The sequence below is a fragment of the Eucalyptus grandis genome, chromosome 7 (assembly GCF_016545825.1).
Source record: "Eucalyptus grandis isolate ANBG69807.140 chromosome 7, ASM1654582v1, whole genome shotgun sequence".
Lineage (NCBI taxonomy): Eukaryota > Viridiplantae > Streptophyta > Magnoliopsida > Myrtales > Myrtaceae > Eucalyptus > Eucalyptus grandis.
This window is the reverse complement of record NC_052618.1, coordinates 33,190,906-33,256,619: the sequence shown is the minus strand read 5'-3', so window position 1 is coordinate 33,256,619 and position 65,714 is coordinate 33,190,906. Positions and strand designations below refer to the sequence as shown.

At 38.6% G+C, this 65,714-nt stretch overlaps 1 protein-coding gene and 2 pseudogenes across 1 annotated transcript; all 3 read left to right on the top strand.

The window, feature by feature from the left end:
- Positions 1–4,979: 4,979 nt before the first annotated feature.
- Positions 4,980–7,889, top strand: LOC120295541 (annotated as a pseudogene).
- Positions 7,890–12,822: 4,933 nt separating this feature from the next.
- Positions 12,823–19,220, top strand: LOC120295434 (annotated as a pseudogene).
- A 1,401-nt stretch (positions 19,221–20,621) lies between these two features.
- LOC104438903 (myosin-3) lies at positions 20,622–25,468 on the top strand. Its single transcript, XM_010052057.3, has 6 exons — positions 20,622–20,863; positions 21,406–21,603; positions 21,799–21,921; positions 22,541–22,578; positions 22,683–22,851; positions 23,116–25,468. Exons 1-6 carry the CDS (start codon positions 20,783–20,785, stop codon positions 24,379–24,381), a joined length of 1,875 nt encoding a protein of 624 aa, XP_010050359.2. The 5' UTR covers positions 20,622–20,782; the 3' UTR covers positions 24,382–25,468.
- Positions 25,469–65,714: the final 40,246 nt, after the last annotated feature.

Sequence of the window (65,714 nt, the reverse complement as noted above, 5' to 3'; positions counted from 1 at the left end):
ACAAAGTACTCATAGTTCTCCATCGAATTACAAGTGAGCGAATAGCTGGGTTGTGCAAAAATGGGTGCGAGTATGAGTAGGACATCGACGAGGCAGTGAAAGTGTTGGAATGGTAAGTGGCGTTCGTGCTGGTGGACTTGGTGGGTTTCCGCTGAGCTAGAGGAGGGTCAGCATTCGAGCTTTGTCTTCTTGTCCCTGTTTTCCCTCTGAATCTTCTCCTCGGCCTTCCTCTAGGAGAAATTCCACCACCACTCAAATTCATGAAATCCTCTCCACGCAATGATCACAATCACCACCGTCCTTCCTCAGATTCTCAAACCCCAACGCGATCCCCTTCCCTTTGTAACTCCCTTTTATTAGCGAAATGTTGCGGGGAACGTCTTTCCCGACAAAACCCAACTTGGAATTGTCGCACATGTAGCTGAAGGTCAGCTCTTGCTGCCAGCCCGAATTGCCGGTCCATGAGCTTCTTGATTGGAAACCATCAAGGCCCAACCATGGCTCCCCTCGTAGTGGCTGGCGGGGTGAGCTTTGCACCAATCCGCACCTCTGGCCAATTAGAGGAAGAAAGGAAGGGGGAAAAAGAGAAAGAAAAAAAGGAAAACAAATAATAATTAAAATTTTCAAAAAAATGTCAAAATATTATCAGAAATCTTTTTACATTAGTGTCAACAACACCATGTAGAACAACCATCATTCATGTTAGCGATTCTAGCCAAAATTGACTAAATGGATTAAATCGACACAAAAACAAAAGATTTAAGACCCAATTACTAAAATAATATATATGTTTAGAACTGAATTATCACAATTACAATAGATTTAAGACTTTGAATATCAAATGTGAGTATATGGGACATTTCTAAGATTACATTCCCAAAAAAATGATTTATTTACGTGTTGCTCGATTTCTAGAAGTGTTAATAGGGCAAAAAACCATTAGTATAATCATCGGAGAAATTATCAAAAAAAGTCCTAAACTTGTTATAAACCTTTTAATTTTGTTAATTTTGTCATAAACTTTTAATTATCTATCAATGTAGTCCTTCCAACCAATTTTAGTCAGAAATCACTGATGTGGACACGGCCGTCCTACGCGGCATGACCAACACTAATATAGATAATTTTAAAATTTTAATTCTTTTAATGTTTTAATTTTTTTTCATTTCTTTTCTTCTCCTTTTTCCAACTCTAGCCACATAGGTCATTAGTCGATCCTCGTAGCCGAGGCCCGGTGTCAAGCCCTCACCAAGATTCAAGTGAGGTCATGGCCCTTGCCCTTACTTGGATCTAAGTAAGGGCCCTAACACCCTTGCCCAGACCATGCCAGAGTTGACTAGCGATATTGCCGACTCAAAGTTGGAGAAAAAGAAGAAGGAAAGGAATAAATAGTAAAACAATCATGAAGTTCTAAAAAAAGAAATTTGTAAAAATTGTCCACAGTAGCATCAGTCATGCTAATAGAATGATCAGCATCCACATAAGCAACTTCCACCTAGGACTAAATTTTCTTTGTAAGGTTTTGAATTGAATTAACCTTCATACAATAAGTTTAAAACATTTTAATTTATAGTCCCTAAAATTACCTATTACCCAATTTTCAATTACTTGTTTGTATGTAAGCTATCGACACTTTTATGAAATTATTAGCCCTTTTCACGGTTTATGAATAATCAATTCTTCTTATTTTTTACAAAATTGGATGTCTTTTCTGCCAACCTTTTAAATTTATCAATTGCCACAAGAATTCAATAATATATGAGTGACTACCAACCCTTTTCCAATTAATATTATCAATTGGTTTCAAATTACCAACTCACTTATTGGAGTTACCTACCAACATCATTTTTTTTTTTTACCAAATTTGCTATTGACTTATCAACTTTATTTTACTTACCAACTGTTAAATTTACCAACTCTTTTTGGATATTACCAACGTTAATTGGAGTGATACAACTTTATCTCATTAAGTAACATGCAAATTTGGGAATAAAAACAATACAAATGTATACAATGCTAACTCAAAAGTCACAACTTTTAAAAATTGTTTACTTGAAGGCCATCAACGATTTCCCTTGCTGGCAAATTTGGCATAGAATCAATTTATTATGAATCGGTCAGTATGACTTGCAGGAGAAATCTAATTAGCAAAAGAATGCGAGACGAGTAGTTAGCAATTTGTTCTCTCCCCCAAATTGATGAATTGGTGTTAATAGCTTTAATTGAAATCCTAACCCATTTACAGGAGTCAATCAGAGAACGGAAGTATTGTAGAAGCATTAATCAAAGAGGATTAAGGAGATGAGTGCTCAGGTAACTAATTCTCCTCTTCTTTTATTGAAGCGGCTCGTAAATTATGAACTAATCATGAGCTTAGGCTCAGAGAGTTTATGGTCAGGGCTTCCATTTTGAAGAGGAAGATTGTTTAAGCATGCGTAACTAATTGGATTCTCCACTCGAAGCACCCGCGTTCGATTATGTGGGCTTTGAATTCCTCTCTGCCGCGAACAATTTGTGCACCCGATTCGCCGTCATCAGCGTGGCGGCATGTGTTTCTCTCTATCTACCTCCAAAAATTATTCAGTTTGTGATGAAATTGATAGGCAAGTTCATCGCCTCTTTGAACGCTTCTACCGTCATCGATTCAGTAAATGTGGTGATTGCGGAGCTCGTCCCTTTCATCATGAAGCCGTCCGTTCGTCGGTGGCCAAATCCGTCTGTGGATTGTGGGTGTTGGTAGTTTTAGAAGTATCAATGACAACGAAAACAAGAGGTAAAAGAGCAGAGAAAGAATGGGTTTCTTAAAGCATTGTTATTTTGGACTCTTAATTGCCCTCTATTTCATTGAACTTAAAACTTTTATTCAGAAAAGTCACATGAACTAGTCACTGACATACGTCGTTAGAGGCACTCGAATGAGCAATACTCAAGCGATCGAAAGAAAAATTATGACCATCAAACAAACGTTATAGGTTTTATTTCTAAATTTTGCATGAACAACTATTATTTAAGTTTCTTACCAATATTAATTTGGTTTTTAAAAACTTGGTGACACCTATATACGGCCATTCTCCCTTTCCCCAGCCGAAATGGCCAGCATTCATGCCATATTCGGGACCTACTTCAGCAAAGCAAGAATCAAGACACGTGGAAAGAAAAAAGACAGAAATCGCTTTTTTTTGCATCAAACTGAAAGGAAGAAACAGATACATTCATGTCAATATTTGTCGGTTTTAGGGACCAAAATGAATTGTAAAGGTAATGCTAATTAATATGAAGAATAATTTTCCTTTCACGTTCAGTTTCCAAAGCGGTTCCTGAATAGCAATGAAGTATGTGTCTTAAATGGCAATAAGAAGATTTTTACATAGTAATAATCGCTTATCTACTCTAAATAAACTTTCTCTAAACCAACTCTCACTTCACAAGCTATATTAAACCGGATTCCTTTCCAATTCAAAGCCATGATTCTCTCGCCTTCTCATTACATCTCCCTTACCTACGCAGGTCGGGTCACACACACACACACACACCTCTCTTCATTTCCGGATCTGGTCGGGTGTCAGTTTCGGCCCAAACGTAATCGGCCCGTTGCTCCTTAGCAATCTAAACTCATAGATTTCATTTGGTAACATCAAATGCTTTTACATCTCCCCTCTTTCTATTCATATTTTCATGGTGTTTGATCTTTTAAATATCTTGTAGAATGTTGAGAAGCCCTTGGAGGATTTCAATTTTAGCCGTAAACAAGGAGAACTTTGGGAAGAAATTAGGGAAGTAATCATCACTTTCATCAAATTACATTCAAACGGTGTTATTTGCATTCACAGCATAATACACTATCCATAATATTTGTGTGGATTTGTGAACTCTATATATTGATGCTTTCTCACAGAACGGGAAAAAAGTGTTTGATTCATGTATTATACTCCTAATCATCCGATCCACAACTCACCCATCTTTTTTATTATTATGTCATTTTGTTTATTTTCTTTAAGATCTTTGTATAGCCTTTTCCCCACTTTTCCGCGGATGCTGAATTTTCCAGTTACTGAGAGAGAAGAGAATTTTTTATTCTGTGATAACTCTATGATCATTGATCGTAACACTTCGATAAGGGTGCTCGTAACTATCATACTTGGTGCTTCGAATACATGCCTAGTTATACAACATGAGGGGTACGAAACTTTTTTAGATTGAACTTTGATTTCTAGTAAACTTGTCAAAAGGGTGGATCGCATCAGGATTGGATCAAGTCGAAAATGGTCCAATTCAAATGGACTTATTTAACCCATTTTGACTCATTTCCATGCAATATAAACCTAATAACTCATACCATACTGACCTGACCCATATGATTAAAGCAATTTTAAATATAACCAAATTTAGGAAAACTCATACTTAAACTAACATAAGAATGCTAGATTAAGTGAGGGCAATAGAGAGTCATAAATGTGGACTAAATATAAGTAAATTGTAAACCCATTAACTTTACCATTCTAAATTCATTCATGGCTCATTTGCTGAATATAACTAACCCATTAAATATATTGGTAAAAAAATAAGTCTATGAACTATTTTAACAAGTCTAGTTTCTACTAAATGGATTCCTAATCGTAGTATAATTACAATATCCAAAGGAGAGTCCATAGCACGTAACTATTCATGGAGAATCGCTCGACATTCATATTCCTACTAGGATAGGTGTGTTGTCAATTCTCGGTCTATCTTTATATTCAACATAAAGGGGATATTACATAAAGGGATATAGCTACTACTACGCCCGCTATTGAATGGGTGAGACTAGACGGGTTTGGCCGGGAACAAGTCTCTGATTGGCGGTTGGACTGCGCCGAAGCCAACCGAGGGCTAAAGCCTAATGAGCATCGGTTGGGCCCAAAAGAAAGAGCCAACGCGTCCAACCGTCCTAATTGCAATTTAAACCCCCCGCATCTTCTGGACGAGCCGGTTGGCTTTGACAATAGCCCTGTCCGGGTTTGGAGGGGTACGAGGTGACGAAGGTTTCTCTGAGCAAACAGGATTCTTGATTCTCAGCAGTGGACAGCCACTGTAGATTATATATAAAGTGTAGAGCGAGGGTGCTACACTCCCCCACGAGCGAAGACGTGAATCTTGGTGGCGTTTGCCCAGGAATCTGAAATGGAGAAGCAGAAAAGCAGAGTCTTGATCGTCGGAGCGACCGGGAAATTGGGCCACGAGCTGGCCAAAGCCAGCCTCAACTTCTCCCACCCGACCTTGCGCTCGTGAGAGACTCTGCTTTCGCCGACCCCACCAAGCTGGCCAAGCTCCAGTCTCTCTCTGAAGCCGGTGTTACCCTCCTCAAGGTGTTCGCTTTTTTAATCTCTGTTGTACTTGCTTTGCTTGGTCTATTCTTGATTTTTTTTTTTTCCCTTACTGGGTGTTTCAGGGTTCGTTGCAAGATGAGGAGAGCCTTATTGAAGCAATCAAGAAAGTGGATGTTGTGATTTGTGCTGTGAACTCCACTCAGATCCTGGATCAGAAACTGCTGATTCAGGCCATCAAGAAAGCTGGCTCTATCAATGTAACATCTTTTCTTTATTCCCTTTGATCTTTCTTTTTGTTTTTCTTTAGGTGGGTTTGACTTTTAAGTAACTAGAAAAATCTTATGTGGTGACATCCTCTATTAAACAAATGTCATAAGCTAGCCCGAGGAAACCTGATAACATGAACTGATTCTGACTAATGTGTGAAAAGACGGTGTAGTATATCTCAAAGTCAGCCTTTAGATTGATTTCTTGTTTTGATCCCAAAATTTGGAGATATTATTGAATAGAGACAATTGCAGATTATGATGCAAACATGGAAATGCAATGTAGTTTCTGACTTTTGACCCACATAAATTTTTGTTTCTGACTAACTAGTAGGTACTGGATGAAATATGAATGGCTCTACTGGGAAGTAAAACGTGTCTCTGCATCCTTCTTAAGGCAGTAATGTTTAATACCAAAGAATGCATTGTTGTACATTGTTGGGTGAAGTTGAATGCAAATGCTGAATCTTTTCTTAATGTGAAATGAAGAAAGCTTAATTCTCTTGTTGCAGAGGTTTATTCCTTCGGAATTTGGTTTGGACCCAGACAAGGTTCAGATATCTGGCATGGACTACAACTTCTACTCAAGGAAAGCCGAAATAAGGCGTCTCGTGGAGGCTGAAGGCATTCCTTATACCTATCTATCGTGCAACTTTTTACATGAGCTGTTTACTTCCATCCCTGGTTCAACCAGAGCTCAAGGCACCTCCAAGGGACAAGATCAAAATTTATGGAGACGGAAATATAAAAGGTTCATTCTTTAGTAGCTTTCAATTAGCTTATTTTGGCAACTTGTGCCGTTTATTGGAGCTTGAAATTGAAGAGCACACACTGCTTTGCAGGTGTCTTCGTGAAGGAATGTGATGTCGCAGCATTCACCATAAATACAATGGATGATCCGCTACACTGAATAAGGTTTTGTACTTGAGGCCCCCAGGTAATGTCTACTCTATGAATGAGCTAGCTGATATTTGGGAGACCAAAATCAAAAAGAAGCTCCAGAAGACATACGTATCAGAAGAAGAGCTTCTACGTATAATCAGAGGTACCTCTCATATTATCTACAGTGGAACTTATGTATGAATTTGTTACAAGTTAAGCATGGCTACTAGTAGTGCAGAAAACATTTCATCAGAGTCCGGAATACTAGTGCTGCTGGAGAATGAGAAAGTACAAATGAAGAGGCATACAAGGAAGAAACTATAGTTCTTTTTGGCAGAAACTTATAAACACACTATAAATATGTGCTGCGATTTCAGTGCCATCAATTCTGTATCCTTACTCTGTGATAGTTATATCTTAGGAAACTCAATGGGATTGTTGCTCTTTGAAAAGCGAGTACTATACTATTTCTTAGAAAACAGAATCCAAATCAACTAAGTCAAAGCCAATCACTCTTGAAAAGCAAGTACTAGCCCGGTTGTAAAGAGATTACCGGATAGCAGTAGTCTCTGTGTGAGTCTCTTCCCGACCGGGCTAGGCCAAATCAGGCCACCACTTGGGATGGGAATGGCTCAGCCAACATGCATCATTTGATGAAAGCACTCACATAGTCTGGGCTAAGCACTTGCTTCACGCCAAAAGTTCTGAGACAAGGTTGCTCAATCATAGCAAAGGCTTGGGATTAAATGCTCCCAAGTAAAATAGGCTCCCTGGTCATATGGCATTGGAACAGCTTCGGATGAGTAAGATTTTAGGAATCACATATTATATGGTATAGAAGATGCTTTGGGCACAGGACAGTACGCCCAAAATAAGCTGATTATCTTTAGGATCAAGTCCAATCCAATCCATGAAAACAGGCATATGATGAGGCGGCAAGAATTAGTGGAGTTAAACAGGAGCAGTCTTAAGGTAAATGCCATTCTTGAGAAAATTTCGCCCGACTTAAAGCTGTAAAACAAGAAAAAAAGAATTAAAGACAAAGGACTAACATTAATGAGGTAATGATACATTTGTTACCAAGGAAATCATTTTTGTTTCTGGACTGCTAAATCTAAGAATGGTTGCTTTTCTTTCCAGAGGTTTTTGGGCCATTTAACTATTACTAGAGCTACTTCTTCCTGAATAATTTTAGATGTGATGTGGCTTTGCTGTGATGCAGAGACGCCTTATCCGGACAATATGCTGTTTGTTTTTATATATTCGGTCTTCATAAAGGGTGATCAGACATACTTCGACATAGAGTCGTCTGGGGTTTGGAGGGGACTCAACTGTATCCACACGTGAAGTATACCACCATCAGTGAGTATTTGGACACCCTTGTGTAGTGTCTATGTTCAGGTTTCTCTGAAGTGGCTAACTCTGCATTTTCTTCTCATATGTGCTCCATTGTGAAGCATTGAACATGATATTTTCAACTGTAGTGAAGACAGCAGCTTCAGTAAATTCATGAGAGTGGTGTGAGGTTCTTGTCATTTCGCACCTGAAGAGAATTATTTTATAACTTTTGAAGGCATTTATTTTATCTTGGACAAGCGTGCAATTCAATCCTCTCTTTTGCTTTTGAATCACTCAAAATTGGGATAAAGGCATTGGAAATCCTAAAATTTGTCGTAAAAATGCAATTGAGCCCTATAACTTTCAAAAAGTTCAATATAATCATAAAACTTTAAAAAATGTAATTAAGTCCTAAAACTTGTCATGAAAGTGTAATCGAGTTCTAAAACTTTCAAAAATACAATCAACATAATGGCGTAGATCAATTTAATAAGTTTTAGGACTTGATTGTACTTTTAAAAGTTTTAGGACTCAATTACATTCTTATGATAAGTTTTAGGACTTTCAATGCATTTATCCTTCAAAAATATTATAGATACATTCAAAGCATAATAAGTCAAGTTTATCTACGAAATAATGAATGGAAAACAGAACTCCCATATCAGAAGGCCGTAAAATGTTTTGGGGCCTGGAAGAATTTGCTAGTAATGGATCGCACAACGGAAGCAACAATGTTCCCCAAGATGCATGTCGGGTCATGAACGGATTGTGAGATCTTGAAATTGCCTTGTCGTCTTGTCCTTATTTTCCTGCATATCGCCTCAAGCATGGCTTCAAATGCTTCGGGCATGTTTGACGGTTCACGTCGACGAAGAACATCATAACCATTCGTAAGCGAAGAGGGTTACTTAAATATATGTTTACTTTCATTTGTGTTCATTCAAAAGCCAAATTTATATGTAGAAGCTAGAAGAAGCAACTTTCATTGCTGACTCTACCTTTTGTATGTACTGGGACTAGCTTTTGATGCCATAGCGAGTTAATATCCCGATGGCCAAAAAGATTAAAAAAAAAAAAGAGGAAATTTAAACGAATGCGTGATCCATAAAAGTTGATTGATAGCTTATTGCATCAGTTAATATTACAGAATCATATCTCTAAAAAAAAAATTAATAATTTATCTCGGGAGCTAAATCAAAGTTAGGGAAAGTTATTGCGTATTTCTCACCCGTCAATGTAATTTATGTACTTTTCTAGAGAGAGCCTTTACTTACTTGTTTAGTAATTCATTAAGGAAATATTAAGGAAGCATAATTTGGTAATAGTAATTTAACAGTTGTGGTAATTAGTAAGTTCTAGAAGCTTATGATCAACCTTATTTATGAACTTTGCAATTTAAATGATGAGTGCGTTGTCTTTTAGGATTTGTGCAGTTTTTCAACTCCTTGGCCAAAATAGCGGAGGAGGGGAAAGGAAAATGAATGGAGGAGAGGAGAGATTGATAAGCTCATTTTTAGCCTAAGATCGTGAGATAAAATGAAAGAATCTTGACAGAAAATGAGAGGGGGAGGGAGGTGAGCAAATAAAATGAGGGGGAGAGGGAAGGGAGCAGTGACAACATGGGAGGAAAATGCATGCATCCATCCATGATGGTCGTGGACATTTTGTTGGCCATGATAGCCACGATAGTGTGGTGATAGAGGTTTCACACAGAAAGATTTAGAAACCACAATTTATAGCGCATGTATGGCCATGATGGCTATTAAACATCCAAGCAACAAATATAAATATTTATATCATGGTTTCTAAATCTTCGTGTTCGAAACATTCAAATGGTTCATGCCGCCTGAAATGCCATCTTGGCCAACAAAACAGCCACAAACCACAACGGATGCATGCATCTCCCCTCTCATTGTATTTGCTCCACTCCCTCTCTCATATCCTCTTAACAGTTCTCTATCTGTCATCTTCTCTCACGATCTCTCTCATTTTCTCTCATGATCTTAGGACATGATGGGGTTATCAGTCTCTTTCTCCTGTCCACCGCTCATTTTCCTCTCCTCCACTCATTCTTCTCTGCCTATTTTGGCCTGAGGACTCGAAAAACCACACAAACCCCAAAAGACAACACGACCTTAAAAATAGTGATCAACAAAGTTTTTAGAAACCCCAATTTTACTGAGTTCATGAGTAAAATTTGATTAGTAAGCTTCTAGATACTAATAATTGCCACAACTGTTAAAATTAATATTATTTGCTAAATGCTCTACTTTCTTGGTAGAGCAAACGTGTTTAGAGTTATAATATTTCCCTAATGAGTTACTAAAAAGGCTCTCCTAGAAGAATTCCTTTTTGGGTTTCTTGCTCACAGATGCGAAATTGAATAAGCGTTTCTTTTTAAGTCAATGTTAAATGTAAAAAAAAAAAAAAGCATAAAAATATTTTAATAATATTTTTGAAAATTTCACGTGAACAACACAAATTGCCATGCGAGGCATATAAATAATGGCAATAAAAATAAAATTTATTTTTAAAAAATGCCAAAATTGTCCACATATAAGGTTATACGACATTAAATAAATTACTTTACTAGACGTGTGATAAATGCAATTGGAATCATCAATCGATTTGCAAATATTTTGCCATAGCAATATCAAAAAATGACTTCCATGCTATTTTCAAAGTACAGCCAAACATAGAAAAATAATTTATTCTCTCTAAGGATAAGTTCCTTTTAGCAAAGTAATTTTTGTGAAATAAATGAGGATTGAATATGACCATTTGCCAGTTTGCCACTAGACCTGTCAAACGGGTGGATCGAATTAGGTTTGGGTCATGTCATAAATGGTCTGACCCAAATCGACCCATATTATCCATTTATGACCCATTTATAATAGTGCAAAAATTTTGACCCATCTCGACTTTGATCCGATGCATATTTAATCCATACCTGAGTCATTTAACTAAACTTAAGAAATCTTATTACTTATTATTTTTTTTAAATAGTATTGCTAAAATACTTTCATGGAATACTTATAATTTTTTTAAAAATCAAGTTTTTTATCATTTATTATTATTTTTTAAAATTAAATTTTTAATTATTTTTATTTTTTAAAATATAATTATAAATTCTTTTTTTTTTTCATTTTTCTTCTTCAGGCGGTCATCGGCCACGGGCGAGCTCACGGACGAGCTCAAGCTCGGGCTCCGGAATGCTCGAGCCTCGGCGGACGTCAATGAGGCTCGAGCTTCAAGCTCGGCGACGTTAGCGCCTTCACCTCGTTAGATTCGGCGAGCTCGAGCCCACTGGCCGATGGCTGGTAGGTGGTTGGCCGTCACCGTGCCAGCCACCAACTAAGAAGGAAGAAAGAAAAAGAAAAAAGAAAAATTAAATATAAAAAATAATTATCATTTCATTTTTTTTTAAAATATTTTTATAAAAGTTAAAGAGGAAAAGAGAAAGTGTGGGACTTGAGTTGGAAATGGGTTCTAAGTTCAACCCATTTAAGATTAATTTATTTGAAATCTTTAATTTTCAAATCCATTTAATTAGTTTCTTCAAAAAGTAAGTGACTCATATGTGATTCATTTATGATTTAAATGGGTCATATATGGGTCTAAGACCGATTTTGACATGTCTATTTGCCACGTCATTTAGGCGCGCGTGTTTTTATTTATGTCTTTTCTGTCTTTAACAAATAAAAAAAAAGCGTTTCGTTCAAATAATTTTTGAATAAAAACGCTGTTTAAACTTGTTCCGAAAAAAAAAATGAAAACACGTTTGGTAAATTTTATTAACTTGTTTCTTTTAATTTTTAATATTTTTATTTATTATTTTCATTTTCCTTTCTTTTTTTTTCTTTTTTCGTCAGGAAACCTCGTCGACAGGACTCAGTGAGGTCAGCGACCCTCGACGGCATTGCCTGAGCCCTCACGTTTGGCCAACACGCATCACTGGCCGTGACAGAAAAAGAAGAAAAAAAGAAGAAGAGAAGAAGAAGAAACGTTTCTTCAAAATTGTTTCTGGAACAAGAAGTGTTCTTTTTGTGTTCCGGGAACAAATAACATAAACGCAACAAAAGAATAAACACATGCAGGCCCTTAGACTTTGTTTGTTTCAAAAGAAGAAAATCATTTTCCCTTCTCCTCCTCAATGCATTCCCACATCGTCTCCACTTGCAAATTTGCACTCGACAAGCTCAGGACCATCCCCTTCACCTCTGCCATTGATCTCACCCCTGCCTCGGCCAATCTCCCTCTCCCCTGCTCGGCCTCGCTCTCTCCGATGCTAATTTCGTCTTCTAGCCCTTGATCCTCGCCCTCGAATCTGCCTACGGCAGGGTTGGGGAGCTCGCACTCGAGTACGCCTTCGACCTCTTCCTGCTCAGCCACGCCCATGCACAGATTAGTGACGGCGTTAGCTATGGCAATTAGGCAAAGCACCGGTGGAGGTTCGGGCTTGATTTTGAGGCTATTGCAAGGTATGAGTCGGCGGGATCAGGGAGAGGAGGCCATCAAGCTCGACGTGCTTAAGGTTGTGCTGAAAGCGATAGAGTCGCCTCGCATTTTGATCCGAGGCGATTGCTTGGTGCATATAGTGAAGATTTGTTGCAATGTGTACCTTAGCGACGTGGAATCTCGCCTGAGTTTCTAGTGAGGCAAGGTCGAGCTCCCCCAATTTGGCAAGCCTAACCTGCTGGCTTCAGGAAAGCTCATCCTTCACCTATGGCTGGTTGTTGGCAATCGGCTGAAGAAGAAGGAAAAAAAGTAAATAAAAAAAAACGATTAAAAAATTCGATACTTTAGGTAATTCTTCTCATAATGATCAAATTAGATTTTTAATATCAAATGATGAAAAATATTTTACATTTTTACTTTCATGTTTTAGTCAAACACCATAAAATTTGGTTTTGGAATATTAAAAGACCTAAAAACTTCTGTCTCTCAACAAACCCCTACTGATTCGCCACACTCGCCAAGAAGACAACCACCTCCCTCCCTCTCTCCGTCGCTCGCTACTGACCAGAAGCTAACCTTCCCGTCCGTCCATCCGTCCATCCGTCCATCCAGCCATGGCCGACGAGACCTCCGACGCCCGGAACGCGGCGAGGCTCCGCATCCTCGAGCTCGCCAACATGATCAGCGTCCCCATGTCCCTCAACGCCGTGGTCCGCCTCGGCGTCCCCGACGCCCTCTGGCAGGGCGGCTCCAACGCCCCCTCTCCGCCTCCGAGATCCTCGCCCGCTCCCCGCCGCCCCGCCGGCGACGCCGAGAACCTCCAGAGGCTCCTCCGCATGCTCGCCAGCCACGGCGTCTTCGAGGAGCACGTCGCCCCCGCCGCCTCCTCCGCCTCCTCCGAGCGGAGGTACTCGCTCACCGAGGTCGGGAAGACCCTCGTCACCGACGCCGAGGGCCTGTCGTACGCCCCCTACGTGCTCCAGCACCACCAGGTAATCCATCGAATTCGCCGAAACCCTCTCGTCATTTCCGATCGATCTTTTCACTAGTCCATCTCCCGCGGAATTCGGAATAGTTTTCTGGGTTTAACCGAGTCGAAAGATCGTCGAGAGATTTGTGCCTAAATCGCGGAAGAAGCGTCGACAGTCGAAAGCGTCCGTATGTCCTTTGGACAGGAACGAGGATTGGCTCCTTCCCGGGGGATGTCATTTCCACATTTATGAAGTTCTTATCTTGTAGGCCGAAAAAAAAAAAAAAAAAAAAAAAAAGGAAGAAGAGAATTAAACGATTGCGTGATCCATAAAAGTTTATTTGATGACAGCCTATTGCATCAGTTAAAATGCTTATTTTGTATTAGATCGTTAAAAATTTTAATGAGGATATTATTAGATGTAATATGATATAAAAGTCAAGAATTTTTCTATATTTTCACATCTCATTCGGTTCATTATTTGGTATCATTGATATGTCAATACCAATGAACCTGGAAGTTATACATACGTAGATGCTGAGAATATCTCTCACGATACTTTTGCTCACTTCATTTTTTTTTCTCTTTTTTTATTGCTTTCCTTTTTTTTTTATTTCTTTTTCCCCTTTCATAATTCTCTAATAAAATTGTATTATTTATTTAGCTATACTCATATACTTAAAATATTGAAGTAGAAATGAATTGAAATAGGAATAAGTAAAAAGACAATTATTTTTATTTTTTATTCTGAATTTTTATATTAGAATTCAGATATTATTCAAATATTATTTATTTAAAAAAATTATTTGAAAAATGATTTTTATATAATGGATATTAGAAATACTTATTTATCTTTTTACTATATCCTCTATGGGATAATTTTATCTGATTATATTTTTTTTATATTTGATTTTATCGTAGCTTCAATAGGAACCAAATACGAGATATGATAATTATGAATTTAATTTTGATTACTAAATGTAGCCTAGTTCTTAAATTTGGTAGTCCATCCTTTCGATGGCATTTTGACGAAAGTTCCCTATCTTAGAAAGTCCAACAAAAAAATTAAAATTGATAATTGGATCTCATACGTATACAAAGAGCTAATCAATTTGGAGATATTGAGAAGTTCGTGTGTGACCTGACTTATCCTCGTAGAAATCTTGGTTAATGGGACCAGAAAGCGGTCGTTGTCTAGTTATAGTCGCAAAAGGTGCCTTGTTTTAAAATGATATGATGGTAGCTTAGCTGGAGAGATTTGACTATCCACAATGTGTGGAAAAGTGAGTAATGTTGCCTTTTTTTTCCTCTCCCCCTTTTTCCCCTTGTCAAGGTGGGGGCATTTCAACCACTAGTACCAGGATAAGGTGCATTGAACGAAATACTTCGATTTCACATCTTTCCGGCACTGACAAAGTGCTGAAAAAGGACGATGATGTACTGGAGTTGTCGATAGGTGTCCGAGAGCGAGTCCCAAGCACATAAGATCGTACTCTGAGGGCCCAATTCGAAAGCAGAGAGAGAGATGTGGTGAAAAATTGAAAGTGTGGTGAATTTTCCCAGCGGAAAGCGATGGCTGTGTGATTGGCATGAGATCACTTTCCGTGATCAGAGCTAAGAGGACAGATCACTTTCCGCCCTGCCCGTTCACATGGTCAGGTAGAGTACTATCTAGGGATATTCGTTGCTTTCCATGAAGTCATTAATGAGGGCGTGGTCCGACCCATCCGTGCATCGATCAAGCTATTAATTTACTCACTATCTTCTTATTGATCTGTAATTAATATATAGTTCGGGGAAGATTCTCAGGACATTGATATCATAATTCAGAATATTTTAAAAGCTTGAAATCCCGGCCAATGGCAGCAGAATCTCTCGGTACTTGTCAAGCACAATTTTTAATTTTATTTTATTTCGCGGCATGTGAGCAGGACGCGCTGATGAGGGCGTGGCCGCTGGTGCACGAGGCGGTGCTCGACCCGCCACGGAGCCCTTCGTGAAGGCCAACAGCGACACCGCGTACGCCCACTACGGGAAGAACCCGGAGATGAACGAGCTGATGCAGCGGGCCATGTCGGGGGTGTCCGTGCCGTTCATGAAGGCCATACTGGACGGCTACGACGGGTTCTCCGGGGTGGGGAGGCTGGTCGACGTGGGCGGGAGCGCGGGGGATTGCCTCCGGATGATCATGGGGAAGCACACGCACGTCCGGGAAGGGATCAACTTCGACTTGCCCGAGGTCGTGGCAAAGCGCCTCCCATTCCTGGTGAGCTGCACGCATGAGTCTTTTCTTTTCTTCAAGAAAATATTTCAAGAATCATATCTCTAAGTAATAATTTATCTTGGGAAGCTAAATTCTAAGTTAGGCGTGAAGTTATTGCACCTTTCTGGCCCATCACTATCTTGAAAATGTAGCTTTCTTTTTTTTTTTTTAATTTATTTGACATTGACATAAAAGAAAGGCTTATTCAGTTTCGCACCTGTTAGCAAGGAACCTGAAAAAGGAATTCTTCTAGGGAGAACCTTTAGGTACTTGTTTAGTAACTCATTAAGGAAATATTAAAGCTGTCAACATGTTTATTATACTAGACAGGTGTGTGATCAGAACTTGAGCATAACATTTGTTAAATATATAGTAACAAGGGCCCTGGTATTTTCATACGAGGCAACATAAGAAATACCTTTCACATCGCATCTAATGCTCTCTAGAGAATTTAACAAGGTTAATATGTTTAATGCACCCGGTCAACGAAGGGCGTTAGGTTGGGTATCACATCTTAATGTCCTTACTCAAGTCTACCTATAATAATAAACTAGGGTAATGATATAAATGATTCATTGAACTTTTGCGCATTGTGTAATGTGATTCCTATATTTTTAATTTGTTTATAATGATCCTTGAACTTTAGTTTCAATTTGAATGTGGCTCAATGTGCAATATGGTTTCTAAACTTTTAATTTGTTCAATGTGGTTCTTGGACTTTTAGTACATATTCAATGTAGCTCCTAAACTATATGAAAATGTTCAATGAATAGTTTAGGGGCTATATTGAACATAAATTAAAAGTCCAGATTTCACATTGAAGAAATCAAAAATTCAAAGACCACATGTTGTATATTGGTCCAAAGTTTAAAGGACCATTCATGTCATTTTCGCTATTACTTTTCTTCATAAAATGAATAGGCTTGAGCAGACCCATTTGTGTGGGCTCAAGCTTAGGAAGAAAATTAATTGCCTAGGCTTGCTTAATTTGTGTTTTGGGCCCTTCTTGGCTAAGACAGGCCTAGGCAGGCCTAGCATGCTATGGGGGCCATGATCTGGTCTAGCTATTCTGCTATTTCAATATGTGGACAAAGTCGTCAAAGCCAGGACATGATCCATGATGTTTAATATTATGCAAAAGAGAAACCCTTACGTTTCTTTCAATAAGCAACTGGCATACATTTAGCAGCATCTTTTTTATTGGTGACTTGCTCTTTTCAATTTGCCTTTACCTTCACCTGCATGCCATGACTCTTGCTGCATCAAGCCCTTTGAAGAAGACCTGGCAATTTGCTAACATAGAGCTGGTTTTCCAGCTGTTACTTTTTCTCACCTTAACTTAACCTATCGAAAAAGAGTAACCTCAGCAAGTTTGAAACTTATGATGCTCCAAGCTTCAGAGAAACATGTCCGGTTGCCGCTGGAATGGAATCTATCGGAGTCGACACACATTCATGTTCTTTTCCATAAGTCAACTAGGAGGACATAATATCACTAAAGTTTTTTCACCATAATCCGTCAAGAAATGGAGGAGTCTACATTAAATTCCACAAGAAAACATGAAATTTCACCACTGTATTTTCGTCTACCCTCTCTAGAGGATAAAAAGTCTTCTGGTGGCTGAGGATCAATTAAAGCTGCGGAATTTTACAGGGTGACCCATGTTGGTGGCGACATGTTCAAGTCCATCCCTGCTGGTGATGCCATTTTCATGAGGGTACGTTGTTCGCTGAACTCCGCATGTTTGGTTTTGATTCTATTTCACTAGATAGGTAGTTTCCTGCGATCGATTTTGTGAACGACAAAAGGAATTTGCATCTCGCTGTTTATGCCCTTCCAACGTGGACTTAAATCTAATGGAGTTCGCCTCAAGCAGCTGTATGCCAGCCACAGACTTGATGATCTTATAGTTCTGCATAATCTAATGACTCGAAGGCTACGGCAGCTAAAATGCGTAGGGTTAATTGATGCATTTTCTGCTGTAGTAGGAAATCCACCTTTTGCTTTCCTTGGTATAGTTATAATGAATGTAATGGAATTTATGAATTCTTTTCTGATTGTCGCCTCATCTTAATCAGTACAACTAGGCACTAATTTAAATATTGGACCGTGTTTAACACTAGTCACGGGTCTTCGATCAAATTCCACCTTTATGAGCACTTCTGGTATTAGAAAACTACTAGCAAATGATTCATTCGATTCCATATTGCACATGTTCGCCCCATCTCATGAGTGAGTGTTGTATTCTTTTCCATCAAGCCAAGTTCTTATAACTCTCAATCCATTCTCTTGGGTTTGTTGTCAATATCGATCTGTGCCAGACACAATGATGGCCTCATGGTATGATATTCCCAGTGCATCCAGGGAGTCTCTAAGCCCAGCTACGGCAGAGATGGACGAGTGAGTGCAATATCAAGCTGCACGGTATAGAACAGATGGAACCTGCTTCATGTTCCCACAGTGATAAGCTTAATGGGACCTGTTGATTCTTCCTTCCGAGTCCTCTTTCAAATGTCGGCAGTGTCAAGTCGAGGTTTCATAGAACCTTTACTGCTTTAAATGGTGAAATACAAGGGCATAACGATTGATGAAGTGGGTATGCAGCTTATTTTGGATCATGAGAACCTTCAGCTTGTAGGTACACCCTCAGGCCTGACATCCAAACCAACCACACTAGGCTATGAAATTACAGATCTGGTGCGGTTCACTCACCTAACAGTTCTCATGAGAAATGCTCAGATTTTACTTCGACAGCTAGCACCATCTAGAGAAGAAAACAGAGTACACACTCTGAATTCTTTGGGTGGAAGTTTCACTTTTCATGATTCTGTGGGTTCTGCTCTCCTTTTGCTGGGAAAGATCTTGGCCAGATCTGGCTTATGTGGACCGAGCTAAATTGTGCGTAGCCTATGATAATCAAACTCTCCCTATAATTGCAGTTTTAGCTAAATTTGATTTGTTCTGCCGATGATGTCATTAGTAGGTCCAATCATTTCAAGAATCATAGGCGTACGTTTTGTGCATGTTTTTGCTAAAAACACCATGCACTTTTTAATGCCGAGGATGGAATTGTGGTCACAGTGGATACTGACGACATGGACGGACGACGAGTGCAAGCAGATACTGGAAAACTGCTTCAAGGCACTCCCTGCGGGAGGAAGCTGATTGCCTGCGAGCCGGTGCTACCGCAGCACTCAGATGATAGCCACAGGACTCGAGCACTTCTTGAGGGCGACATCTTCGTGATGACCATCTACAGGGCCAAGGGCAAGCATAGGACTGAGCAGGAATTCCAGCAGCTCGGGCTCTCTACCGGCTTCCCTCGTTTCCAAGCATTTTACATCGATCACTTCTATGCTGTGCTAGAGTTCCAGAAGTGAAATGGTGTCTTGGAAGAGGGACGAATGATAAGATGTGGAGCTACTACCATCAATTTAATTTTCGGATCGAGGCTCTTTTAAGCCCGCAGTTGGTAATTATCATCTTTCTTTCCATAAAATATTCAGCTCCTTGCACCTACGTATAAGTGAGTATACACGTCCCCCAGTTAGGACAGGCATCAAATGAATTGGACGAAAGCTACAATGGCATTGACCATAGAGATTATGCCTCCTGAATAAAGTTGCAGGGGCTCCTTTGCTGTATAAGCTGCTTCCATCTTTCTTTCATTCCGGTAATGCAACATGGGAAACGTTCTAATTCCTTATGCTGTGGGATGAATGATTTCTCTTTCCCTATCCCTTCATTATGTTTGTTGGTGATCTTTGCTAAAACTGTCAATCTTTCAGTCATTTGGTCCTTGTCAGTAGTTGCGGGTCGCTCGACATGAGCAAGGGTGTTATCTAGAGAATTAAGGACCGGGATATGTTCACGACGTACAACTCCTCTAAGACAAATAATCTCGAGTATACATGACGCGACCCGTGCTTGGAGGAAAATATTGCATATGTTCAACAATAAGGTGGATGTAAAACGTCAAACCTTGTTTTCGGAGAACGACTGCTAAAAGAATCATGCTAGCTGGCCACCAATTCGACTTCGTCAACCTCGTTTTCTTGATGAATGCCATTCTCAAGCGAGGATCGTCGCTTTCGCATAAGCTGTTCAATATGACTAATGTATCGAGATACTGTCTCCGAAAATCTGTCTCTCTGGCGATTTTTGTCAGTGGCCGCCAAACAAATTCCCAAGAAGATACAATGAACAGCCTAGTGAGTCGGGAGAGATGCTTCAGCAAGCGGAAGAAGGCGACAAAGATCGGAATATGCAGCAGCCTTGGAAGACGTTGTATAATGAGAAAAACAATGTGTGCCTAGGTATTGTAATCAGCATTCGACGTCGTCGAGGAAGAGAGAGCTGCTTCTGGCCTTGAACTGTACGGGGATCACATTAGGAAACATCGTTGCACGGATGAGTGAGAGAGACTCGGTGCGTTGTATCATATCAAGGTGTAAGTAAATGGACAAATTTTCATGGAATCCAATAAAATTCCTTAGTAAGCTTACTAATTATTGCCCAATCCGAAAATGCAGCCATGTAATTACAAGATGAGCCAAGATGGCCCATCCAATACATAGTTTACCACTGTGCGCAATTCAATAGACCGCACATATCTCATGGGTCTAAAAGGATTAATTATCGAATAGTCCATGAATTATGACCCTTTTTTAAAATAAAGGTGACCGATTGAATCCTATAGTCACGAAAGACACTTGAGAAAGATAGTTACGATCTTGCAATTAGAGAGAAGTCATTGAAATCTCTTTTGGGTTTTGAGCAATATGTATTGATTTTACATTTTTAAGTTAGCCATTTTCATCCTTTGAAATAATCTCATGTAGATCTAACCTGAAATATTCAGTATGGCACAGGTACCGGTAATTTAATATTATTGCACACATTGTTGCACCAGAAACTCATGCCCGGCCCGGCTGATTCCTATCTTACACTACACTACAACACCACCCAATTTCATGTCCTAAATTTGGTGGCTCTCTCTCTCTCTCTCTCTGCTGTGAGATTCTTAAAGTTGGTAATTTAGTTTGGTGTAGAAGACAATAAAACACTAACCCATTTTACAATGACCATCTAGCTAACTCTCTCTCTCTCTCTCTCTCTCTCTCTCTCTCCCCACCCATTTGCTTTGTCTCCGTCACTTATTCCATCATTCCCTCATTGGCGCTCTCTAAGCAATGTATGTCCTTGTTTCCGGGGTAGTTAAGCTGGGTGATCATTCCCTTCATATGAAGCTCTCTAGGAGAACTGAGTGAAGAAGCATTGAACTGTAACAGAAGAGAGGATGTTCAGATTGCACAGGAACAGACCTGCCAAATCAGGGGAGAGACTTGACTTCAAGCTCTCTCAGTTCAAAGCTCTCCAGGTACTCCACAATCTTTCCTGTTCTTCTGTTCCTTTTTTCAGAGTAAGACTAGTTTGATCTCAAGGGTCATGTGGCCCACTGGCACTAAATCACTTCCTCATTATTTTTCCCTTTTTTTTTTTTGGGGTCTCTAGAATGGGAGGTGTGTGTGCACTGTGGGAGCATATTCACTTGATTAAAAGACTTCTTTTTACACAAATTATGATCTTTATCTCCTTTGTTGTGATTGATGCAATCTTCTTCCATTGATATGTCAAGCAGACAAATGTTTTAAGGAAGTTATGCAAAAGTGTGGCAAAAATTGTCATCCATCACATATAGTTGGAATTGGTATTGTTTATCATGATAGGTTTGGATTACAGAAACGCTGATCATGATTATGGTGCAGCTATACTGTGCATTGAAGAAAAATGAAACTTAGCTTCAACCTTTTTCTCTTGAACTAGATCCAGTTTGCACTACTTTTTATCAAAATTATAGGGCTACTGCATTTTTCAGCAATTTGATTGACTAATTTCTTGCTACCATTTTTGCCACAACAGGTACCAAAAGGATGGGACAAGCTCTTTGTTTCCATAATCTCTGTAGAAACGGGGAAAACAATTGCTAAGTCGAGCAAAGCATTAGTGCGAAATGGAACTTGTCAATGGGCCGAGACTCTGGCGGAATCTGTGTTGGTTTCACGTGATGATTCTTCCAAAGAGTTGGAAGACTGCCTTATCAAGCTTGTCATTTCCATGGTAACATCGGCAGTGCTCAGATTTTATACATGATGATCAATAGTTAGAAGTTTTACACCTGAAAACATCAGTTCAAATTAACACTAAGTAGTTAGTTCTTACTAGAGCTTTTGTGATCTATCCATTGATGCTTAGTCCGAACTGCTGCAACATAATAGACGTGATAGTTACAATTCCGGTGGCTGTCTATTACAGGGATCGGCGAGATCTGGCATCCTTGGAGAGGCAACAATCAATGCGACAAACTACATCAGTTCCAGCAATTCAGTCCCCATTTCAATCCCTCTGAAAAAGTGCAACCACGGAACAGTGTTACAAGTAAGTCGTAATAAAATGCACATATCTGTTCTTGTTCTTCTCAGATTTGACAATTCAGTGAGGAAAAAGATATCAGGCAATTGCCCGTAACTCTGTTAGATAAGCTAGAGGTACCCTGCAGCATCGAAAGACAATAGAGTACTACACTAGTTTTCCCTTTTATGTCAGGAGCATGTGAAAGTACAACATGTATGTAATGAACGAAGTGCAATGAAATCTAAATGAGCAAGTAAAGGAAATAAAGAGAAAGAAGGAAATGCAGCAAGTTTCTTCACAGGAAAAATAGTAGTTTGGAGAGAAGAAAATGTTGTTGCCTTTTCTTTTTCTTTTGGCTAGAGTCTTCGCTGTTGACATATAGTTGAGTAAATATCCTACCAATTCTTGTGTCTTTGTGGTTGTAAAATGAACTGAACATTGGTGACAGATGATTTGCATGAATTCCTAATAGGAGGATCATTCAAAGAAATTCTTTGTAAACCGCAATAGAAGTTCGTACTCCTTCTGATTGAAGTAGCTTTGACTTGAGTGTACAATGTTTGGTATGGGGTTGATGTCCTAGTGAAGTTTGTGCCTCTTCAGGTTTCCTTAACACAGATTTGCGTGCCTTTTTCATTTGTAGGTCAAAATAAACTGCCTGACTTCAAGAACAAAGCTCAGGTTGGAAACAATTTAGCAGCTTCTTCCCTTTCATTTTTTTTTTTTTAACCTTTCATTGTCTTTCACTAGCTGTCTGTTTAGGAATTAATCGTTCATAAATTTAGGGACGATGGATCTAAAGAGACAAATTCTCAAGTCAATGAACTGAACTCAAACAGCCTTGATGGGGACTTCAAGTCAGATAGGTCTGGAAGCACATTCACAGAGAACGCTGCCCCTTCCTCTAACAAAGAACTCAGGTCAACCTTGTGCTCCGATCATCTTGCAAGTAGGGTAAGTACAGCAATTTCCTCCAAGTGCATCTGTATATTTTTATACTGAATTGCATTTTTCCTTGTTAATTAATTCAATTATACTTAGGTGCTAAGTTTATTTCCTGGAATATGTTTTAAAGTATAATATCTCAGATTCTCTAGTGTTGTCAAAGTCACTATCATTTGATGCTGATACTGCACAAATATTTGAGTCAGGCTCTCATTTACCTTGCTTAAGTCAATTAACCAAGAAAATTAACCGAACTTCTTTACATCTCTGTAGGAAACAAGTCTTTCGTCCTTTGCTTCTACTCAGAGCTTCGGCTCTGCGGAAAATTCCTCGCACAGAGAAGACCTTTCACCTGAAAATCAATTGAGAGTTGACAGGCATGACCAGAGAATTGGAGAGACTTCAGTCAGGTCCCCCAGAGTAGACGGTGGCAATCTGATCAATAGCTCTTCTCACTTGAAACCTCCGTTCTCTAATTCACAGATTATGGGTTCGGGTGATCCGTCACAGAGTAATAAGGAAATGTTATCTGTGAAGATTTCTGACTCCTCTAAAGATTTCATTGAAGCTGCAGAAGACACAATAGAAGAGCTTCATGCGGAGGCTAAAATGTGGGAGCGAAATGCGCAAAAGCTAATGCTCGATCTGGATATGGTGAGAAAGGAGTTCTTTAATCTGTCCAAGAATCACAAGGATCTGGATATGGAGTTCTTGGCGGCTAAGACGGAACGGGAGAGCTTAAGAAAAGAAGTCGAACAACTAAAGCTGCTGCTCAAGAACTCACAAGTGGACCAAAAGACCGTGGATGATTCAAATTCCCAAAAAGAAGCAGTACGCCACATTCAAAAGGAGTTGGAGGAGGAAATAAGATTCCTGAAAGAAACAAATGCTGATTTGACTCTGCAGTTGAGCAGAAGTCAGGAATCGAACATTGAGCTGGTTTCTGTTCTACACGAGCTCGAAGAGATGATCGGCAAGCAGAAACTTGAGTTGGAAAACGTTGCATTCATTCAGTCAAAGTTCAGTGATATGGAAGATTCGCTACTATCAAATATAGCAGAAAACAAGAGTCTAAAGACCCAGTTGCAGCAAACCAAGGAATCAGAGAAGGATCTGCTAGTTAAGTTGCAACAGATGGAAAAGGCCTTTGAGGATGAAAAGCCTATGATGGATGAAAAAGTTGGTTTGGAAAAGAGGCTCTTTGAATTTGAGAGAGAATACACAAGTAAATTATCAGAAAAGGAGGAAGAAATTGTCAATCTAGAGGCCAAGCTAACCAAGACTCTTGAAGAAAAGCATTCTCAAGAATCTGCTGACAGAGGTGATGAGTATCTAATTAAAGAAATTGAGTCCCTAAAAGAAAAGGTTCAGGAGCTGGAGACTGACTGCAATGAGCTTACAGAAGAAAACTTAGACCTATTATTCAAGCTAAAGAAATTGAACAACTGTCTTCACGTTGCAACCGACTGCAGAGATGGCCAGAAAGATAATGTAGTCAATGGAATGCTTGTTGCAAATGAAAAAGCAATGAGTGCTTGAAGATGGATGCAGAGGACAAAGGTGAAGAATTTGGTAAGGAGTCGGTTGAGGACGGGAACAAGGAGCGAAAAGTCAAGGAGATGTTGCTTTTGAAAGAAGAGGAGATTAATAACCTGAGAGAATGCCATACTAAACTAGAAGCCCTGGTTTCAGATCTTCAGAAGGAAAAGACTGAGCTAGAGGAGAAGTTGCAAATTATGCAAAGAGAGAGTGAGGTAACCACCAAATGCCTCACTGACGTGCAAAATGATTTGGTGGTTCTAAGTGGCAGCGTGGATTCCCATGTTTCCGCCAACAAAATGCTTGAGCGGAAATCTTCCGAGATAGGGCCAGAAAACGTAGCCTTGTCTATGCGCATAGCAGAACAGGAAGTCCAACTAAGCTATCTGATGGACGAGATGGAAGCAACCCAGTTGGAGCTGGAGAGATCGAGAGCACTGTGTGAGAGCCTCGATGATGAGATATCAAGCTGAGCTTTTCAAGCAAGAAGCAGAAGACTCAGCTAGAAAAAGAAATGAAGGAAATGCAGAACCGCTGGTCAGAGGCTCAGGAAGAATGTGATCATCTTAAAAAAGAAAGAGCACAGTTACAAGCCGATGTCGAGAGTCTTGCCGAAGAATGCAACTCTCTTCAGGAATTAAATGGAAAGTTAAAGATGCAGAACGTGGAGCTGCATGAGGAATTAAGGAGCTGTCTAAGTGGTTGCTCCACGAAGGTTGAGACATTAGAAGAAAATCTCTCTGCCCTGCTTGATGATGTCACAGCAAAAGAAAGAACATTTAAATCGGAAATAGACGCACTTCTTGATGAAAACCGTGAACAGAAGGAGCGGCTTGCTGTGGAGAGAGCATTTTAAATCAGATATATGCAGACAAAACCACTGAAGTCGAGAACCTCCGGAAGGAGATTGAACATTTGACTAATCAGATATCGGATATTCATAATGAAAGAGAGAGAATAGTGTCTGATGCTGCTGAAGAGATATCCAAATTATGTGCAGATAAAGCTGAACTGGAACTTGCCCTTTGTGAAACTCGATCTGAACTGCAAAGGAAAGATTGTGAATTGAATCAAGAGATAGAACATTTGACTAATCAGATATCAGATATCCATGATGAAAGAGAGAGAATAGTGTCTGATGCTGCCGAAGAGATATCCAAATTATGTGCAGATAAAGCTGAACTGGAACTTGCTCTTCGCGAAACTCAATCTGAACTGCAAAGGAAAGATCGTGAGTTGAATGAGATGCAAGCACAGTATGAAAGACAAGTGAATGACCTGATAGAGGAACTGTCTGCTTCCCAAGAAGACCGGAAGGCACTGCAGGCTACTGAACAGAGATTGTCAAAGCTGTTGGAGAGTCACAAATCGAGGGAAGAGAAATTAAGAACCAACATTAATGAACTTGAGCTGAGGCTTACTGTATGTGAATATGACCGCCAGAGACTCATGGATGAATCCACCAACATGAAGGCCCATGTGCAACAATTCGAGAATCTACATGATCAACTTTCGGTTTTGAAAATTGAGCTCACTGAAACCAAACGTGATAAAGAGGAAGCCAAAGCTTCGCTGCAATTAGTATCCAAAGAATGTACAGACCTGAAGGCTGAGAAAAATGTACTTGTTGAGAAAATCTCTTCCCTACAGGAGCTGGTAAACGATTTGGAAGATTGCAGGCAGAGCAAAGTTATCTTAGAAGAGAAGCTTCAACGTATGGAGGGTGAATTAATGGCCAAACAGGCTAAATGTGATGAGGCTGTCGAGGTGAAAAATGAGCTGAACCAGATCAGGAGAGAGCACAAGCACTATCAGCGGATGACACAACAGCTTGAAGAGCAGAAAGATGAGTACCTGAGAAGAGCCCGAGCCTCTGAAGAAGAACTAAATTCTATGAGGAAGAGAAAAGAAAACCGAAGCATGTTAACAACACAAGGAGCCCCGGACTATCTAAAGCTCATATGAAAGTAGCAAATTCAGCCACTGAAGATTCAAGCCCGTCAAGGTTGGGATATTCATATTTAGTTGGGTTAGCACTTGTCATCATTATACCTTAACTCACAAACTGTATTTATGGGCAGCGTGACATAAGAAAGAAGCCGATCATGAAGAATGTACGGCAACAAGTAGTGAAAGATCAACCTAAGATGTCCAATGCCCGGCATCACATAGAGGTAATGTAACACAAGAAACTCTTCGCTTTCTGTGTTTTACCTCACTTTTCTGTGAATTTGGACCTTTCATTAAACCTTCAGCATTCTCATTTCAGTGGACATTCAGTAATTTTCACTTATTACATCTTTAGTGGTCATGTCATTCCTTGTCGACGACTCATCTGAAAATTGAAATGTCATCATTGATTCATAATCTCTCTCTTCTGTCCACTTGACAGGACATCCATATCAATAACGGCGATGTTGAAAGCTGCCATGATGTTGGAGTCGATCCTAGGTCAAAAGTATCTTTACTTGAGAGTGATCTTGTTGATTCTGCTGTAGCAGATGACTCTGATAATATTCCACTTAGCAGGTAACTTTATGTGATATCTCGAAGATGTTCATAGTATTAGTGCCTAGATTTCTGCTCATAAAATATCTCAAATTTGTAATTTGCATAGAAGATTGAAAGTGTGCAACTAGAGAAGTGTTGCCTGGATGACATAAGTATGCTGCATATGAAGCTCGTGTTTTCAACCATTTTAGCAGTGGCTAAAGAATGCCTTTTCCTGCAGAGTTCCAGGAGGGAATCCCCGCCAGACTCTCCTAGAAAAGCAACTCCCGAAGGCGAAGTAGTAATGAGAAAAAGTTTGAGCGCACAAAGTCACGGCTAGAGTCCGAGTTGAGAGACATACGCGAGCGCTATCTCCATATGAGCCTCAAGTACGCAGAGGTGGAAGCTCAACGCGAGGTACTTGTGATGAAGCTGAAAGCTTCCCAGAGCGCCAAGAGATGGTTCTCCTGAACGGATAAATTTTTCTGGTGAATATTATAGCGTCTATGCGAGTTCTGAGTGTCTTTCAAACATGTGAACAGTCCTGCAGTTTCAATCACTTAAACGATCGTGAGGTCAAAAAAAGAAGAAACAGTAAGGCAGCAGAGCAACTGCTAATTGCAGAAGGATTAGAAGAAAGGAGATCAACACATGCTTTCCTGTCGATGATCACCATAGCCAATGCAACACGCAGAGAATTTTCCATGCTTCAATCGCAAGTGAATCTGCTTCTGGCGGAATCAAACAAGACAAGCGGTGTGTATTTGTATTGCGGTAGATGCGAAAAATGCTTTGTAGTTACAGGGTGAATATGAACATGGGTTTTCATGGCTGTACTAGTTAATAGGCAATTTGGATCTGTCTTGTTTTTACCACAATGAAAATTTTGGAATTAGTAAACGAGCATTATGGAAGAATAACGCTAAATGGTAACTTTTTTTTTTCCCGAGGATTACATGATCTAAAGAGGTTGATAGTACAAATAATGCTTTTAAAGTACATGCAACCATGAGCCAGCAGTGCCACCCAAATTAGAATTTTTCTAATGGGATTGTTGTCTGAATACATTGTCGACCGCTACTAGCTTTGAGGCCACATGTCCCAAAAAAGAAAAGAGGATTTGTCTATCTATTTAATAGGTGGATAAAAAAAAATGATATTCCCTTATGATTTGCACTATCAATATCAGATGTTTTTCAGCTTTTTTTTTTTTTTTAAAGCTTTTCTGGTCCAAACAATTGTTTAGAATCAAGGCAACCTAGTAAACACATCTCTCTCTTTCTCTCTCTCTCTCTCTCTCTCTCTCTCTCTCTCTCTCTTTCATTTTTTATTCATGGTTTCTCTGGGGTCGAGTGACTAGGCTAATGAGTAATTACTATAGATACACAAAATAATTCATCCCCGTGCTTCAGGTTAGGCTCCATCCACATAGTAGACCTAATCATCAACCCGGTGCTTAGTTTAAAGACATTTTCCGACGGGCTTGCTCAAGGACATTTAGTGAGAAAGTCCAACCCAACGTAGCAGCCAAGTCCAGCGAAGATTTTTATACAAAAGTTTTATAACGAGTGGGCTTGGGCGAAATTAGGCCTAACTTGAAGCCCAGCTCCTGGCTTACCAAGCGATCACCTTGCTACAGAGTAGTGATCATGATCCCTCAAGAATATTCTTGTCCAAAGAAGTCTCGATTCAAACTGCATTTGACTCTGTCCAAATCAAACGCCTGACCACTTAATCAGTACCTTTAGGGGCAGATTCTCAATTGTTAATTTATTTTCACTAAAGATGAAAACGAAATTTGAAAGAAAAGAGCTTTTATGTAAGCAAAGCATCCTAAACTCTCTTTCAAGAGAAATCATAGAAGAATGATGCTGCTGAAGTCACAAAAGAACACGAGATTTTCCCCTATTAAAATAGGAAGGAGACGCTACAAAGTGATGACGCTAGAAGGTCCACCTAATTTTTCCCTTTGTTTAATTTTAAGTGGCTGATCTCCCACAAACTTTCCGAGAAACCCTCTTCTCAGAAAAAAGAAAGACTTATACCATAAATACCGCATATTCCAAGGGTCTAAATAATAATAAAAAAGTTACTTGCTAACGGACACTTTTTTAAGACATTTACCTTTAGCATGTTTCATATAGAATATTTTAATTTTTAAAGCGCCGACGCACTCTATGTAAGAACAATTAATACATTGAAAATCTTTAGTATATAGTTTTTTTTTCTTTTCAAATGGCTATCTAACCGGTTTCTTTGGACTTTCGTCAACAAATTTCACTACGAAGGAATATGCCCTTTTCCCCATAAAGTATAAAAAGGAAGGAGGCTGTGCTCGGATGTGGAGGGCATATCCCTTGGAAGATGCTGCCATTTGCAGCACCTTTTCTGTACTCCTTTTAAACCAAAAGGTGACACCTACTCTCTCCTACTCAAGTCACCTCGGCCTTTTATTGCTCTGATGACCAAAAGAAACAAATATGATAAAATTTTGCCTGCCTCTCTCTCTATATATATATAGCAGTACGCCCTACTTCCACAAATCCTCTTGAGTACTACACACAGACTTGCCATACCCACCACCATGTAGTGCTCCTTTGGCTATCCATAGCCACCCCCTGAATATGAGCCCTCTGGGGGGTGGCTTTGGCCTCTTAGTGTCGCTGTAGACGTTTTTGTTACTGACTATGCTGCGTGGATTGTGCGACTTTGTGTCTGTGCGCTTGATCCTTCCGATGCTTCTATGATTCCAAGGTCGGGGAAAAAAAAAGAATGGGAGTCGCTTGTTTTGATCTGATGAGGAGAAGTTTATGGATCTCCCAAGATAGGGCAACTTTGGATCCTTTGGCATTTCCGGTGTTCTTGTCGGAATCCTCCTTTCGGGCGATTTCCCTCTGCGAGGGAAGGAAGCTACCGTGGAGAGCTGCGTTCAACAGCCCACATTTCCTGTTGTCTTTGCTTCTTTCCCGTTCGCTTCCAAGTAAATAAAGAGAATCGCCTGGAGTTTGTATTGGTCATGTATTTGCAGGGTTTTCTGGGTGGGGTTGGTGATGTTGCTATTATGAATAATGGCTGGATTTTGCTCTTGAATTCAAGCTGTGATATTGACTGTCATGTTTTAGAATAAGTCATAACTGTTGAAGAGATTAGAAACTATGTGCTGCTCACTTGATCTCATCTCAAGCCTTTTGCTGCATATTTGGGTTCCTCTCTGGTAATAGTTTTGAATTTTTTATTAATTTTTTGTGGTTGCTAAGTCCATAGATTTTTAATACATGCTAGCCTGAAATTTATGCATTTTTTTTATCCTTATATCCTAATGGTGTCATATCAAACCCTTATCCATCGTACCGGTGATTAGATAATCTGCTTAGTAAATTGGAGATTTTATCTAAATGAATTATGAAATGGGCAAAAAATTCATGGAAAATTCCAAAATACACCTTAGATTGACACACTTCTTGAAAAAGCCCACATATAAAACTTGTTTCGAACAACTCTGAGATTGGACCATTATATTCTTAATAGCTCTCATCCTTGGCAAGAAAGGCACATGCTGGTGATCACGTGTCGTTCACGTGCCCCTTTCTTGCCTTTGGAGACGGGCATCTTTATTCAATAAGTAGATTTCCCCCACTTAAACCCCCGATGCAAAACCCTAAGTTTTCCGGTTCCTTGGTCAAATAATCCTAAGTCGAATTTGAGAGAGGAGAAAATGAAACCGTGACTCTAATTAAAACAATCGAACAACTTAACATTTCAATCAAACTTAAAAGCGAGATAAAACCCTAGTTCTAAAAAATTGCGTAAATTTCATTTATATCACACCTTCTGTATCTAAGAAATTGTGGCCATGGGTTCATCTTATTCCATGATATCCTCAATTGGGCCCTCCTTCCACATCTGCAATTCTAGTTCTCCATCAACTGACTTAGTCCTATGTTCTCTCTTCTTTTTCAATTTCTGGGGGTCCATTGAGAAAAGTGCTACTTTTTGAGAAAATCCGCTCAATCTAGGAGGTAGTGTTTTAAATTTTTCCCAAAATTTCTGTATCAATGATGTAAAGATTTATTTAGAAAAGTGTGTATATGACCTGATGTTGTGAACTCTACCTGAATATTTAAATAAGCTAGTCAGAAAAGAAATATTGATAGCTTATCATTTTAATTTACAAATCAATTTTTTTGAACTTGTCTATGGAGATTATGTTAATTTATTATGTGTAGAATAATAAATCTGTTCCAATCAACCGCGATGCATTTAACCATCAGAAACCTTTTTAGATTTAGAATAAATTACCCTTTTGATTTCCATAGTATTGGAGAAGTAATTTTTTTCTTTATGCTTTATTTTGTTACAATTTTAATCCTTATAGTATTCTCTAACGACAATTTAAGTCAATTCTATCAGATTTGTGTTTAAAACCCAACAATAATTGCTGAGTTAGCAAGTCATTTCATAAAAATGACAAATTTAGAAGCATACGCTATAATAATCCTCGTTAAATGTTGTCGGAGAATTCTCAGAGATAACAATTCATGATGAAGAACGGATCTCGCTCTTATACCAAAATAATTTAGAACGGGGATTGCTTTGCTACGAAATAATGACTAGTAGCTATTGTTCCGATGCCAGTTGATGAAGTTGGCTCTAACGTTAATATCAAACTGATATAGAACGAAAGCGCTTAGAAAAAGGACGAGCAAGAATCGTAGAAATGGCAGAAAAACTGGATAGCAAGACAGGAGAGAGAATCAGAGAAAGACGAGGAAATGCCAACTCTAAAAAAAAAAAAATCAATAATCTCACTATCAATTCATAAATAAAGGCTAATCAAAATGTTGCAAATAATACTGATGTTTCTAGTGTAATCAACAAATCTAAATCGCTAATCAGATAAACATTAGAAACTTAACACCATCACCTAAAATTAGAATAGGATAATAATTAATCTAAACAATAAGAACATTGAATCAAAATGTAAGGGTGGTGTAAATTTAGGTTTGTATCAGTCTCCCCGCCAAGAAGAACTTAATTCCAATGAGTCGTATGGATGCCCTTTTCTACCAAGTCGGAGTGATAAAATCGCAAAATTGTGTGAATGTCCTTTCCATAGAGTCAAGTTGGGGTGATCTCGTAGTTTTATAGAGTGGAAAACGAGGGGTCGATTCATGGATTTTCTTTTCCTTTGATGCATTTTGCTCCAAATGTTGAAGAGCGAGGGAGATAGTGCATCAAGGTACTTTGCACAAGGAAAAATTGATACCTTGAACCTTATATCTGCACCTACTCTAAAACAATATAAATCACAGCGGCGGAACGCTGAATTGTTTTCATTCCTGAGAAGAAAACTCCAAACAGAACATCCTCCGAAGTAGTTTTCCTTAGTCAAAATTGTTCTCAACCTAATACACTGTAGATAAGCAAGGAACTCAATAGACTCAAACTCACAAGAATAGTTTTGACCAATTTTCTTTATTTGATTCGGTGACAAGTGACTTCAGAATAAAGCAGCAAAGAAATTTTAGCTACTGATTTTTCAATTTCATCAAATTCAAACTTCTCGAAGATCGGACGAATGTTTGAAGAATAAAAAAAGAAAAAAAAATTGGGACTCGACGAAAAAAAAAAATCAGGAATCAGAAATTTCTCGTGAGCAATGAATGGATTGACAAAGGATTTATTGTCAAGTTCTCTAGATAGCAAGATCTGGAAGTTTTCATATTTGGAAACAAGTGGTTCGACGATGAAATCCAAAGACGAGGCTTAGTTATACTTGTCTCTGGGAAAGGTTTAAAAGCTTGACGGTTGAAAATGTGCCATTTCTTGCGTTGAAAGTGAACATATATGTACTTTCTCTCCCATGATGGCATCTAAATCATGTAAACCTGGATTACCAATAGTAATTTGAGTACCTTTCGTCAATGCCATATCACATCAAACAAATTCAAAATAATGAGCAAACTTAATGGGCACTTGACGCGTTTCCGGAATAACTAGTATCACTAAGACACCCTTTATTTTACAGACAATTTTTCTCAAAAAAAAATTGCCTCATTTTTCAGTGTTTGGATCACTTAGGCAAATGAGTCAAGGAAAATCTTTTCATAATTAATAGAAAACCTACATTTAAATTCTAAAGAATGATTTATTCTTTTAAAAATCAGAAATCATTTTCCATGACATAACTAGACAACGATATTTGGACTAGAGACCTCAATACTTGGGGATGAGAACCTCGACACTCATGCACTAAGGCAGGGCTTGAGACCCCGATGCCAGTGCTCAAGTCTCTGACCATGCCTGGGTACCTTGCTCCTAATCTTGAGTTCATCGAAGCTGGGACTAGTTCTTAATGGTCAAGCCCAAGTTCCTCAAGGTCGAGCCCAAGACCCTAGTTTCCATGCTCAAGTACCCAACTTCTATGCTTTAGTCACCAACCCCTAGGCCTTGTTCCACAATGGCTAGACCTAAGGCCACAATGCTAGGTGCTCCGATCCCCAATGATCATGCTCGATTACCTAGTTCTTGCATTCTAGTCACTATTGCTTAGGCCCAAGTCCACAAAAGTTGGGCTTACGACCCTGGAGTCCATGCCAAAGTCCTTGGCTATCATCTTGAGAACCTGACTCCAACGCCCAAGTCATTAGTAGTCGTACTCGGGTTATAGAGGAGGGTCTAAGACCTTGGTCCTCATGCTAGGGTCCTCACCATACCTCAGTTCTTGGCTCCCGAGTGCAAGCTATTGGCGCCCATGCTTAGGAATTCATTTTGACGCTCAAGCCCAAGTTCATTGAAGTTGGGTCTAGATTCAAATAGGCTGGGTTTAGAACCTTGATTTTTAATGCTCAAGCCTTGACAGCCATGCTTGGTTCTTGTGCCCAAGTCATCAATGCTTAAGTCTAGATCCATTGATGCTTTGGGCTCAAGTCCATGGAGGCTAGGCCGAGACCTCGATGCCCACTAGGCTCCTACACATAAGTCACTAGCTCCCGAGCCTAGGTCCTCGGCAACGAGTTTGTGTCCATTGAAGCTAGGCCTAGGTTCCTCGAGACCGATCCAAAGACTATGATCTCATCCCACTTGTGTGGCCTAGCTTGGTCCCCTGACACCAAGCCCAAAATCTTGATGTTCATAATTGGGTACCTAACTATCATGCTCATATACTTGATTCCCATACCAAGTCACTATCACTTGGATTGAGCTAGATTCCCAATGCCCTTGAGAAACTCTAACTCCTCTTATTGAGACCCTAGTGCATCTTAATTTAGAAAAATAAAATCACGGAATTTAACTTCTATTTCTTTTTCAAATTTTAGTAAAACATTGAAAAATATTGTCATTTTCCTAAAATTGACTTAATAGATATTTCTCGAAAATATCAAATTTTTCTAAACAAATAGAGTCAAAATGAAACTTCACTTAGACTCATGCGAGTGAGGAGCGATTTTGAAAATTCTAACCAGTGAACTTGTAATAAAATTTGAAGACCATTCTAAATGGGGATTTTGCATGCTCTATCAGTAATTCTAGCAAAAGTATGAAAATCACTACTCATTTTTCTAGTCATCATATTGTGCAAGCATTTGAAACTTATTGAAGAAAGTACATAAAAAGTCCTGAAATTTAGTGCGAAATTATAATTAAGTTCAAAAACTTAGAAAAAAAAAAGTGCATAGTCCTAAAATTTATCCAATTTGTGCAATCAAGTATTTTAATTCATCATGTCCAAATTGAATTTCATAAAAACGTTGATGTGCAATTTTTTACTTTTCTTTTTTGATATCATGTGGCACAAGTCCCCAAAAAAGGAAAAAAAGAAGGAAATAAGACCCAAAAAAGGAAAAAAATATTAATTAATTACACGAAAAAGTTCATATGAAACCATTGTTGGTTCAAATACAATCTTCCACAAAATTTTGAGAAGCTATGCGAACGCATTCCCCATTTTATCATGCAGAAAGGGGAGATTGCACGTGCGGACTAAGGACAAGAAAACGGGAGTGAGCACTGGTAACGAAGCTTGAGCTTCTGAACTTCTCGTGGTCCGATTCGATGGTTGGGACCAGAGTTTGAACATTGAAAGTTTCCCATAGAGAGAATGGAGAGTGTAAATATTTTGCCGAGACCTCGCATTCAGGACGCGAGGATCAGCTCACATCATGCTGTGGTGGCAAGTGGAGGCACCACCACTGCTTGAGGGCCTGTAAGCCCAATCCTAACCCTGGCCGGAGGCTTGCAAGGCTAGTGGGCCTCGCTCATGGCCGACGGTTGTCGACCCTTGCCGGTGAAGGGTGGGGTGGCAGCACCGCCACATCGAAGAAGACGAACACCACTTTGAGCAATCGATCTCTTCTTCTTTTTATTTATTTTTTCTTCTTAAGCTCTTTCCTTTCTTATTTTCAGATTTTTGTGTGTGGACCAACTTGGTGCCACATTAGCGTCACGTGGCTTAAAATATATCAAAAACTCGCTTTAGCATTTTCTATCTCTAGAAATAGAAGGGGCTAATTAAAGTATTCAATTGGACAAGTTTTAAAACTTGATTATATTTTTAAATGTTTGAAAATTTGATTATACATTCAGCGACAAATTTTGAACTTTCAGTACTCTAATTTAAAAATAATTAACAGGCAACATTTCTTTGTACCTTCGCTAGCAGACGGGTTTTGTCAGGTAGCGGCCTAACCTGAGTACTCTCTCCATGACTCGATCAAATGCCCCTTTCTTCAAAACCCTAAATCAAAAGGTGCAGGCGAGCTTCACCTTGTGGTTAAACATCGGGAAAGCCGTAAATATCAATAGTAGATATAATTTTTGAAAATTCCTACGTTATGTTAATAATATATAGGATCGGATAATAAATTGCTCACGTGAAATCTTGGTCGGATTATTAACTTCGTAATGCGTGAAAGGTCCCAATCTTTCGAGTAAAAACGAAGTTCCCACACTTACGTTACTAAAGCTATTATTTCCATCTTTCTAAGTGTTTACAAGATACATTAATGGACTTTACTGCCTTTATTTCATATTGGTTTTATGGGTTGAAAAATTAATAGATTGTTAATCTTCGTTTTTTTTTCTTCTTTTTTTGCTTTGAAAGTGGTTAACGCAGTGAGCTGTTTCATTCTTTGTTCAAGGTAAGTGAAATCTTTAAAAATCAAGTTAGATTAATCTTCTTAGCACTCTTGATTTGGTTGGTCGATGTTTGTTAACTCAAATTGAATTTTGAAGTTAAGTGTAAGCAAGTTTCAATAATGACATGTTGAGTTATTTTGATTACCTGACTTGCATCTATGAGTTTTTACATGCTTAAAATGTGTTTGATTGACTTATGTGAGATTTAGTAGCATTTTAAATGGGAATAAGAGAGAATATTTAATGTTTGATACAACCACAATATCAGCATTCATGGCATATATAACCCTATTTAGGGTGCATTTGGCTTAGCTTTGCAAATGGACTTTGAGTGTAATGTAAATGCTAAAAGCCAAAGCTATTTGGAAAAATACGAATTGTGTTCGGTTAAAAACTATTTGCAAATGGATTTAAGTTCAAGTTGTGTTTGGCAAAAACTTTGGGCTCTTGATTTTTTTTTTAAAAATTTAAAAAGACCTAAACCCTTTGTCGTCGGGTGACCTCAATGATAGCCATCAACATTGGCTGTTGGCGCCATATTTGGCTTGTCGACGGCTTCCCGGTCAAAAAATATATAATGGGAGACTAAATTGGAAATTTGAAGAATTAGTGAAGGTAATTTTAAAAGAAAATTTAATTTTAATATATGGTTAAATGCTGAAAGCCAAATGCTAGTCTCTACTAACATTGAGCTTTTAACTTTCCCAGGGCTAACATTCGGTTGAAAGCCTTTTAGGAAAAATTACTAAATACCTAGTATTTTCTCAAAAGACTTTTGAGATTGAAAGACCCTTGGAAAAGTTGTACTTAGATTCATTAAAAAAAGTGACACATATCATCTTGACGTGGAAATTAATAGATGAAAAATTAAAAACCTTGTAATTTGCAAAGCCAGTGTGCAGACTTGTTAGCTTCAATAAATACAATCCTTTCCCGCAAACCAAACTCCTCTTTGACTCTTTTTTTTTTGACGGGGAGTTTCAAAACCTTCATTCTCCTCATGTCGCAATCTGCTCTCACTAACAAGGAGATGCTACCCAAGGTATTGCAATTTCTCTTTTAGTTTTACTTTCCTCTCTTTTCAAAATCCCAATTTGGTTTAGAAAATATTTACAACAAATTTATTAGGTTTTCTAATTAGATTGAGGTGGGTTTGGGCGTTTGCAAGGTGCAAATAAGTCATTTTCCTTTGTTCTACATTTCATACATGCTTTAACTCCTCTGCTCCACCTCGACTTTTTTTTCCGCTTCAGTTTCATGAAGGCTTAGAAGGAGCGATGTTCAGGCTTGCCGTTATGAGACGAGGTGGGACTGGATATTCAAAGGGTGAGGATTGGTCATTCTCCTCTGTTCTACATTTCGCACATGTTTTAATTTGTTGACACCTAAATTTTGGCGATCTATTTAGTCATTTATTGCATAAAAATTAGGGGTTAATTTTTATCCCTGAAAAAAAATATTAATTGCATAGCTACATTTAGTTAGCATATTTTGCATTTTATTTATTGGACCGGTGGCGGATGGGTAGAATTGGTGGTTTTGAATTTTAAATTAATAGGCCAGACTAGGCCCATGAAAGGATAAAATTAACCAAAGCCCGTTGTTATTTTTAATTGATTATCTTGAGAAAAATTAAAATTTGATGCGATATTATGGTTTTTTTGAAAATTAAAAAAAATCGCATTGTAATCTTATTTTTTTATCAATAGATGATGAAATCGGGGGAGAATATTTTTGAGATAAGGATTTGGGTGATCGGGAGGTTATAGATTATCTTCGTGCATATTGAAAAACGAGATAAAATATTTTACGAAGATTACCTATTTTTACCTATAAAAGCAATCGTGTACGGAGAGAGAAAAGGGGGCTTCTTTGAAAAAAAACTGCAGAAAAAAAGAAAAAGTTAGAACGTGAGAGAGAGAAAGAGGAGAAAGTAAAAAGCAGAGGTGATTTGACCCTCACTATTCATCATCTCCCCAAGCTCGCTGCTCACCCTCTGTTCCGCTCCGCGAAGCTTGACGCTCCACCCTCCGCGAGCAGGCCCGAGCCGTGCTACAGCCGAGCCGCCTTCCCCACGCCGACGTAGCCGCCGGTCTCCGTCCACGAGCCCCGACGACCCGCGCCACCACGACGCCGAGCCTTGGTGCGCCTCCTTCGCGAGCAACCCGCGACGCCAGCCCAGTCGTTCGCGACTCTCCCGACGCCGCTCCGGCCCCGCTCGCCACTCGCCTGCGATTGCCCAGCCCAGATCTTGCCTTTGCTCGCCGTCCGTGAAGCCCGACGCCGACGGATTTGAGACCCTCGCAGCAACCGCGACCCGAACGCCTTTGCTTCGCCTTACCGTCGCCAATCTGCAGTACCGAAGTCCCGGCGTCCCCGCTCGCCTCCGCCTCGACGCCCGACGCCCAGCCGACCCGGTGCCGTTGCCCGAGGCCTAGCGATCCGACACTCTTGCTGCCCCAGAAATCACGACACTTGAGTTGCTCCGCCGTGCCGCAACCCGAGTCCTCTGCTCGTGGCCCACCGTCCCGGATCTCGCGATCCCGGCGGCCTGCTGCCACCCAAGTCCTTGCGACGACCCACGACGCCCGTAGCAGCCCTCCGCCGAGTCGGTCTCCGCCCCTGCACGCACGCGTTCCGAGCTTGCTCCCCCTGTCCGAGCGACGCCGCCGCCAGAGCACCTGTGACCAGCTGCTGCAGCTGTGTCCACCAGCCACCGAGTCCCTTCGCCGGAGCTCCGACCACCGTGACTTCCTTTGACGGTGACCCACCACACAGCCACGCCTTTGCTGGAGTTTCCCTGCCGGACCTCCGATCCTCTGCTTTGGTGACTTGCCACGAACACGAAGCTTGGAAGGAAAAGGGAAAATTAGGTAGTTTTTATTTATTTATTTACTTACTGTTTTCTTTTTCTTTCCTTTTATTTTATTCTTTTTAGTGAAATTGTTCTCTTTAAATATGTGATTGAGATCCCAATATGAAAGTGCCCCTCAAGCTAGGGATTGACAGTCCGATTTTCGCGTCCGAAATCCGACTGGAATCCTTATAAAATCGACAATCCAATCTCAAGCCTGAGATTTGATTTGCGATTTAATTTAAAATTGGCCAACCCGATCTCATGTGCGAGATATGGTTCGTCAATTTTTAGATATCAATCTTATCTTATTTGATTCGCTGTTGGTTGAGTCAGTCTTATTTTCATAAAAGAAAAATCCAAAAAAATGTTGAGTTAAGATTAGGTTTGGTTATTATCTTTTATATTTAAAATAAGAATTTTATTTTAAATCATGGAAAAGAAAACCAAAAGAAAAAGCACATTCATTTAGGATGTTAGTTTTTATCATTATTTGAATTGCATGTGAAAATTTTAATTTCGAAATTAATAAAAAGACACAAAAAATCATCATGCATATGTCACGTAGAATTATGGCATTCTTTGCACGTCATTGCATGGCCAAGATTGCATATTATAGGTTTAGATAATTTTTCCTAAATAGATTGCATGCTTATTAGGAAAATAAAAATCATGTGCACGTCATAGTTTCATACAATGCACGTCATTTAGTGATTTTTGTTAGGTGCATTTAATTAGAAATTGCCCGTCATTAGAATTAGGTCATTAGATTAATTTAGATTGCATATTTAAATGTTGCATTTCTTTAATTTCGAATCTCATAGAAAATACAAAAAAAATTATTTAGAATAAATCATTTCATGCTTAGGATAGATCACGTGCTTAGTTATGTCATATTGCTTAGATCATATAGCTAAGTCATGTTGCCATGTCATATCATTCATGTTAAATTAGTGGCATGCATTGCATATCGCATGATTTTCATTAATTAAGTGAAAACAAAACAAAAATTGCGTGTTAATTAGAAATCATATTTAGGACTGCTGATGTGAATTCTAAACTAATAACGCAGATGCTTTCGTTGCTATGAGGTAAGTCCTGCAATTTATTTATTTGCTTTTTCTTGAGTGTTAAATTGGTGGTTTGTGCAGGCCTCACATGTTAAGGAATTAAAATCAATTCAAGTTGCTTGCCAAACAATTTTTTCAAAATAAAAGATAAAGGTACCGAAAGGGCGTTAGAGAAATCTAACGTAACCAAGTCCCCGAACTCACAAATCTCTGGTTCATAGGAATAAAGTAAATCTCCCGTTACTTTATTTGGGTTTCTAATCGACCCACCAAAGAATAGATTAGTGGCGACTCCTGATTGAAAATCATTTGCATGTTAAGAACTTAAACCGAAAGTCGCGAATTGGTATGGGCTTGGGAGAGCCCGAGTTAAGTCTAGGCTTAACAATCCATTAGCCAAACCTTAGGTGGTTCACACCCCGAAAAATTTGGTCGTGACATAATTCCTCTGTTCTAACTCAATTTTTTTTTTTGGCTTCAGTTTCATGAATGGTTTGAAGGCAGCAGGGTCAATATCGTCGGCGTGAGCAGTGCTGTCAAATTGGGCCACGGACCCATATTTTAACCCACAATTAAATAAGTGAATCATGGTCACCTTAAAATTAAGATATGAGTCGTAAATGGGTTTGAAAAGCTCAAACAAAATGGGTTATGTTTGGATCTTTTTACAAACCCATTTTCAATTCATTTTTGACCGAACTCTCTCCTTCCTCTCCTCTCCCTCCTCTGCTTCATCTCCATCTTCCTCACGTTCTCTCTCTTCCATCGGACCTTCCTGATCTCCGCCCGAAAGTCCCAGCTCGACTTCGCTGCCTTCGGTAGGCCATGCAATTACTCGGTGGAGTTATGGATCTATGATTGGAGCTTCAAATTGACAAGGTACAAGGAGATGTTCTAAGGATGGAATCGCCAAATCTCCGGCACATCTTCATCCCCACCTTTGTCCTCTGATCGAGCACAAGCGCAATAAAATCTTTGTAGACCCCTCCGAGTTTGATTCTAATGTTCTGCACATATTTGTTGGAGATCATTTGCATTGCAGCAATTGCTCTATGGATGTGTATGGTTACGAGACTTGAATGACCACATCAAGATCTTTGATGAAATTGCGAAAATTGAGCCGCTCATAGGATATAGGCAAATCGGACTTCACTTCCACCCCGAGTACCATTTTATCTCGTGCGAGCTCCGTGCGCTGACGGAGATGGCTCGTGACGATCAACAACACATCTCCAGGCTGTCAATTATGAGAAGTCCACTGTTAGGGGCTGCCGTCGAGGTTGCCACCGTCGGGGTCCAAAACCCTAAAAACCTTAGCGTTGGGGTTTTCATTTTTATTTTGTAAATTTATTATATTGTTTCTTTATTTCATTTTAAAGAATTGTTGGCCTTTTTATTTGTCTTTTTATTACTTATATGGGTGGGTTTAGGTTAGATGTGGGTTGGCTATGGATCATTTAAATTGCTTAGTAAGTAAATAGGTTAATGTGAGTTAAATGGGTGGATTTGGATCGATCTATTTATGACACACCCAAACTTGACCCAACCCACTCATTTGCCACCTCTAACCGTGAGATGGGGTATTTGTAAGGTGTGAATAACTTATTCTCTCCTATTTATATTTCATACATGATTTAACTTGTCTATTCTGCCTCAAATTTTTTTTTTTTCAGTTTCGGAAAAGAGAGGTGCTCTTGCATAGCTAGGTTTGGCTCTGTAGCTAAAAATAAAAGGTATTGAGTAGAAAGACGCTAGAAGTGTCAAAATTTTTATACGACATCCACTTTCGTGTCAAAAGTTTTCGTCGACTTACTCAAATATTGGTGAAAAGAGTTCACTTAAGTACTTATGATGAGAAATTTTGGCTAAAAATATTATGTGGCTTTTTTTAATTAAATGTTAATGCCTAGGTGGTTTAAAAAAAAAAAAAGAAATTCCACCTGGACACTGACTTGGCCTTTAATCACCGATGTTGCGTTACAGCATTTTAATCCCTCTTTCTCTCTTGCTCTTTCTTTCTCTCTTATTCGAGCCTTGCTCGAAAATTTTGAAGCAAAAAATATCATGGTTTGAAGGGTAGCCATGTTCTTGAGTACCTTAGGTTGGAAAGATGTCATGGTTTGAAGCAAAACATCAAGCGCTATTGATCAGCGCCAGCAAAGAAGGATTGAGCGAGCAAGAGAAACTTTAAACACTTGAATTAAAAAAACAGGGGAGAAGAGAGGCACGATCGGCGAGAACAAATGACTTCCATTGACGATGGCGGCAATGTCCGGAAAGCAATGGAGAATGATCACCAACGATTCAACTTCAAAATTTTTGAGAGAGGATTCCTTGGTGAGATATGTGTAAGAGAAAGCACACCAAAAGTGCTAAAACTTGGCACGGATGAATACTTTAGTGCCAAAATTTCAAAAAGTACACTTAAACGCTATTTTTTTATTATTATTTAAAATTAGGATACTTAAGTGCAAGTTCGGTGAGAGTAGTCAAAAATCCGACGTGACATATTTTTTTAATAATATAAATGATTTACGTGGCCCGTCGAAAAGCCAACTCGGCAATCCTTATTTAATATGACGTCGTCTTCCATGTTCATTTAAGTGCCAGTCGTGGTTGAAAAAGGACCACTTAATTTATGGTGTAAGTGATCACTTAATGCCACCATAGTTAAAAGTGAATACTTAAGTGTTAAGTTTTGTAAAAAGTGATAACTTAAGTGCCAAAAATGACGTCATTTAGCGTACTCTTGGTGTCTAAGTGGATAATTTTGTTTAGAAGAATTGCCACGTCAGTAAAATATCTCGTTGGAAAATGCAAAGTTAGTACTTTGGCCGGAATTTCTTGCTGTTAGTACTTAAATATTTCATTTTTGTCCAATTTTGGACTTAAATGTATATTTTAGAACTTTTGCTGCTAAAATATCTCCCGTGCCAAGTTTTGGCACTTCCGGTGTCCACACCTCGATCCATGTGTATGCTATGTTATGTTCTATTTTGGCTACAATGAGCTCAAGGTGGCCAATGATGGAGATTTTATAGCGACTAACGGCAATCGAAGGATGGTGGATAGTGGAATGAGCAATTCGTTGATGAAGGAAATTGCTAGAGGTAAATTGCTAGTGCATTTGCGTCGGTGCCAATTTCCATTGTTCTAGTCAGCTAGGAGAGGCGAGTTTCCAAATTGGATGCTTATGAATATATGACTGAGGAATTTGAATGATGTGATGTAGCAGGGAGTTAGGAAATACGTACACTCTCGAGAGCTTAGGTGTTGTGTTAGATATTTCGACACACGTTCGACACTTTTCAACATTCTGAGAGTGCTAGTATGAACAAAATAAAGGAGTTAGGGAAGAGAATAAGAACACAAGATTTATAGTGGTTCGGCTTAATCCAAGCCTACGTCCACTCTCCCACGATAACAGCCTTCTTGGCTGGATTCCACTATGCAATCAACAAGAGATTACAACTTCGAGTGCAAACACTTAGTAGTAGATCACACTATCTCACTAAGTCACTCTTTCGGTATTTCTCTCACGATTACAAACGTTTAAGCTCTCAAGAGACAAGTATATGATCAAAAGTCGCTCAGACTTTGGAATTATAAATTCTACGCTCCGTCTCTTACTTGCTCATCGGTCCATGATCTCCTTAAATACTCCTCCACTTCCAAACTACCCGTTGGACAGCATCCCGAGAATCGTCTTCCAATATACCCATTGGACAGCTCTGTATCTTAGAAGATTTGGTAGCCGTTGAATGACAAAGGTAAAATCCCAAATTGATTCCAATCGCCCATACAAACGAAATCTTGGTTTCCATAAGTAAAACTTCTTCGTATAGAAAGATCTTGTCTTCAAGATCCAATCGTCAATCAAATAGATTGAATCAATCAAATCAATCAAATCAATCTGATGTGGAATCCAAACCAAATCACTAGCTGTTATATGATTGGGCTTGAGTTACGATTCATCGAACTGATGTAAAGTCTGAGTCTCAGAGACTTTACGATATGAGTCTTGAGACTTTACAATCTGGGTCTGTAGACTTTACAATCTGGGTCTCTAGACTTTAAGGTCTGTACCCAATTCAGCTTCAGCATAGAGTCTGTCTTCTGGTTCAGCTTTCACGTTCAGTCTGGAATTTGTCAGAGTGAGCAGACTTCTGATGTAGAACAGACTTTGACACTAAAGTCTGGCAGTCTTCAGACTTTGAGTCTCGAGTCTGGCAGTTTTCAGACTTTGAGTCTCGAGTTTGGCGTCTTCGACTTTGACACAGTCTGGAAATCTTCAAAATATACTTTGGACATGTGTTACGTTCAGTCTTACCGGTCGTCTTCATACTTTGACAATATCCTTTACATGTTCTATCATCTGCATGGTCTATTACTCAACCATCAAACATGTTAGTAGCCTTTGATTTATTTTGTCATCTTCAAAACATCATAAGGGATTTTCCTAACACATTCTTCGACATTCTCGACACTCGGTCAATATGTATCGGAAAATCTAACACTTAGTCAACTCTCCCATTTTTCGACACGCGAGTTGAAAATTCTGACATGCGAGTTTGAAATTTCAACACGTGATTTCGACACACACATGATCAATTTTAAAAATATTCAATAAATGAGAGCTTAAAATGTAAATATGTAAAAATAAATAAATAGAAAAATATAAAAGGGGAAAAAGGAAAAACCTAATATTTTCTTTTCTCTCGACTCTCATTTCCCGACACACAATTCACTCCCAAGTCTATTATTTTCTTTTCCCTTTCAACACACTTGACATGCAAGTCTAGAATATGGTTTGCTTGTTTTTTCCTTTAAGTTTTATGGATTATTGGAATAAAGTTGAATTTGTGAAATTGAAATAATGAATGATATTAAAAAAAATAAGGATTGATATTTTTAGTATAAATTCATTCTAAACTCTTTTATTATTATTTATTTATTTATTTGTATTTGAATTAAATTAATTTGACTAAAATAGTCATAAAAACGATAATTTTTAATGTATATATAAAATATACCCCAATGTGTCGGGATTCTCTATTTTTTGAGAAATAACGTGTGGGCATGTCGTGTCGTATCATGTCGTGTCATGTTGTGTTGTGTGTCATGGGTTAGTATCGGTGTTGGTGCTACTTAGGTAGGGAGAGGATTTGTACTTCTCCTACACAGCATTTTGGCTTTCTCTACGAGGAGAGACAATCAAGAGGTTTCTTATGACATGCTAACTATACAAGGTTCATCCTTGATCCAGGGGAGATGAGCTAGAGTTGCTGCAACATCAACAATAAATGGACAACTTATTGAATGACAATCTTTTAGTGAGGAATTAACAGGTACTCATGTCCACAGGTATAATTTCTCTACTAATTGTTGGCTTTGGAGAATTAGGAATTTTATTTGGGGAACTTGGGAAAATGCTTGGTTATCCAGTTTTGGATTTATATTTGGGGTAAAACTCATAAATGACATCATTTAGGGAAAAATATAATGAGTGAGCACATCAACGAGCCACATTAGATAGAGAAATTAATTAAAAAAAAATATGGCCATGTTGGATTTCCAACAACCAAAATCAAAGTTGACACTTAAGTGATTTGGGAAAAAAATTTGGCACTAAAATAAGCGTCATACAAAACTTTTGACATTTCTAATATTCTTATGCCAGAGGCATTGCTATCTTCTCTGATGGTTTCCTTTCCTCTTTTCTTAAAATTTTAGTTTGGCTAAGAAGACTCTGTACGCCTAATTTGTTAGGTTTTCAATATTAGAAGGCCAGCCTCAAGGTCGTCACCACGAGACTGGGGTAGCACCAGGTGTTCGCAAGGTGTCAACACTGTTTCGCATTTATTACTTTAATGGAACCTAATTTTGATTTCATAAAGGTTAAGTTATTCTATCCTAATTGAAATAGAGTGTGCTTACCCAAAAACTTTTGAGTTCATTGACTATATTCGGCAGGTAATTCCTAGTCCTCAATAGCTAATTTGAATTGTTCTCAAGATAAATGGGTATAACTTATCTCTTTAGAATTTAATTTTTTTGAATTTATCTTTTCTATTTAAATTATTAGATATTTTTAAAACTTACAGAGGCTGTGAAAGGATAATGTCATTATACATAATGTTGATAAAGAATTTGAATTTAAAATTGGACTAACATTGGCTAATGATGACGAAGCTTGGAATACATACAATGCATATGCAATTTGCAAGGGATTGGAGTGTGAAGAGGACAAGAAACAACAATGGCAAATAAATATTGTGAACATGCACATTTCTTTGTAATTGTGAAAGACACTCTTTATCAACCTCATGAACAAAGGGATGTTTATAGGATCATGAAATGAACTAAATGTAAAGCTTGCATTAAATTTAAAGTCAAAGATCCAGTTTGGGTAGTTGTCAAGTTCAAGAAGGTTCATAATCATCCTTTCATTGATGATAAACATAAACATTTTGTAAGATCATATATACACATGGCATATATTAGTAGAAGTATTTGATTTTTTTTTTGACTAGATTAGTATAAGGGTTACGAAAGCATATTCTTACCTTAGTGGTGTAGCAAGTGTGTCATCTGAATTTTTGTTCCATCTGATTAGTGAGATAGGAAAATAAAATTTAGCGATGGTAATTAGGTTAGTTAAATTGGCACTATTGAAAATTTGTCAATGGCAACATTGAAAGATAACGGTTTTTGAACCGTAATTTTGGGACTCATTTAATGAATTCTAGACTTAATTTACAGTCCCTAATGTCTAATGTACATGAAAATTTGATACAAATAACCCCATTTTCCTTCATGGGCTAGCCACCTTTCTTTCTCCCTCACTTCCTCTTTCGCCAGATCCTTCTCTCTTTTCTCTCCTTTCTCCGCTACCATCTGTCACAGTGGCAAGGCCATTTGGTGCCGCTGCCCCCATGCGGCTACTAGGATCACATGCAACGAAGTTTACCTTTAGTATAAAACTTATTTTCTTCTCTCTCCCTCTCATTTCTCTCGGCCTCTCTCTCTCGCTCTCATCTCTCTCGACCCAACTCTCTCTCTCTCTCTCTCTCTCTCTCTCTTGCACGCACGCGCTCTGATCGCTCGCTTTATCCCTCTCTCGATTGCTCGCCGCTCTCATTTTTCTCGATTTCGCTTATGCAATCATGAGATTAAGCCACGTTGACCTGCTTCTAGCCAAGGCGAAGGGTCGAGGTTCAGTTTTCCGTGGGTTTAGGTTCGGTTTTACTCGTCGAGGCACAAGGTAAGTGAAATTACTTTTCTCTATGCTATGTTGATATGCTTGTCGTGCAATTCGAGGAATCTTGCCTTTGATGTGCTGTGATGTTTGATTTGTGTTGTCTTGATTCGGTTCATGTTGTTTTGGGTTGGATTATATCGTTGTCCGTGGGTTGGTTGAGGTTTAGACGCTGCACTGTGTGCCATGAGGTATCATGGTTATTATGGCTACAATTTAACGGTTTTAAGCTTAATTTTGGCTTTGCATGTTGCGTTGACGATGCAGGTGAGGTTTAGTGATCTTGAGATGGTGATAGTTCGATTGTGAGGTTCAGTTAAGGTTGGTGATGGTTCGGCGGAGGATTGGTTGAGGTGTCAATGGTCTCGGATTGGTGATGGTTTAGTCAAGGTTCGGTTGTGGGTCGATGGTTGGGAGTTGTAATTACTTGGTTTGTACAAGTCCGCTTGAGATGTTGGTATTTGTTCTGTCCTAAATTGTCACATTTGTGTTAGGATAGACAAAAGAGAGTCAAGTAGATGGCGGTGAGTGAGTCATCAATGAGACCTCGGTATTTAGAATGGTATTTGAAAATGTGTCAAGCCTTGTTAAGCGAGGTGTCCACATGCTTAATGGTAAGATAAATGTGCATGTTTTATGTGATTAAAATACTCACAATGAATATTGTTGGACAGCAAACTGGCGATGCCTCGTGGGAGCTTGGAGGAAATTCGAGATGCCTAGGGAAAATTTGAGATGCCTAGGGACAGGGAACCTAAGAAGCCATCGGACGACGAACTAGCGATGCCCATGGAAGCATGGAGGGAATTCGGGATGCTTAGGGATAGCGAATCCTGGAAGCCTAGGGATAGCGGATCCTAGATGCTTGCGGAGGGATCCCTAGGGACAATGAACCCTAGAAGTTTGTGTGGTCTAAAGGGGGTTGGATTTAGGATTTAATTGAAAGTTGGCGACCTTTTTCGAGACAAAAAAAAAGTTGGGCTAGATTTGTCGCTTGACCTAAAGTTAGTGCTTTTTTACTAGATAAAAAGTTTGGGCTAGATTTGTCCCCATTGCTTTTTTTTTTCTCGGAATTAGCCCTATTTTTCAGCTTCTTTTTTTTTTTTTTTTAATAAAAAAATTCCGCCAATAAGGACCAAATTCTAAATAAAATAGAATGAAAATATCGAGGAAACTTGTGAGATGTGGTCATGGTGCGGTTATCCGATATGCCCATGGGTTCTTTTGCTTGGACATATGGCAAATCAGCGCTGTCCGGCAATCCACCATTATAGATGTTGACCCCAATGGAATTGCCCCTCCAATCATGACGGCCATTTCTACCTAAAAGCAAGCGAGACTGTTGTTCTCTTGTTGATTCATGAAAGTTCAGGTTTTAGATGATTTATCTAACTTTCAATTACGTTGGAAATGATTCGTCTTTGTAGTCAGTCGCATCATTGGCTATATTAATTTTATGGATGAACTTGATATATCCAAAGCCAATCCTCTCTTTACTTGCCATTAATGACACTTGAATCTCTCGGTTATTCTTTTTACAAGGTAATTAATATTCTTTTTTGCATGCAACTTGTGAATAAATGAGTTGCTTATAAACAATATTGCATATGTGGCACATACTTTAGAAAGATTCTCAAACCGAAGAAGTACCCAAGTTTCTTTACTTATTACCAGAGCCGAATGAGACCCAAAACATAAATACCCGAAAAATTCGGTTTGGATTGGGTCGGTCTGAGTTAGGTAATTTTGACACCCCTATCCTGGAGATAGTTATTAGAGCCTAATGAATCGAGTTTCATACTTCAAGGATAGAATTATTCTTTAGGATAATGCCTGCACGCCTCCAATATTATGTTCTAATTTTTAATCTTCTTTAACATTGCTTACAACACCGACTTGAATGATTTTTTTTTTTTTGTTTGACTATATGTATTTGCTGACGTGACATCATCTTCAGAGACCATATTGCATGCTAATCTCGACAGGTTATGGCTATTTAACCGTATTTAGATCCACGTTGGCATTTTTCATAAGAAATTTTTTTATCAAAGACCTTATATTGACCCATGTTTAAATAGTTGAAGTATTTGATTTAACAAAAGAAAAGTTTAGAAACTTCATTGTAAAACGAGCAAACTCTCAAGTACTTGTTTTATTATTGCAAACCATAAAAAACTAGTTAAATTCTTCATCACTTGAACTGGGAAATTGTTCGTGATCAATCAACAAAAGAATATTCTCGGGGCCACTTTGTATCTTCTTGAATTTCTAGACTACGTGATAAAAATCTGAGTACAATAGTCAAGGTTGAGAAAATTTTACTTAACAAAACTATTTTGAGTACGTATTTTGAGTTTGGAGATTTTTTTTCTAGAGAAATTCAATGAACAAGGCATTAAAATTTTTGGAGGGCTTTGCAAAAGAAAAAAGCACCACTTTGTATGTTTTTTCATATGCAAAGAACTGTATTACTTGACTTGTTGGAAAGGACAACCAGGCAATTGTCCAAGCATCTTACCGAAAAATTCGTCCAATTAATCCTAACACTAATATTCGGATATCAATCCCATCCTAAATTTCTTTTTTTTTACTAATTTAATCTTAAATTTTTGTATGGACTTTTAAAGTAGTATTCCAAACTAATTTTTATCAAAATCATTGAGTGGTGATGTACCACATAGGACGACTAGTGATGACTGGACCACAAGTCAACGATTTTCGGTGAGAATTAAGATGCGTTTGGTTGGATTTTTAGGGAAAACCATTGGGAAAATGCAAAGGACTTTAGGTTGAAGGGACTTTTTAGAATGCAAATTGTGTTTGGTAAATTACAATTTAAAAGTCCATTGTGAAGTAGCTTTGAGCAAAATGATGTTTGGGGGAATTACATTTACAAAGGATTCTTGTGATAAAAAAAATTATCAAAAGAAAAATAAAAAAAATTGACCAGCAAGGCTAGGTGGCCGTCGGCGATCGACATCCGACTCCAACAGCCCCGACATCGACTCCCGAGCCTTGGAGACGACTAGGGAGGGCTGCTCGGGTTGAGCGACCCCGAAGACCACCGGCGACCCCGATCTAGGGCGGCGAGGTCGCGCGACGCCGCCTCGACCTCCGGTGACCTCGCCGTGACCTAGATTCGGGGCAGCAAGGTCCTCCCATGACCTCTCCCTTTGCCCCTGCGTCACCGACACCTCCCTCACCGTTGTCGCCGTCGCTTGCGGGAATGCCCTCCACTCCCTCAACCTCTCCAAGTCCCTTTCTTCAACGCTACTGAGTTGCTGGGTGCCGGTGACTCAAGTGACCCAACAATCGAAGATCGTGCGCAACCTCATGGTGACCCAGATCTGGTTCGTCGGAGGTCGCGCGACCTAGATCTGGGTCTCGGTGACTCAAGCGACCCAAATCGGAGGTTGCGCAACCTTGTCGCGACCTAGATCTAGGTCGCCTGAGTCGTTGTGGGTCACGCGATCTCCAAATGACCCGATCCGGGTCGCCAAAGGTTACGTGACCTTGCCAGACTTGCGGGGTTCACCGAGGTCATGCCACTGGCCGGCGAGGGTTGCCGCGACCACACCAGCCTCACGCTGACCTTCGTCTAGCCGGTCGTCGGCCCCTTGCAATCTCGCTTGCCAATCTCAACGAAGAAGAAGGTGAACAGTTACGAGGGCAAAATCGAAAAAACGAAATGTTAGTGAGGATATTTATGGAAGAAAATTTGTTGTCTATTGCCCCCCTCAGCATTCCGAGAAGGTTGAATGCCCAAGGCAGCCTCATACCCGCCTTGGGCTTTCAACCTTCTAGAGGCCTGCTGCTTTGCCTCAATCATCTTTGCCAAAGGGTTTGCCAAACACCAATATTTTAGCCCAAAGGGCTTTGGACGCCCAAAGTGGCTTGGAAACCTACTCCCAAACGCACCTTTAATCAAAAGGATTATATTGGAATTTGTGAAGACTAAATTGATAAAATTGAAAGGTAGTATAAGTTTGGAACTGATTGGGTAATTTTCCCAACTTGCTAGCTAGAGTTGAGTTCTTTTAGGTGGATGAGAATGAACTAAAACCAAATTTTGATTGAAATCACAATTTAATTCAATATCCTTAACATTAAGATTTACATTTTAGGTCATATAGTTTTTTTTTTCCTTTTCGTAATGTTTATCCGATGAGAAATTAGGTTTACTGATGATACTATATGTATTGATACAATTGCAATGCTTTAGTTAGCCTTTGATTATGAGGTGATGATGAATTATTGATTTAATGTCATGAATTGTTGTATCTTTCCTTATTCCTTTGTATTTTTCTCTGATTTTCTCTTCTGTCTTGTTTTTCCTTTGATTCTCTCGTTTCTCTGTCAATTTCCTTGTAAGCCTTTTATATCGGATTTAATTGTAGATCTGAAACCTTCTACAGAAAATTTGATAATGTGACAAAATTAAAAACTTTAGATTATAGATCTTGAATTGGATGCGAAGACATCATTGATTGTCTTGATAATCGGGATGAGGTTAATTTTCTTAAGGAAAAAGTTGTGAAAAGGGACAACTAGCACTAGCAACCCAATTTTAGGCATTATCATAAAGTCTCACACCCGTTATGAAATGTTCAATTTGAATCATAATTACTTTGCATCATCCATGACCCAAAAGCTCGAGACTAGTGAGCTCGCCATCATTTGTTGGAAATCTTGCACGTGAGATATGGAGTAGATAGGCAATGTAACATGAGATCTATTGAGATTCGCTCGTGATTTTCATTGAATTCGTAACTGTGTGGAAGACGGGTGGGTGACTATTTTAGCACTAGGCCAATCACCATGATGGTGACATTATCATGAGATTTATAACAACTTTGAAAGTCAAAACCACAACAATTTTCTTAATAATTAGAAAAATCATTATTACCATGAGAATCTTGACAATCAGAATCATGAGAACAATAATTTTACTAAACTCGAGAATTTTTCATCAAATCATATTTAAAGAAGAAACTTTAACTGAAAATATCTGGATAATTTTTTTTTTTGGCCGCTTAAACATATAATTTCATTTGATGTAGATAAAATAAAGAACAACCTAGATGGTTTATAGAACAAAGAACATCTAAAAGAGATTGCGGGGGGCCAGACACCTAGCTTAAAGCGAGAGACGCGCTAAGTTTAGACTTTAGCGACCCAAATCTGTAGTTTTATTGAGAACTCTAGACCAATGGGCCCACTGAAGAGAAGGAAAAGTGGAAAGTAAAGCCCAGCCCTCTAAGATAATTGTAGCAACATCCCACGATATTTGACCTTTCCCTGACATTAGCTAAACTGAAATCTTGTTGTTAGACTCCACAATTGAGACTTGCCTTTTATCTTTCTCCTCTCACTCGTGTGCGAACTTCAACCCTTCAATAATGGCTAGTATTTTCTGTGTAGTGCAGATTTTTTTTTTTTTGTCTGAAATAAACTTGCATTTAAGATAACGAGATATTACAACCTGAAAGAGAAGCGTCAACGAGTACAAGATCAAGTAAAGCCTGCGGGATATAAGAGAAGCTATCATGGGCCGAAAAAGAGTTGTGGGCTCTCGCAGCCCAGTCAGCAGGTAGGTTAGCATCACGGTAGCAGTGTTGCAGCGTGAGGTTCGGGAAATCAACAAGCAGAGCGGCTGCTTCGTCAATCAGCGATCGCAGCTCCCAGGGTGGCTGTCGATGCCCTTTGATGATTTCAACAAGATTCAAGCAGTTAGTTTCCAACTCTAGCGACCCTCTGTGTAGTGCAGATTGCACCTTCACAGAGCAAGCAAATCCTCCAAGTAGCACACCGGACGTGTCCCTATAGACTTTAGCAACCCCACTGTTAGCTGGTCCTGTAATTGTACCCAATTTAACCACTTCTCTTAATGGATTCTTGTCAATTCCCCATTGCCCACTAACCATAGCACGTCTAAAATTGCTTCTCCTCCAATCATTAAACTTTGCTGACCCCAGGATGATCGTTAACCATTCTTAGCATGCCAAAAATTAGTTTCAGGAAAATAGAGCCCCTTTAATATCTAACTCCAAAGTGTCGAAAGTTGTTGTATCATTCTCCATGCTTGCTTTCCTAACATTGCCCTATCGAACATGATAAGATCTTTGAATCCCATTCCTCCATCATCCTTCCTTATTTTTAAGACATTCCAATTCTTCTAGTATATCCCAGCTTTTGCATGATTATTTTTTCCACTAAAAGGACGCATTGTTTTGTTTAAGGGCTAGGCAAATGGATATTGCCCTTTGAAAATTGACATTGCATAATGTGGTAATGCCTGAACTACCGCTTTCAAGAGAATTTACTTTTCTCCCTTAGACATAAGGTTTTCTTTCAAATCTTCTAGCTTCATGTTCACCATCGCCAATATATATGCAAACATCTCTGTTTTTTAGGCTCCTCAATCTGATGGTGTATATAAGTACTTCCGTATTTTGGCTATTTCAAGGGCTCTTAGCTCTTGTACCGGGTTTCTTCTAAGATTCTGGGAGCAACCCAAGCTAGAGAAGATCCCTAATTTGTTCAAATTAATTGCTTGACCGGTGGCAAAATAGTATTGGTTGAGAACATCAACGAGGTTTTGTCATTCACTTATCTTTCCATCCAAAAAGGAGTCATCCTCAAACAGCAAGTGGGAAAGCTTTGGGCAATATCTATTTAGTTGAATTCTTCTCAATCTGCCTCTTCATCGCTTTTATCATTATAAAAGATAAAACATCATCAACAAGTGCATAAAGATAAGGAGATAAAATATCACCTCGTTGGATTCCTCTTGAAGGTTGGAAGTAAGGCAAATGTTCTTCATTAAATTTCACACTAAAGGAAATGGTAGTCACACATTTCATAATCCATGAAACCCATCTACTACTTAAGCCCATTTTAAGCATGCAAGCTTCTAAGAAATCTCATTAAATTCTATCGTAAGCCTTTTGCATATCTAATTTCAGCATCACCTAGAATTTTTTTCTTTCTTTTCTTGGTTCTTAACTAGTAGAGCACCCCCTACATGATCAAAATGTTATTCTGGATTTTCCTTCCGCTTACAAAGACACTTTGCTCTATTTCCATCAATTTGGGTAGCCAAGGTTTTAAGCGATTAATCAAAACCTTCAAGATAATCTTGTATGCAAAGTTCCACAGGCTTATGGGAAGATATTAATCCAATCTTTCTGGGTTTTGAACTTTTGGAATGAGTGAAATCAGGGTTTTATTCATGTTCAAGTTTAAACAACCTGATCCCACAAAATCATCTACCAATTTTAAAATATCCATGTGAATTTCCGGCCAATGATGCTAAAAAAAATAGTATAATCATTCCATCAAGCTCCAATGCTTTCATTACTCCTAACTAGCAGACAACTTCTTTAACCATTGTAAGATAACTTTTGCTATTAAAGCATTGTTCATGTCCTCCCCGACCCAGCAAGGACATTGATCAATAAGGGGCTTGAAGTTTCGAGGGCCAATCGAGCTATATAGATTATTGAAATAGTTCGCCATCTGAAATTTGTAGAATACAAATTCTATTTCTTGCCTTTTTTGAATTATTGTAGCATGAAAATGTTTGATATTTCTATCTCCCCATTTCATTCAATTAATTATCAACCTAATTCCCCAATACAATTCTTGTTGTTTCCATAATGTCTTTATTTTTGTGCTTGATTTGTTTGGCTTTTTCTTTGTCATTCTTAATCTCAAGGCCATTCGTGATGGTTCCAAGTTCATGTTTCAGGGATTGTAGTTGCCTTTGAGCACTGGAGAATTTTTTACTTCAAGAAGCTAGAGTTCGTTTGACTTTTTTAATTTCAATCATAATCTCTAGTTTGCCATAGTTAGATCAGTCAAAGTTGATTTAACAACGCCTTCGTATTTGTTGTCTTTCAACCAAAAGGCTTCAAACTTGAATTCCTTCTTTCTTTTCCTCAATTCAACCCGTAAAGCTTGAACAAGTGGGTTATGATATGAGCTTATTGCCGTTGAGGCACAGGCTAATGCCAAGGAAAGATGCTATCCATTCCATGTTGCATAAAACCCGATCTAATCTTCTTTTACAAATACTTTTCCCTTACAATTATTCGCCCAAGTAAAAGTACATCCTTTATACTTCAAATCCATTAAAGAGCTGCCATTAAGGAAGTCTCTAAATGCCACTAGCTTATAATACTCCAACATTCTCCTTCCCACCTCTTCCAATGGTAAAGAATCTTATTGAAGTCTTCTAGGCAGATCTAGGGAAGGGTGTTATGCAAACTAATGCCCCTTAATTCATCCCACAATAAGATCATTTTCTAAAACATATAATGCACGAAAGTTAGATGCATCGCTAACTTGGTTTCCTCAACTTTACGAGTGATATTAATGTAATCCATAGTGAAAGAGTTTATAGAGATCGAGACTTCATCATTCCAAATTATAACCAGCCCCCCAATAGTCCTAACTGAGTTTACTACAAACAATTTTGGAATTTTAATTTATTTTTTTCAGCCTGAGCACCCTTGGTTCTTTGTCTTTTGTTTCCCTAAAAAAAATACTAAATCAGGCTTTCAAGAGCCATTAAAGTTTTTAGTTTGTGGAATGTTAGGGGAATGCCCAACTCCTAACAATTCCAACTTAAGATATTCATTGGTACCCTAGCATCTTATTAGGGTTAACCACCAAAACTCATAAACCCCATCCCTTCACGACATGGATAAGGGGTTTCTATTAGCTGATTCTCATCAAGAACAAAATGAGTTTCTATTGCGGTATCATAGGACTATCTTTTTTGCTTCTTCACAACATGTTTGGCATTTTCCCCCTATTTTACCTAAATAATAATAGGATAATTTTCCCCTTTCAAGATTGAGGATCTTCCCTTTTGTCCAACTAGGACATCATCAAAAAAGACATGTTAGAAGTGCCTTGCATTGGATTAGGCTACTCCCTATCCATTGCCTTCCGCTTCTCAGTTTTTTTTTCTAGTTAGATATTGTTAGCAACATGCTGGGCAACTTCAATTTCGTACAAATTTTTAGGGTTTCAATTATGATTCCATCTACTTCATCTTCCTCTACCTTTTTCTAATAGAAATGCTTCCTAATGGAGCTAAATTCTCTTGCTTCTACCTTCAATCAATGGCCAAATCATAGTTGTTCCAATCTATTTTTAGTCCCAGATTTTCAAAGCAATGGATAGTGTAGTGACCCAATATACTACACGCATAACAAAAGTAAGGTAATTATTCGTATTTATATTCCAACCAAAGATTCTTTCTAGCTCAGTTAGTGACAATGCCCTATTTTAGAAGGGCAAATAAATCCAGTTCTACTTTAACTCTTCCCAATCTATAGGCAGCTTGCCCTTTCGTCTTGATTTTAACTTCCAACATCTCACCTATATCAGTAATGAAACTTCTTAGTATTCTTTTATTATACCAATCCACATGAAGGCCGTAAATGTGCACCTAGAAAGATCTTTTTGAAAAGTTAAAACACTGGGAGGGGTATTGGGTTCCCATGATTTAAGCAAAAGAATGTGGTTCGCAAAAGACCACAAATCCCCATCCATCACACGCCTTATATGTCCTTTCGTTTTGAAAAGGAACAGATATAGTCCCTGCTTTGGTTGAGACTTCATGCCTTTTTCATGGTATTTTGAAAGGCTTGGAAGCTAATGGATGAGTTTGTAAACAACTTCCCAATCAACATTAATATACATTCATTATTCTATTTAGATGTATCAATATCATCCATACCCATAATATTATTGACTGACCAAAGATTGCCCAGTTTCTTGTAGAGAAAGGCTAGTTGCCAATTAGCTTCCGAGTCCCCCATGAAAGCTTTTTGTGTGAAAATTGATGTTGAGAGGATGAGAGTAGCAGTAAGTCTTGCTATCCACAAATCGAATCACAAAACCTATTGGTAGCAACAACAAGCCTTAGTATTAGAAAATTGAGATAGGGAAACTAAGAGTATCAACAAGCCTTGTTGTTTATCAAAACAATAAATGGGGCTGTAAGTGGTATTCAGGGAAGAAATGAGGAGGATTGGGGTTCAAGGTGAATGATTTATGTTGTATGAAGGTGGGCTTAGGGTTTTGGAATTTGGGAAGATGGCTTAAAGTATGGATGTAGAATCTAATAAAGAACGAATTAAGGTTTTACAGTGGATTTGTGGTAAGGGAATACAGAGCGAGCTAGGGTTTTGCAATAGGAATTGAATTGGGTTTTTTGAAGTTTGAAGATAGACATTGCTACATCAAATGTAAAGAGAACTCTTCTAAGCGAGAGGTACAAGTCTTCATGTTTAGGACCATGAAGTGCAATGATCTAGAATTGCATTAAGATTGGACGAGTCCTTGGCTTGCTTCTTGAAACTTTGGTTTTCAATCTAGAATTACAATGCAATGATTAGATGGATGCCAAACTAAGCTATGATACTAATACATGATGGAAGGATCTTAATCCTAATAACAACTGAAGAAGAACATATGTGCTACTCGGGTACCAATTGATGCATAATGGAAGTGTGTAAGAAGAGAGGTTTAGAACCATAGAGAATGAAGCATAATCCACTAGAAAGAAAGAGTAGACAAATGAAAAAAATGGAGGAAAGAGACTAAATAGAGTTCTACTAGTTAGGACAAATATCCTAAATGCTTGATGACATCAAATAATCAAAATAATGGTGTGTTTGTTTTGGTGAAAGTACTTTTCAAAAGTTAATTTGATAGACTTTTACCTATTTGTTCATTGAAAATGATTAGTTAAATGACAACATTGTGTGATCATTAAAAACCTTTTTGTATAAAATTAGGAAAGTGAATTCCTAAATCTAAAGAGGTGAAAACAATTTCTGGAAATTGCTCCTCTCAAATTTGCTAATATTTTACTTTTTGCTCTTCTTTCTTTTATTATTTTTTCCTTCTTCCTCTGCCAGCCGGTGTTGTAATTATATGTTATTAATGGCTCAACATAAGCTCACACTTTGGTGCAACAATTTTTTGTCATGTTAGTGGACGAATTAATGGATGTGTTAATGGATGCATTTCTTGAGCCCTCATGTAGCAGTTTTATGACATGTTAATGGATGCATTAAGGATGCATCTCTCAACTCGCAGATGAATTAATGGAAGTGTTAATGAAACATCTCTTAAACTCTCGTGCAACAATTCCAAGACAAATCTTCAGTTTATGAAAATGATTATCTTTTGAATTTTCTTTAGTTCGTGGGAGATGAAATCATTTGGGATAAAGAATTCTTTTTGTCACTCCTTCAAGTGTGCCGGTTTTTAGAAGTGTTTCGCAAGTCCTATATGTATAGTGTTAATAATACAAATAGGCTTGCTGTGTTGTGTCTTAAGGAGATTCAGTTAGTCGTATTTCACACCCTATTCAATCTCCTACTAATTTTATTACAATCTAAAAATTTTGTATATGGGTTGTGATTTAGCATCTTTAAATGTAAATATTATATAAGCATTGGCTTGATCATTATTATATAATTGTTATTACATTCTTGGATTTATTATTTTTGTAATTTTTCTTCCAATACATTAATATTATTTTTTGACAATCTTAAGAAAATTAATTCCTTACTGTTTGTTGAATCAAAAAATCAAGATGGTTGATAATAATTAAATACCCAATGATGTCCAATACATTTTTGGAGACATTATTATAGTCGTTTGATCGCTGCTAGTGGAGAGGTTCATATTTCAAGGCAAGGTGTTGAGGTAGCAAACACTTGGGGCCTTCAAGTCGAGACCATCTATGGTGGTATAGGTACAAGTTGCTGGATTGATATACTTGGGACTGTTTTTCAAAATAGTATAGGCTAAATGGCATATGGTTCAATTTTGGAGAGATCGTTCAATGAGCTTTGTCTAATTTGATGGTACCACCTCTAGTAACACTGAATGAGAAACCAAAGAAATTTACCAAGGTGGGCTTTAAGCAAGGCGGCGGGGATGTTATTCTATTTGACCACTTCCAATCTAGTCAAGTACTTATCGAAATGTGCTCAATTAGTCCAGATGAGCAAGATGTCATGACACTTGGGCTACGTTTGGTCGTCGGGATAATAATCATGATAGGATAGAATAAAGTAAGATATTAAATCCTCTGGATAATAAAGGCGAACATATCTAATCCTATCAAGTGTTTGGCGCACTTCAGGATAAGATTAAAAACTAAATATGATATTCAATTAATTATAAAATTAAAAAATAAAAATTCAATTAATTAAAGGACATGGAAAAGCCCTAGATCTAGGGAATTGTGGCCACCTCTGCAGGTGGCCACCATTGAAAACGGCGAGATGTGAAGATGGGAGAAGAAGTGGAAGAAGAGGGCTGACAATGAATCGGAGAGGCGGAGGCATCCATTTGATGTAGATGCTTATGATATCTTCTCTTTTGTTAAGTTCTTTCTTTCCTTAAAAAAAAATCTTATCCAATCCGGGCTTATCTCACCCCCTCCCCCGGATTTTTATCCGGCGTTTTATCCAGATGTATCCGGGTTTGTCCGATCCGGTGGACATTCCCAAACATTGGATATGATAACAAATTATCCTATCCAGACTCAAATCCGGACTACCAAACGCAGCCTTGGGGTATTGGAGGCTTGGAAGCACAAGGACTTTCTATGCCGAAACTACATCTTTAAATGTTCAATAAATTCCCCATAAACAGTTAGGAGAGATCTTACAAAAGAAATACAAAAGTTGGGATGTGGGCACCTAGAAATTCGTGGTTGTCAAATTGCTAAGCTTCAAGATGGTGGATTTTAAATCTATCATAAATCAAGTTCAAGAATTGCAAATAATTCTAATCGATATATTTGCAAAGGGAATGTTACTTTATAAGTCATTCCAAGTGGCATCTATTATTGAGAAGCTACCTCTAGGCTGGTTAGACTTCAAAAGTTATTGAAGCATAAATGAAAAAAGATATGTCTTGAAAATTTCATTATGTGCCTTGGAATCAAGGAGGATAGCAAAAGGAATGCAAACCCTCAAATTGAACCGAAGGTCAACATTGTTTACTCCTTAAATTCCAACCAAAATAGAAAGAGGAGGATGTCTTTTCTAGGAAAATACAAGTAAAAGAAATAGCCCACGAATTTCAAGGGATGCATTTTGTTTGTAATAAGCCTGGTCATCAGGCTAAGGATTGCAAAAAGCACCCGAGCAAAGAGATTACCCTACTAAATATATTGCATGTACCGGAGAAGCGGAAAAATCTCAATTTTGACCCCATACTTGTCGAGAATGGTTTCAAAGTTATTTTTGAATCTTACAAGTTTGTACTTTCTAATTGGGATATATGTGAGGAAAATGTACTTTGTAGTGACATGTTCAAAGTCAATATGATTGCCATTGATGTAAACACAAAATTCTTGTACCCAAAGACTATTAATAAAGAGAATTCTTTGGTTTATATTGTTATGTCTCCTTATCTATGGCATTGTAAATTTAAACATGTAAACTATAATGCAGTGTAAAAAAAAAAAATAGCAAACTTGGGGCTAACTCCAAGATTTGATTTGGATGCTTGTTACAAATGTGAAACTTATGTTGAGGAAACGTTTGCTTAAAAAAACCTTTCAAATAAATTGAAAAAACAATTGTACCTCTATAACTAATCCATAATGACCTATGTGATTTAAAGTTTGAAGAAAGTAGAGGAATAAATGAGTACTTCATCACCTTTGTAGGTGATTGTACTAGATTTGCTTTATTTATTTGTTAACTAGCAAATATGAGACTATGAGCTTGTTTATCAAGTATAAATAATGAGGTCAAGAGCTAACTTGATAGACTATCCAAGTGCTTAGGTCTGATAGAGGGATAGAATACAATTCTACCAATTTAAAGGAGTTGTGTGCTAGTTTGGGGATAATTTTCCAAACAAATGAACCTTATACTTCGTAGCAAAATGGAATTGTTGAATGGAAAACACTAAAGGAGATGGCTAACACCATACTCTCAAGTTCGGGGTTACTTTAGAACTTATGGAGGGAGGCGGTACTAACTGTAAACTATATTTTTAATAAAGTATTCCACAAGAATATGGTTAATACTACATATTAATTATGAAATGTAAGGTTGCCATCCTATAATTTTTTGAAAGTATGAGAAATGCCTAACCAAGGTAATGATTCCTCCTCCTAAAAACTAAGTTGGAACCTAAAACAATGGATTGCATATTATTGGTATTGCTCAAAATAACAACACATACAGATTTTTGGTTCACAAATTTGAAAATATGGAAACCCATGCTAATACTATCCTAGAATTAAGGGATGTTAAAATTTTTGAGGATATATATTTAGCGAAAAGAAATCGAGGTGAATTGTTTCAAATAAATTTAGAAAATCATAATTTGAGAATGGTGAAATTAAGGCCAAAGAAGTTGAACTTCAAAGGAGCAAGATGTTGCAAATTGAAGCATCTTTCGGACTTGACTTTTGATATACATTTTTAAAGGTGAACCTCATACATTTAAAGAGGCAATGCCAACTCTAGATGCTTCTTATTGGAAATAAGTTGTTGGTAATGAAATTGATTCTATCCTAAGTAACCATGCTTGGGAACTAGGCAATCTTCCATTAGGAAATAAACCAATTAGATAGAAATGGATCTTCAAAAAGAAATGTTAAGCTAATGGTTTTGTAGATAAGAATAGAATACGATTTGTTGCCAAAAGGTTTAGATAAAAAGAGAGTCTACACTACTTTGATACTTACTCACTAATAACAAAAACAACATTAGTTAGGATGTTAATTGTTATAACTTGTTATACAATTTGCAAGTACATTAGATGGGTGTAAAAACTACATTTTCGAATAGTATCTCAAAAGGAGATTTATATGAAACAACCTAAAGGATTCAAGGTCAATGGACAAGAACACTATGGACTTAAACAAGCCCCTAAATAATGGCATGGAAAGTTTAATTGTGTGATGATCCAAAATGGGCATAAAATCAATGAGCGTGACAAATGTATGTACATTAAATCCATGTTAGTTGGATGTGTACTTATTTGTTTATATGTTGATAACTTGTTGATTTTTTAAAATAACGATGGGTTTATCAAAATCGTCAAAAATGTTGTCAAGAAGAACTTTGAGATAAAAGACTTAGGTGTTATGGATGTTTTCCTTGGCATCAACATTTTAAGGAATTTTGATGGTCTAGTTTTAACACAATTTCATTACGTTGAAGAGGTAATTGAGAGTTTTAAATGATTCAACATCGAGAGTGCAAATTATCATTTTTTCTATACCTAACTTTAAGAATGAATACTGAAAATAGAGGGATAAGTACACTAATGGTGCCATAAGTTGTGTATGGGGCGCTCACTTTGGTGCCAAAAGTTTCCGTCGGATCACTTAAGTGCCAAAAATTTGAAAAACGCTCACTTTGGTGCCAACTCCAACGAAATTGGCCGGAAATCCGACGTGGCCTTTTTTTATTAATTTTGACGCCGACGTGGCTCGTCGGAGAGCTGAGTCAGCATCCAAACACCAAAACGACGCCGTTTGGTGTCTCCCCCACCCGAAAACCCTAATCTCCGGCCGTCGCCGTCCTCGACGATCCTTGCGCTCGGCGGCCACGGCTTCGACCCCGACCTCGACCCCAACCCCGACGATGGCCACTCAACGGCAGCGGCTCCGACCTCGACCTCGACCCCGACCGCGACGATGGCCGCGGCTCAAACTCCGACCTCGACCCCGACGATGGCCACTTGACGGCAGTAGCTTCGACCCCGACCCCGACCCCGACCTCGATGATGGCCACTCGGCGGCTGCAGCTTCGACCCCGACTCCGACCCCAACCCCGACGACGGCCACGGCTTCGACCTCGCCGAAACCCTAATTTCTTCCCCATGTGAGCTAAACGGCGTCGTTTCCATGAAGCCATCCACGTAGGACGGCAAACGACGTCGTTTTCTTAAGGAGGACCGAAAACGACGTCATTTAAAGGCCTATCGATTTTTTTTTAAAATCATTTTGGCCGGAATCTTTCGCCGGAGGCCGGAATCTTTCGCCGGTGGCACCAAAGTGAGCGTTTTTCCTCCGATTTGGCACTTAAGTGATCCAACAGAAACTTTTGACACCAAAGTGAGCGCCGTACACAACTTATGGCACCATTAGTGTACTTATCCCGAAAATAGAATCAAACAACTGAAGCACTCTCAAGTGATCGATAGCATGTACATTGCATTGGATCGAATATTGCGTACTTAGTAGGAAGATTAAGTAGATATACAGGTAATCTTGATCACGAATATTGGAATGCTTTGTTGAGAGTGTTAGGTTATTTGAAAAGAACCAAATATCATGTTTTGCAATATGGCAAGTATCTTACTAGTTTGAAAGGCTATTGTAATACCAACTGAATTTCGAATTTTGATGAATCGAAGTCGACTAGCGAATATGTGTTCATGCTAAGAGGTGTTTAAGGTGTTTAATATAGTGGAATTCCTCAAAACCAACTCTAATAGCATGCTCCATGTAATTGGAGTTGGTTGTTTTGGATAAAACTACTGAAGAAGTAGAGTGGCTTCGATAGTTTTGAGAGGATGTTTTGTTGTGGCCAAGACCTGTGCCTATAGTATGCATTCACTGTAATAATCAAACAATGATTGGAATGGTACATGATATGATATATACCGATAAGCTTACACATATTCATCATAGATATAACACCATAGGAAACTGCTCTTAAAGAGAATAGTTTCCTTAGACTTTTGAAATCAAAGGAAAATATTACCAATCCACAAATGAAAGATTTGTGAAGAGAGCAAGCAAACTGCACATTGAGGGGAATGAAGTTAAAAGCCTTAACTCAATAAAGAGATTTTAAGGTGAAAACCTAACTCAGAGATTGGAGATCTCATAGACTAGGTTCAATAGGACAATGTAAATTTTGGAAACTCAAATGTGCATATTGTCTCCCACTCTTATGATGTAATAGTGCTTCTTAAGGTGTTTTAAGGTGACATTTGGATTTTTCGCTTGATAAAATAGCGAGCCTTGAATGCTTAATGATTCACGCCATGTTAACAAGCTCATCATCAGACTATGCCCCTTGCATTGTGTTGAGTCATATAAGAGAAACACTAATTTCATCTTATTAAGGAATGTATCTCCATCACCGAACCATTACCGCTACTCATCGTCAACAACTTCGACGTCCATTTTCATTGCGCGACATCACACTGCTCTCCAGTCGACATTACTTGCGACACTCTCAAGGACCGCTCGGTGACCAGATCAAGCGATCATCAATCTCACCGAACCCTTCGTCATGGCATAAGATCACAAGCAACATAAGAGAGAAAGCTACCCCCTTCATCACTGGCTTCTCTCTCCTTCCCATAGCTCATCATTGCCATGTCCATCACACAAAATCAACAGCTTGACTAGCTGTCCACCCCCTCCGAAGACCCTTGAATTCTTTGCATCTTTTGAAGATGTTTTGAACTTCTCCCCTCACTCTCAATAGCCACGAACAAGACCACCTTTCTAGCTGGCATAGGATAAGGTAATTGAGTCCATAAAGGCTACCTAAGGTGGGCAGTGTTGATTGAAGAAAAATGGACACAAAGAGAGAGAGAGAGAGAGAGAGAGAGAGAGAGAGAGAGAGAGAGAGACCCCACTCACCTGTTGTTCACCGCCTTAACTTTGCCACTCTTCTTCAATTCCCTTGGTAGCCACCGCCACAACAAAAAATAGAAATTCCAGGCCACAACAACTTTTTGTCTAGCCTTCAACCACAAAAGATCAGAAGTTAACAAAGTGAGTGTACCATCTCAACAAGGTCGCTAGAAAAATTTACCTTTCAAGGCAAAGTGCCACATCGTCGCCATCAGCCCCTCTTCGTCTTGCCAAGTCACGACCGACGTACATGAGGACCTGAGGCAAGTGGATATCCCCCTTTCTATCCTATATTGATCATTTGTCATGCCGTGAGAATAGTTTCCTAGAAATTCAAGAACGCTGTTGAGATTTTCGTTTAATTGAAGTTTTGACTACGTTACTCATTTAATCGGAAGTTTCGACTACGTTACTTAGTTACACTATTGAGTTGGAAATAGTCGAGCTTATGGTTAGGTCATATAGGCATGGATGGCTGATATTTGGCACATGCGAGGGCCGGAATGGTAGAAACTTTGAAGGAAAGTCGTGGGGGTGAGGACACGTTTGATTTGATTCTAGCCTGGCCCTAAAGTTTTCTAATTTTTTATTGACTTATGTGGTGCAAATTTCATGAGGTGTTCTTCACAAAAGGCGTCCCTCATTGGCAGTTCTACAACATACTTTAATTTCAGAATTTTTAGATTTCATATGATGAAAATATATTTGAAAAACTTTGGGATTCAAAATCTATTTTTGGATTTACTGGACTGACCACTTTCTGTTTTTCATTTTCTAAAAAATTTCTTGGTCAATATTTCTATAATATCTTCTCCACAAAAATTGTAGAGTACATCATGGGCTACCACACATTAATTTTCA

What these genes read in the sequence shown, in the direction of transcription:
- LOC104438903 (XM_010052057.3), top strand. Translation starts at nt 20,783, where the DNA reads ATGTTCAGATTGCACAGGAACAGACCTGCCAAATCAGGGGAGAGACTT. An exon ending in ACCACGGAACAGTGTTACAA is followed by an intron (nt 21,922 to 22,540) that starts GTAAGTCGTAAT and finishes TTTCATTTGTAG; the next exon opens with GTCAAAATAAACTGCCTGAC. An exon ending in ACTTCAAGAACAAAGCTCAG is followed by an intron (nt 22,579 to 22,682) that starts GTTGGAAACAAT and finishes TCATAAATTTAG; the next exon opens with GGACGATGGATCTAAAGAGA.